Below are 72,089 nucleotides of genomic sequence, written 5' to 3'. Positions count from 1 at the left end.
AGTGGCATATGAGGGAAGATGGAGTTGCAGGGTGAGTGGCATATGAGGGAAGATGGAGTTGCAGGGTGAGTGGCATATGTGGGAAGATGGAGTTGCAGGGTGAGTGGCATATGAGGGAAGATGGAGTTGCAGGGTGAGTGGCATATGAGGGAAGATGGAGTTGCAGGGTGAGTGGCATATGAGGGAAGATGGAGTTGCAGGGTGAGTGGCATATATGGGAAGATGGAGTTGCAGGGTGAGTGGCATATGTGGGAAGATGGAGTTGCAGGGTGAGTGGCATATGAGGGCTGCAGACTGACAGAAGGATGTGAAGGGGTGCAGAGTGTTTGAGAGGGGTAAGTTGGTGTACAGGCAGGGTGAGATATGTGGGCAGGGTGTGTGACATATCGTGGTGTAGTGTGTGTGATCTGGGGGGTGCAGGCTGTATGGGGAGCAGGGTGTGTGAGATATGGGGGTGCAGGTTGTATGGGTAGCAGGGTGTGTGAGATATGGGGGTGCAGGTTGTATGGGGAGCAGGGTGTGTGACATATGGGGGTGTAGTGTGTGTGATATGGGGGTGCAGGCTGTATGGGGTGTAGTGTGTGTGATAATGGGGTGCAGGCTGTATGGGGAGCAGGGTGTGTGACATATGGGGGTGTGGTATATTACAGGTGTGCTATATGGAGGTGTATATTACAGGTGTGCTATATAGGGGTGTAGTGATGTAGTATATTACAGGTGTACTATATGGGGGTGTACTATATTACAGGTGTAGTATATGGGGTGTAGTGATGTACTATATTACAGGTGTACTATATGGGGGTGTACTATATTACAGGTGTAGTATATTACAGGTGTATATGGAGGTGTAGTATATTACAGGTGTACTATATGGGGGTGTACTATATTACAGGTGTAGTATATGGGGTGTAGTGATGTAGTATATTACAGGTGTATATAGGGGTGTAGTATATTACAGGTGTACTATATGGAGGTGTAGTATATTACAGGTGTGCTATATGGAGTTGTAGTATATTACAGGTGTGCTATATGGGGGTGTACTATATTACAGCTGTAGTATATGGGGTGTAGTGATGTAGTATATTACAGGTGTACTATATGGAGGTGTAGTATATTACAGGTGTACTATATGGAGGTGTAGTATATTACAGGTGTGCTATATGGAGGTGTAGTATATTACAGGTGTAGTATATGGGGTGTAGTGATGTAGTATATTACAGGTGTGCTATATGGCGGTGTAGTATATTACAGGTGTACTATATGGAGTTGTAGTATATTACAGGTGTGCTATATGGAGGTGTAATATATTACAGGTGTACTATATGGGGGTGTACTATATTACAGGTGTAGTATATGGGGTGTAGTGATGTAGTATATTACAGGTGTGCTATATGGAGGTCTAGTATATTACAGGTGTGCTATATGGAGGTGTAGTATATTACAGGTGTACTATATGGGGGTGTACTATATTACAGGTGTAGTATATGGGGTGTAGTGATGTAGTATATTACAGGTGTATATAGGGGTGTAGTATATTACAGGTGTACTATATGGAGGTGTAGTATATTACAGGTGTACTATATGGAGTTGTAGTATATTACAGGTGTGCTATATGGAGGTGTAGCATATTACAGGTGTACTATATGGGGGTGTACTATATTACAGGTGTAGTATATGGGGTGTAGTGATGTAGTATATTACAGGTGTGCTATATGGAGTTGTAGTATATTACAGGTGTGCTATATGGAGGTGTAGTATATTACAGGTGTACTATATGGGGGTGTACTATATTACAGGTGTAGTATATGGGGTGTAGTGATGTAGTATATTACAGGTGTATATAGGGGTGTAGTATATTACAGGTGTACTATATGGAGGTGTAGTATATTACAGGTGTACTATATGGAGTTGTAGTATATTACAGGTGTGCTATATGGAGGTGTAGTATATTACAGGTGTACTATATGGGGGTGTACTATATTACAGGTGTAGTATATGGGGTGTAGTGATGTAGTATATTACAGGTGTACTATATGGAGGTGTAGTATATTACAGGTGTACTATATGGAGGTGTAGTATATTACAGGTGTGCTATATGGAGGTGTAGTATATTACAGGTGTACTATATGGAGGTGTACTATATTACAGGTGTAGTATATGGGGTGTAGTGATGTAGTATATTACAGGTGTAGTATATAGGGGTGTAATGATGTAGTATATCGGAGGTGTATTATATAGTGGTGCAGTATAATACAGGTGTATATGGGGGTGTAGTATATTACAGGTATATGGAGGGAGTGTAGTATAATACAGGTGTAGTATATAGGGGTGTAGTGGTGTAGTTTATTACAGGTGTAGTATGTGGAGGGGGTGTAGTAATGTAGTATATTGGGTAGAACTGAGGTAATTATATTAGTCCGGCCCTCTAAACCAATCCCAATTTCTCATGCGGCCCCATGGGAAAATTAATTGCCCACCCCTGCTCTAACCTCTACAACATGGGCAAGACCAAAGAGCTTTCTAAGGATGTCAGGGACAAGATCATAGACCTGAACAAGGCTGGAATGGGCTACAAAACCATAAGTAAGACGCTGGGTGAGGAGACTACTGTTGGTGCAATAGTAAGAAAATGAAATAAATACAAAATGAGTGGGGTATCCAGGATCATGATGAAGGTGAGACATCAGCCTAAAACTACACAGGAGGAACTTGTTAATGATCTCAAGGCAGCTGGGACCACTGTCACAAAGAACAGCATTGGTAACTCATTATGTCGTAATGGCTTAACCCCTTCACGACCTTGGACGGATCTATCCGTCCAGGATCGTGTCCCGTTAAGCCCCGCCCCATGCCGCGGGCAGGCGGCGTGGATCGGCACACATATCAGCTGTTTTCAACAGCTGACATGTGTGCCTGCTAGCCGCGGGTGGAATCGCTTCCACCCGCGGCCATTAACCCCTTAAATCTTGCTGCCAAAATCTGGGAGAAAGATTTAAATGCGCGCGGCCATGTTTTTTACTTACCGCCGCCCCCACCGGAAGTCACGTGTGTTATCACATGACTATCGGTGGTTGCCATCGTAGCACAGGGTCATGTGATGACGCCTGCTGCTATGATGTTTCACTTTCGTTTTCCCTCGGCCGAGAGCAGAGGAAAAAACAAAGTGACTGAATCTGCTGTTTACAGCTGTATTGCTGTGATCAGCAGATAGATAATAGCGATCGGATTGCTGATCGCTATAGCCCCCTAGGGGGACTAGTAAAATAAAAAAAAAGTAAAAAAAAGTTTTAAAAAATAAAAAAACAACCAAAAAACCTAAAACTTCAAATCACCCCCCTTTCCCCCCATTGAAAATTAAAGGGTTAAAAAATAAATAAATATACACATATTTGGTATCGCCGCTTTCAGAAATGCCCGATCTATAAAAATATAAAATCAATTAAACTGATTGGTAAACGGCGTAGTGGCAAAAAAATTCCAAACGCCAAAATTACGTTTTTTGGTCGTTGCAAGTTTTACGAAAAATGCAATAACAGGCGATCAAAGCGTAGCATCTGCGCAAAATGGTATCATTATAAACGTCAGATCGAGACGCAAAAAATAAGCCATCACTGAGCCATAGATCCCAAAAAATAAGAACGCTACGTGTTTCGGAAAATGGCGCAAAACGTGCGCCACTTTTATTGGACAAACTTGTGAATTTTTTTTAACCCCTTAGATACAAGTAAACCTATACATATTTGGTGTCTACAAACTCGCACCGACCTGAGGCATCACATAGATACATCAGTTGTATCATATAGTGAACACGGTGAATAAAACATCCCAAAAACTATTGTGCGATCACACTTTTTTTGCAGTTTTTCCACACTTGGAATTTTTTTGCTTTTTTCCAGTACAATATATGGTAAAACCTATGGTTTCATTTAAAAGTACAACTCATTTCGCAAAAAAAAACAAGCCCTCATATGGCAAGATTGACGGAATAATAAAAAAGTTACGGCTCTCGGAAGAAAAGGAGCAAAAAACAAAAACGCAAAAACGGAAAGTGCCCGGGGGCTGAAGGGGTTAAAATCCTGCAGTGCCCGCAAAGTTCCACTGCTCAATCAGGCACATGTGCAGGCCCATCTGAAGTTTGCCAATGAACACCTGGATGATTCTGAGAGTGATTGGGAGAAGGTGCTGTGATCAGCTGAGACAAAAATTGAGCTCTTTGGCCATAACTCAACTCGTCGTGTTTAGAAAAAGAGAAATGCTGGCTCTGACCCAAAGAACACTGTCTCCACTGTCAAGCATGGAGGTGGACATATTATGTTTTTGGAGTGTTTCTCTGCTAAGGGCACAGGACTTCTTCATCACATCAATGGGACAATGGATGGAGCCATGTACCATTAGATCCTGAGTAACAACCTCCTTCCCTCTGCCAAGACATTAAAAATGGGTCTTCCAGTACGACAATGACCTAAAATATACAGCCAAAGGAACAAAGGAGTGATTCAAAAAGAAGCACATAAAGGTCATGAAGTGGCCTAGCCAGGCTCCAGACCTTAATCCCATAGAAAACTCATAGAAGAGCTGAAGCTCGAAGTTGCCAAGCGGCAGCCTCAAAATGTTAATGATTTAGAAATGATCTGCAAAGAGAAGTGGACCAAAATTCCTCCTGACATGTGCAGAAATGTCATCATCGACTCCAAGAAATGTCTAACTGCTCTGCTTGCCAACAAAGATTTTGTTTGCCAGAGGGATCAAATACTTATTTCTCTCTGCAAAATGCAAATAAATTTATATAATTTATACAATGTGAGTTTCTGGATATATTTTGGATATTCTATCTCTCAATGTTAAAATTAACCTACCCTTAAAATTATAGACTGTTCATGTCTTTGTTAGTGGGCAAACTTACAAAATCAGCAACGGATCAAATAATTATTTCTTCATTGTAGGAAAAAGATAGCAAAAGTATACAATGGACTACCACCATTGGAATATTTACAACCAGATCGGTGTACTACTGAGCTCAAGAGGGGCATTTCATTTTCATATGATATCTATTTGCTATGTAGTTGGTCACTGTGAACGAATAGAATTGTAATGAGGGATGAGCAAACCCGAACTGTAAAGTTCGGGGTTTGTACCGAACACCGGGTGTCTGGGTCTCGGATTTGAACATAGACTAAAAAAAGTATGTGTCCAAGTTCGGAGTTCAGGTAATGTTCGTATGTTAATAAAGCATATTGAAAGGCCGGAGGGAAGCCAATTAACAAGCTTTATTACAAGCAGAAGTTGTCTATCCACTGCTGTGAACAATAAAGATAAAACATGACCTTGGCTCCCACCTAATTTTGATAACCAGCACAGATAAAACAGACAACTGTGGGCTGCAACCCTTATCTGTCGGTTTTACCTTGGCTGCTTATCAAACATAGAGGAAACCTCACACCACTTTTTAAAATTATTTAAATAAATATATATATATATATATATATATATATATATATATATATACATATATATATATATATATATATATATATATATATATATATATTATTTTATTTATTTATTTATTTTTTTTTTAAAGAGTGGTTTTCCCCCCATTTTTTATAACTATCCAAGGTAAAGCAGATAGCACAGGACTGGTATTATCAGGCTTGGAGGTCCCGTGGTTATTTAGCCCTTCCTAGCCTAAAAATAGCAGCTTGCAGCTGCCCCAGAAGTTGCACATTCATTAGATGTCTCAATTCTGGTACTTTCCCAGACTCTTCCCAGATTGCCCTCTTGTGGTGGCAATCGGGGTAGTAGTTGTGGGGTTGATGTCATCTGTGAATTGACAGCTAGCATCAAGCTTAGGGATTAGTAATGGAGAGGCGTCTATTAGACTCCCCCATTACTAATCTGGCAAGTATAGGGTTTAAAAACACAGACAAAGGAAAAATTGTTTACTTAAATAAAGACTTCCCCATACTCTCTTGTTCACCAAATTATTACTTCTACATAAATCCTGAAAGTTATGATGTAATCCAAAGAGTAATGTCACGTGACATCCATTGATCATATGGGGCATTGTTCTGAGAAATCTCTCAGAACGACGTTCAATAGGTTACTGTCAGTCAGTGGCAACCCGTAATTTCTCACAAGCAGTGATGTCAGTAGTTCAGTGACATCATTGTTAGTGAGAAATTCTGGGCTGCTGTTTATTGGCAGTGACCTATGTATCCTCATTCTGAGAAAGCTCTCACAACGCAGCTCCACGGGAATCAATGGACATCATGGGGCAGTACACAGTTGATTATGTTAAAACTTCAATGATTTATATTAAAGTAATAAATTGGTGAACGAGGGAGTTTGGGAGAATATTTATTCACCAATTGGATTATGTCAACACATAGAGGATTTATTTTTCTTAATAAATTGGTGTGAGCGAGTCTTTATTCAAAATAAAAAATGTTCCTATGTCTGTGGTTTTTTTAACTCTACACTTACTGAGCTAGTAATTGCGGTGTCGAATAACCATGGACCTTCCCACCCTGCTAATACCAGGCCCAAGCTGGCTGCTTTACCTAGTCCAGTTATCAAAAATAGAGCGGAGCCCATGCCATTTTTTAATACTATTTATTTCAATAATTTAAAAAAATGGAGTGGGATCACCTCTATTTTTGATAACCAGGCAAGGTAAAGCTGACAACTAAAGATTGTAGCTGCCAGCTGTCTGCTTTACCTGCCCTGGATATCAAAAATAGGCATGAGCCTACATCTTTTTTTTAGTTATTCAATCCCTATCAACATTTGCTTGCAGGGCAATTTCCCGAGTTTGCTTCCTAGCCCTGACCATTTTCCAGCTCACAAGTTCAGGTCTCCATTGATTTATATGGGGCTCGGCATCAGGGGTCAAATACGGGTCAAGTTTGGGTCCGAACCAAACTTTTTTTTAGAGTCCTGTGAACTAATTGTAACTATAACTGATCCCTCCATCGTCTCTCTATTGGGAAAATCGAGAATGACACAATGTGTATTTGAGCTTATAACTGTCCCTAATGTAAATATCCATCTGACTATAAGAATAATCTGTTCAGAACTCATTCAATTTGCTGATGTTCCGAAATTGGTGGGCTTGGGTGATTTTAAGAAGTGAAGAAAGATGCTGAGGGGACAATATGATGTGAGGAGCACACTACAATACTACATCACACAATTCTATGGAGAGTAAGCCGCTAAAAATGTTACAGTTGGCTCCTGAAATAGCCAAAATCAGTTCACTACTACCTCCAACAGCAACTTCCTTGCACAGTGTAAAGTGGTGATTTGTCTGACTTTTATGTCCTATTGGGAAGACATGGCACTAGATAAGGTGCAGCTGGCTACAGCCATCTATAGGTGTCACGTTAGTCACTAGGTGTCTGGTGACTTGTGATGGGCTCAGGGTCGTTGTCGTTTTGCCTACTGTATCTATATTGATTAAACGTGTCTCTTTCTTTAGGGGTTAATGTCAGTTTCTGTTGCAGCAGCAGACTCCCTAATGCAGCTCAGCTGTTCCTGCTGATTACCACTTCAGGTCTGGATAAAAAATCCCTGCCTCCAGTAGGGGGTGCCGATTATTCATCATTCTGTAGCTTGGCTCGGAGGTGAATGGACGCATTCCTTTTGCTGCTGCTGCTTTAACCTGGTGATGGGTTGTTTGAAAGTAATCCCTGGAGTAGTTACTTTCCCTTATTCCCTGTTGGTTCCTGATCACCTCCATATGTTTTCCCTAGTTGATTGTTTGTGAGTGTCTGTATGTGGTGTTGACCCCTGTCTGTGTTTTCTTGTTGGTGGGAGTTTTGGGGTCTCCGTCCTGGTCTTTCCCCTTGGGTTTTGGGTGTGGAGGGCACATTACCATGAAGTCCAGGACAGGAGATAGGGAGAGGCTAGGGACTCAGACATTGCTACCCTTAAGTGTAATTCTAGGTTGAGGGTTAGCCTAGGGCTCCCCTTTAGCTTTAGGGTAAGCGCAGGGGCCCCCGTCCAGTCATTCTCTCCACCGGTCACATCCTGGCGTGACAATATGTTTTCTTGTTATGAGGGGCTGCTGATAAGTCTTTGGCTTTACACAGAAAGAAACGAGATAGGATGATGAAACTTTACATTTATTTCACATACTCTCCACTGATGTCAACACACTTCTTACATCGGTATTCCAAGTTCTGTAAGCCTAGCAAAAAGAAGGATTTCAGTTGTGCCTCAAACCAGGCATCTGTAGCAGTCATGGCATCAGAAATGCTGTGAATTTTGGCACCCTTGAGGTGTTTGTTCAGGTTTGGAAATAGATGATAGTTGGAGGAAGCTAGATCCAGTGAATAAGGTGAGTGGTCAACCAGCTGGAAGCCCAGCTCTGCCAGTTTTGCCATGGTCGCTTGTGCAGTGTGAGCGGAGGCATTGTCTTGCAGGAATAAGTTTCCTTTGGACAGCTTCCGCTCCTTTTGGCCTTCAGAGCTGACTTCAATTGGTCCAAAAGTTTAATGTAATACCTTGCATTGATGGTGGAACCCTTTTGACGGTAGTCCACTAGCAGCACACCCTTCTTATCCCAGAACACAGACACCATCACCTTAGTGGCTGATTTTTGCACCTTGAACGTCTTTGAACGAGGAGAACCACTGTGCCTCCAGTCTTTTGACTGCTCCTTGTTTTCAGGGTCATACAAATAAATCCAGGTCTCATCCATAGTGACCAGTGATCCAGGAAGTTCTTATCAGTTTGGAAACACTGACAAATGGACCGGGAAGTTGTCACTCGCATGCTTCTCTGTTCTGTTGTCAAACATTTGGGGACCCACTTAGCAGATAGCTTCCTCATGTCCAAATGTTCATGAATAATGACACAAACACATTCACGGGAAATCCCCATGATGTCTGCTATTGCTTTACCTGAAATCTGTCGATTCTCCAGTATGAGGTTGTGCATAGCATCGACGATCTCCAGAACAACAACCACTCTCGGTCGTCCAGGACGCTCCTCATCATTGGTGCTGAAGTGGCCCGTTTTAAATTTGGCAGCCCAGTTCTTAACTATGGAATATGAAGGGCATTGATCCCCCAATGTCTGCGACATATCACCATGAATATTCTTTGTGGACTTTCCTTGCAGAAACAAGAATTTTATCCCTCCTCTGCTCTCAGTTGCTGTGAATATTGCATTGGACTCCGCCATTTTGTTTTCCCGCGTGCGTAGAACACTGTTGCCATAAGCAACAAGCACAAAATTTGGAAAACATATATTAGACACATAAGGCTTTCATGTGATGTAACATTCGTTACCATAGAAACAAAAAAAAAATCACAAAACCAAAGACTTATCAGCAGCCCCTCGTAACAACACCTGCATTAAAGGCATGCTGAAAAATGATGTAGTGCAATATATTATATTTTTTATGCGCAGGATTTTGCACTCGTCTCTTGAGGACAATGCAGATTACTTTAGTAGAAGTTAGAACATTCTTGCCATGTTACTTTCCAGATGCCTTAGACACTGATGAATGTGACAGTCACATAACTAAAACTTCCATAAATATATTTTATTTGTGGTGAGAAACGGCCTCATTTCATAACCTTGTTACTGACACTCCTCAAGACCATTAATCTTTCCACCTATACTGCAGCTAATCTATTAGTCCGCTCTCTTCTTCCAAATACGTCTGCTGTTCTAAACATTAAGGTCTCGTTTTGTCATTATAAAAGTTAATAGTCGCCATTTATCTTGCGTATTAATATCTAGTGTGTTTAATAAATTAAAAAATAATTTTTAACTACAGTTAACACCATCTATGATGATGCATTGAAGACCGGAAACTAATGCATATTAATGAATCTTTTCTTCAACTGACTCTCTGGATCTCGGTGTTAATCACTCAGGCAACACACAGAGAATTAGGCTCTGTTTTACCCAAAACCTATCATCATTTCATTATTTCAGTTACCTGATTGATGGATGTAATAATATATGTGGCGTGATATGATATGTTTGCATTACATTTTAATCAAATATTACTATATTCAGAAAACATTAAGTAAATCATGACAGATGAGGCAATATTGTCTCCCTCTCATATTGATGGCTTGGAAAATGCACCGTTGAGAGTCACAGAGCGAGCGTCTAATAGAGTCTGAGCGGGAAGGAACCGATCCTATTTGTGACATAAAGTAAGGAGAAGAAGCAAAAACGCGATTTCTTTCAGAGAGAAAAGAAAAAACAATGGAAATCTTGCAATTTTCACACTTTCCACAGGGTCTTTTAAAACTCTAATTTCCTTTTGTTTTAGGAAACAACACATATACGTAGCCATAAGCACAATCGTCTGACTCTGAGTACAGTGCACTGAAAAAGTATCCACACCCTGTGTACTTTTTTTACATTTTTTCATGTTTTACGCACAAACATAAATGCATTTTATTTGGATATTATTAGAAATACCAACACTAAAGCGGGGTTTACACGCTACGATATCGTTAAGGAATTATCGTCGGGATCACGGTGTTTGTGACGCACATCCGGCTTCATTAACGAGATCGCAGTGTGTGACACTTATGAGTGACCTTAAATGATCGCGGAGAGATCGTCCTGAAACAAAAAAACGTTTTCTGCTTATTAGCGATGTTGTTCCTCATTCCTGCGGCACCACACATCGCTGTGTGTGACACCGCAGGAGCGACGAACATCTCCTTACCTGCCTCCACCGGCAATGTGGAAGGAAGGAGGTGGGCGGGATGTTACGTCCCGCTCATCTCCACCCCTCCACTTCTATTGGACGCCTGCCGTGTGATGTCGCTGTGACGCTGCACGAACCGCCCCCTTAGAAAGGAGGCGATTCGCCAGCCAGAGCAACGTCGCAGAGCAGGTATGTGCGTGTGACGCTGCCGTAGCGATAATGTTCGCTACAGCAGCGATCACTACATATCGGCCATACGACGGGGGCGGGTGATATCGCGCTCGACATCGCCAGCAAATGCTAGCGATGTCGCAGCGTGTAAAGCCCGCTTAAGTAACACATTTTTGTGAAGTCTAAAGCACATGATACATGGTGTTCTAACTATTTTAAAAAACTTGAATCTGAAAATTGTGACGTGCATTTGTATTCAGCCCCCCTGAGTCAATACTTTGTAGGACCACCTTTCTCTGCAATTACTGCTGCAAGTCTTTTGGGAGATGTCTTTACCAACTTTGCACATCTAGAGGCTGAAATTTTTGCCCATTCTTCTTTGTAAAATAACTCTGGCTCAGTAAGATTAGCTGGAGATGTATGTGAACAGCAATTTCTAAGTCTTGACACAGATTCTCAATAGAATTTATATCTGGACTTTGACTGGATCATTGATACACATGAATATGCTTTGATCTAAACCTTCCATTGTACCTCTGGCAGTATGTTTAGGGTCATTGTCCTTCTGGAAGGTGAACCTACGCCCCAGTTTCAAGTCTTTTGCAGCCTCTAACAGGTTTTCCTCCGAGAGTGCTCTGTATTTAGCTCCATCCATTTTCTTACCAACGCCCACCAGCTTCCTTGTCCCTGCTGAATAAAATCATCTCCACAGCATGATGCTGCCACCACCATGTCTGATGGTGGGGATGATGTTTTCAGGGTGATGTGCAGTGTTTGGTTTCTGCCACACATATCACTTTATATTGACCCCAAAAAGTTCTACTTTGGTCTCATCTGAACAGAGCACCTTCTACAACATTCTAGCTAAGTCCCCTACATGGCTTTTTGCAAACTTAAAATGGGACATCTTATGGCTTGCTTTCAAAAATGGCTTTCTTCTTAACACTCATACATAAAGGCCAGATTTGCTACATATATGACTAATTGTCCTGTGGACAGATTTTCCCACCCGACCTGTGGATCAATGCAGCTCCTCCAGAGTGACCTTGGGCCTCTTGTCTACATCTCTAATTAGTGCTCTCCTTCTTTCCTTTACACTTCACAAATACTTGCTAATTTGAGTTGATATATCACATAAAATGCTGATAACATCCATTTAAATTTGTGGATGTAATGTGAAAAAATATGGAAAAGTTTACGAAACATAAATACTTTTTCAAGGCACTGTACAGTATCTTTTGAATTGAAGCAGGCAGTAGAATCAGCTGTGACATCACCTATTGATAGATACTTTGTAATCAGCTGTACATAGCTAAGCAAAATAAATAAATAATTAATAATAATACTGAAAAGTTTTCCTAAAAACACAGGAAGTATGATTATATAAAAGCCCCAGTCGCCAATGTAAAAAGTGCAAGAATACTAGTTTTTATTTTTTCAGGATTTGTTTTAATAAATATCGTGATCTGAAAAAAAAATAAAATCGATAGGTCATTTTCTTATTGTGTCTTCCTTAAAATGATTGCCAAAACTCACAGACTAATGGCAGAAGATGTAAACTTCCCAGGCCAAAAAGACAAATGCACTGCCAGGATGCAGCAAGATCTCCATTAAATGGAGACATCACAGGTGCAAAGGGAGATGGTAGTAAAATTGCACACTTGTGGCTTGCATAGGTCACTGTTCACACACACAGGCACATAGTATCTGGTAAGCAGCCTATTAGTTACGCCCATCACAATCGATGCAAGCGGGCTACGCCAGTACTAAATATGTGTTCCATGTTAATGTTAGGCCTTGCATATTATACTCACTGTCCCTGCATGGATCACATATTTAGTTAGCTATGTACAGCTGATTACAAAGTATCTATCAATTATTATAGGTGATGTCACAGCTGATTCTACTACCATCTCCCTTTGCACCTGTGATGTCTCCATGTAATGGAGGTCTTGCTGCATCCTGGTAGTGCATTAGTCTTTTTGGCCTGGGCAGTTTACATCTTCTGCCATTAGTCTGTGAGTTTTTGCTTAACTTTTGGAGGTTTTTATTCCTCTTTTTGGTGTGTTTTTTTATGTATGTACTTAAAATGATTGTCCCATCAGAACAAATCCATTCACAACGAGACTATTATTGCCTAAGGAAGCTGCTGGTGCTTATGTAGCACCCACGGGGCAGGGGGGGTTAAGTTACTCGTCGCTGGGCCTGGTGATGTCAGGTCTGGGGGACGTTACAGGGTGGCCCTTTCTGCCCGGCTTCATGGCCCCGAGGTGTACAATAAAGAAGGGAGTGACAATGAAGGTTTGATTTTGTGACACCACCTGTGGTACACGGCCAGGGAATTAGCCGCCGCTGCTGTTGCTGTCCTCCGGGGCTGATTGTAGTAGCAGCTAAGGTGTTTTCTGCTCCCCACAGGTGGAGCGGGCCCCGGGGCGGCAGCACCGCAAATAACAGGCGGACACAGTCTGAGCGGATTCCAGGTGTTTTACTCACTATTCTTTTAAGCAACCCGGTTGCTGCTCTGGAAGTACTTTCCACTGCTGTGATGGGAAGAGGTCTATCCCAAGCAATTTGAGGTCACTGCCGGTGTTCCCACTATGAGTTCTTTCTGGTCGGGGTCCCTCCAATCCCAGTGTATGAGGAATATGGAACGAGTTGCATGTGTTTCCTGCACTCTCCGCAGACCCTGGAATCCCGTGTATCTGTAGAGAACCTGGGCTGAGCTGGATGCTCCAAGCCAATGGTCCTATGGCGCTCCCAGAAGTATGAGGTAGAAGAGAGTGGACCGAGGTCCCCAAGTGCGTCTCACCCCAAGCTGTGCCCGGCGCAATCTGTCCATGTGTGAAGATGCTCCTTCCATTTCTCCAAGTGGTGCCCGCCCCCCAGGTAGCTGTCCCAGTGACCGGGAAGTCCCACGCTTCGTGATGGCCAACCCCCCCTATCTACCCCAGGCCACCCCCCCAGTGGGAAGTCATCTAGCTGTTTGGGGTGTGTGAATGTGAGAATCACCAGTAATTAACCTCTCCTTACCCGGGAAGAGTACTACATCATAAGAGAGATGCAGTACCCTGTGGCGACCGAAGCCTCAGGGGCGCCACACTTATACATTTCAAATGACCTTTCTAAAAAAAACAAATAATGCCGGCTTCACGCAATTACATATCATGGTCTATATAAGAACTGCAATTTCTGGACCATCCATGGGTTTTTTGGCTTGAAGTCAGAGGCTCACAGGAATATATGAGGCTGTTGAGCTTGGGTCAGCTTGATCTCGAAATTATCAAAACCATAAACCATATTATCAAAGAGGATCAATTATATCGAACCAAAGAAAAACCTCTAAAACATCACGTTTATTATTTTCAGCTAAAAAGTCATAAATAAATATATATAAACACTAGGACCATACCCAGTTGTAAAGTCCCATGTCAATGTCATGAAGTGTATAAAACTAAGTGAGGTACTGGATAGGGCAGTGAGCAGTAGAGTGTGCGATAGTGTCGCTTCTATTAAGGGCACTGTCAGGAAAAATAACTTAGATATGTTACTTAGAATGAAAGGGCTAATACTCCCTAATGCTGGTCCCTTCCTGACAACGGAGGTTTGATTCACCTTAATGTTTTGGGTGCCCCTGTTCCTCGGCAGCTGACCCTAATTGCCCCTGTCACTATCACTGACCTGAACCGCCACCATGTTCAATGTTCTGAAGGGATTACACAGTCATTGTCATAAACGTCTAAATCCGTGGTCAGACCTTGATCTCATACAGTATATGTCAATCCCCAATTGCACAGAATACCATCTGGCTATAATATAAAGGGGATACGTATGATTGGGGTCCTAACCCACATATATAGATTATAGGCATGAAGGTCCCAGTACTTATCTGCTAGGACTGATGTTGATCCCGACGCGTTTCCCCCCCGGCGTGCTGGGGTTCATCAGGGGATACATAGATTGCAAGAAACTAAATAGTTTTCAAAGCCAGCTTACCCGTACACTCCTGTGTGTGGATTCCAGTATCAATCCAGAAGATAGTCCGCACGGAAAACCAGAGCAGGAGCCAGCCACGGGAAATCCAAATGAAAAAACTTTATAATTCCAGCGGACAAATTTGAGGATGCAGATATATATTAAAACATTTTTTTTTAAATATTTTTTGCATTTGCAAATCTTTATTTTGAAAAACTTCCATAAAATTGGAGCCACACTTCTGGGCGGTGAAGGAAAGAGATTAGGAATGGTAGCCTGCTTGGACTACGCGTTTCGGCGTACAAGCACCTTCTACATGGTCTATCAAACGCGTAGTTCACTTCACCGCCCAGAAGTGTGGCTCCAATTTTATGGAAGTTTTTCAAAATAAAGATTTGAAAATGCAAAATATTTTTTAATATATATCTGCATCCTCAAATTTGTCCGCTGGAATTATAACGTTTTTTCATATAGATTGCAAGATGTGTCCAATTAATTAGGCCAACAATCTCATCATCCTCTTGTTTGCCCTCAAGATAGGTAAATAGACCTAGATATCTATATTGGGGTCCCCTTGATATCCCAGATCCCCATGCCACTTGCAGGATGCGTGATAATTCGTCCTACCAGATCAGGCAATATGTGATCATGGAGGCCCTGTCAGCAATAGATGCATGCAGTGGCAGCGCCTCGCCGTTCCAATGGCTGCATAATAGTCCTATGCTTCCTCATACATGTGAGCAGACCTATATAGGTCTAGTATATGTCAGCTCACATGTATGAGAAAGCATAGGCTCTAATATTATTATTGACACTTTGACAAATAGTCCCTTGTTTATATCATACCTCTGTACTGTATTGGATGTGAAACATAAAGGGTTTAAAAACCTAATATATACTGCAGGCCTATAAACATCTGAATATGTGTTCATGTTTCACTATATATCTAGAGCTTTATACCGATGTTCAATAATAATTTTTCTACTAGACATTTATCACAATTGATCAAAGAGAGGATGTGTATGGTTTATCTACTATATATCATCTATACGGATATTTGTATAATTGTATGGGGTTTGGTGTGTTGGGGAATGATTTTTTTAAGTGTTTTTAATATTTGTCCCTTGTGTGCTTTATATATTCCCAGTGTTGGGACATGTATTTGCTGCTTTGTAATAAAGGTTTCTCTATTTTTTCAAACATTGAGTTTTGGTGATCCCTGATAGGTATACTCTATCTCTTGTTTTTCCTATTTGTAACATTATGTCCTGTGACCTCTGCAGCCAATCAGTAGCTGATCAGCAGCAGCTAATTGTCTACAATCTTCACTATTCCGTCAGACAGAACAGTTCCATGTGATGGCGGTATGAAGGCTGAAGCTGATTAGCAACCGCTAATGTGCTGCAGAGGTCACGCAACATAGCAATGTCATATAATGTCACATGACCGCCGGAAAACGCAGCGTTGATATCGCAAACGCGATGCCAGTTCAGGAGGTGAATATGTTTTATACTGTTATTTGGGACACTTGGTTGCCCAACTGTGAAATACCCTTTTACCTTGTATTTCAATCAGTAATGAAGAATCCTTTTAACTTTCCTTTTGACCTCTTGACATTTAATAAACCCAGTATATCAGACACTCTGAATGTGTAATATTTTTCCCTGATCCTAAAAATAAATTAGAAGAAATTGATCATGTTGACATTAAAGCCAAATGATTTGTAGGACCCTATTCCAGCAGGCATATTGGTTACTCCATGACCCGAAACCTGTGAACGCCTACCTGCCGCACCCTGGGCACCTCTTCTGATCAGTGGAGCCCACTGCACCATGCTATGTGTCTCACCATGATGTCATGAGTCCACCAATCAGAAGAAGTGCCTAGGATGCCGACAGGTAGTACAGGACCCTGGTCCTGCAGCCATGGACTACTAATGTGGCTACTGGACCGTGGTCCTGGTAAGAGTTTTGCTGAACACTAGTTGACATGATATCTACATATAAGACAAAACAGATCCTGCACTTGCCAAGGCTGAAGTCCCCAAAAATAGAGGATAAGTTGTTTTACATGTTCTCTCTGACAGTCAGTCAATACCCTTATAACAGACAGAATCTGGGTAGCTGACCGTACTGATGAGCTATTTCATCTTCTATGAGACAAAACACAAACTTTGCACTATACACAGTAATTATATTCACTCCAAGACAGCCTATAGGGGAAAAATTGTTATCAGAGAGAGAAAAGTAGCAAAGCTCCGAATATCTCAGTACTCCAGAGTCTGTAAATGAATAAATAGGCGATTTATTTGGGGAAACAGATCGAAGTCCTCGCACACCGAGCATCATGTCTTCATGCACTAAGCCAAAGTAAAAATGATGCTATTGATCTGTAATCAGCTCCGGGTTGTTTATAGGGTATTTCTCCCCACGACGCATGCTGTTTGCTGATCGTTTATGTCTTAAAAAAAAACATATTAGTGTAATTTGTATCAAAATATAATTACTAGAAAATGGCTGTTATTACAGTCTGTGCCTTGTGGAGTTGACAGCTCCAAACTTGTAACATGCCATTGTATAGAGCTTATGGCAGCTTTGCTGCAAATTCAAAATATTCAAATTTAAAATTCAAAATATTCTAATTTATTTTTCTTCTTAAATATCAGTTATGTTAAATTGGTTTTGCAAATGAGACAAACCAACCAGTGATCCATTTTTTAACTCCTAGTTAAGATATAAAAATATCAGGATCTCAACATTTATATCTTTTGCAGCGCCTTCTGCAGGATACATATAGTATTACAGCGTGAGCTGTCAAATAAGACACCAAGTGGTTCATGTTCATGACAATAGTGTCACCGTGCAGGCTGATGTTTACAGTGGTTTTTCCGTTTTAGGTGATAGCGGAAAGTGCCAAATGGATCTCATAAGGAATATGTGGAATATGTGTTGTCCTGAATGGATAGAGGGTGACAGTATATAGAAAAGGATATTATATTCAAACGTTTTCCAGAGCTGAAACATGGCAAATAATATTTCAATTCAATTGTAGGAATGCAAAAGTGGGATAAATAAGTATAGGTTTTCAGATTTTATTGAGATATTGCAACTCACAATATGCTCTACAGTAATTAAATATCAGAGTAATAATTTCTCAGGCTCAATGAGCTCAGTGGTTATTACTGTAGCCTTACAGCATTGGGATCTCTGGTTCAAATCATTAAGAACATGAACTGCAGGGACTTTGTATGTTCTCCCCGTGTTTGCATGGGTCTTCTTTTCATTCTCTGGTTTCCTTCCACACTCCAAAGACATACTGGTAGGGATTCTAGAATGTGAGCACCAGTGGGGACAGTGATGGCGATGTCTGTTAAGTAAGTACAGTGCCTTCTAAACTTTTTTAAAAAATAACTAACTGAAAATTCGGGCGTGCAATATTATTTGTCCCCTTTAAGTAAATACTGTGTAGCGCCACCTTTTGCTGCGATTACAGCTGCAAGTCGCTTGGGGTATGTCTATCAGTTCTGCACATCGAGAGACTGAAATTCTTGCCCATTCTTCCTTTGTAAACAGCTGGAGCTGAGTGAGGTTGGATGGAGAGCGTTTGTGAACAGCAGTTTTCAGCTATTTCCACAGATTCTCGATTGGATTCAGGTCTGGACTTTGACTTGGCCATTCTAACACCTGGATACGTTTATTTGTGAAACATTCCATTGTAGATTTTGCTTTATCTTTGGGATCATTGTCTTGTTGGAAGACAAATTTCCATCCCAGTCTCAGGTCTTTTGCAGAATCCAACAGGTTTTCTTCAAGAATGGTCCTGTATTTGGCTCCCTCCATCAATTTTAACCATCTTCCCTGTCCCTGATGAAGAAAAGCAGGCCCAAACCATGATGCTGCCACCACCATGTTTGACAGTGGGGATGATGTGTTCAGGGTGATGAGCTGTGTTGCTTTTACGCCAAACATATTGTTTGGCATTGTGCCCAAATAGTTTGATTTAGGTTTATCTGACCAGAGCACCTTCTTCCACATGTTTTGTGTATCTCCCAGGTGCCTTGTGGCAAACTTTAAACAACACTTTTTATGGATATCTTTGAGAAATGGCTTTCTCCTTGCCACTCTTCCATAAAGGCCAGATTTGTCCAGTGTATGACTGATTGTTGCCCTATGGACAGACTCTCCCATCTCAGCTATAGATTTCTGCAGTTCATCCAGAGTAATCATGGGTGCATCTCTGATCAGTCTTCTCTTTGTTTGAGATGAAAGTTTGGATGGACGGCCGGGTCTTGGTAGATTTGCAGTGGTATGATACTACGTCCATTTCAATATGATCGCTTGCACAGAGCCCCTTGGGATGTATAAAGTTTTGGAAATCTTTTTGTAACCAAATCTGGTTTTAAACTTCTCCACAACAGTATCACGGACCTGCCTGTTGTGTTCCTTGGTCTTCATGATGCTATCTGCGCTTTACACAGAACACTGAGACTATCACAGAGTAGGTGCATTTATACGGAGACTTGATTACACACAGGTGGATTATATTTATCATCATAAGTCATTTAGGACAACATTGGATAATTCAGAGATCCTCAATGATCTTCTGGAGTGAGTTTGCTGCACTGAAAGTAAAGGAGATTAATAATATTGCACACCCCACTTTTCAGTTATTTATTTTTTAAAAATGTTTAAAATAAGCAATAAATTTTGTTCAACTTCACAATTGTGTCCCAATTGTTGTTGATTCTTCACCATAACATTAAAATTTTTATCTTTATGTTTGAAGCATGAAATGTGGGAAAAGGTTGAAAAATTCAAGGAGGCCGAATACTTTCGCAAGGCATTGTATACAGTGTGTCCACCCATATCCTGTCCACTGCCATTAACTTGAGAATGGTTGCAGCTATAGGCATATAAGTGGTGTCTAGGTATAGTAAAGTAGCCATGCGCTACGCAATAAAACCACCTATAGGCAAGGCACTGTACATAAGCAAGTACAATAAATACCTAGCAAGAAACACCTGTATTGAACTAATACAAACAACTACAAAGATATTTGAAAGCAGTTAAAAAATTGCAGAAGTCTGAACAATGAAGAACGAAGATTAGGTATAATGGCAATTTCATTAAAATGAAAAGTAACAATAAATATTATAAATCCAGTGAGCTGTCAAATAATTATATATATATATATATATTTATATATATATATATATATATATATATATATATATATATATATATACAACACAGAAGTCAGTACATGCACATTTCCCACAATACTTTCAACTTATCTGCCTACAGTGCCTAGTAGAAGTTGTAGCAATCACTGGGACACATTTGCATTCATATGTACATTTCTAAAATTAATATTAGCAAAAGTGCAATGCACATAGGAAGGTTTCAACGAATAATTATGCACTTAATGCTTGTTTTTCTCTGTGGATTTCTGTATTTCCAGCATCTTTCATAGAAGCTAAGAATCTAAGCCAATTATTGCCCGGGTGCCCAGGTGAATGTTTAACTTTTTTTTACTTTTTAACATAGGTAAAAAAACATAATTTAATTTTCAATATTTTATATCTGATCAAAATTCTAAATAAAAACATTGGCATTAGCTTGAGTTCCATAGAAATGCCATAGGATTGGCTATCCTGGTCTCTTTTATTTTAAGAGAAAAAACTTGTTGCATGTAATCTGTATGTGTAGCATTCACTCTGATAAATCATACAAACGGTAGGCTGTAGAGTCATTTCTGCATGGTCTCTTTTTAATCTATTTTGCTGGTGTCTTTTTACACTTAATGAATTTTTTATGTGTTACTGCCACCTAGTGTTTAATCATCTAAAAGAAAAGAGAATCTAACTATTGCTAGAAATGTGAAATACTAATACTGTACTGCAGAGACCCCTAGTGACAGAATATTGAAATACAATCAACTGCAAAATATTAAATTTAAAACGTGCAAAAATCAACTCTAACCTACAATATTAGTAGGGGTTGTACGCTGGTGAATACATTTCAGCCCAGGTAAAAGGCATTAGTAGAAACACAAATTCCCAAAGGCTCATATTGAATTTAAAACCGGGTGTGAACAGTCAATACAAAATTACAAATTTATTTAGACAATGATAAAAGAGTCAATAGTATCAAAACAAACTTGAATGAATAATACAAAAGATAAAAACGACACATGAAAATGAATGGTGGGAATGGGCACCCTGGGACACAGCCCAAAAAGAGAAACAAGTTAACAATGGAGAGTTCTGAATTCCTCATACAGAATCATGCCGCTATGGAAGCAGTAGTACACATAAAAAGGGGGAATTTCAGCATAACATATCAAAAGTGCTAAGTGCTTAAGTAGGAGAAGGGAGACCAAGATAGCGTGATCTAAAGAAGCTGACTGATCCACAGAGTAAAGAGCTGCTTCAGGTTCGGAGACTGACTGTTCAAATTGGAGAGACTGCTCGGGCACACTCGTTACTAGGCCGAGTGCCCCATGTGCTTGAGTGGCATGCCCCACATAATTCTTGGCTGTTAGACAGCCAATAAACATGCATGGATTGCCTGCCATACACACTAATGCTGTAGCCATGTTGGCTAATGGCATTTCTGTGATAGGCCGGCAGCATGGCGTCATCAGGTCTAAGGCTATGTTCGCACTTTGCGTCGCCCTACTTGCAGTTCAAAACGCATCCTCTAACAGTAATTGATTTTGCCAAAGTTGCTTTTTACCACAAATTAGCGCTAAAACGCATGCGTATTTATCGCGTTTTAGCCGCATTTTTAGCGCTTTTTACATGCTTTTCCATTGCGTTTGTAAAGATGCGTTTTGAACATAAAGACACTGCTAAATAAAGTTTAAACAGTCAAACACAATGAAAAAATGGGAAAAAAGGAACACATAATTATTGAAATTATAAAGATTATAGTTATATTTCTCATAATTATAGTGGTTTTATAATATTTAGCGGTAAAATAGCATTAAATTTATATTTTCCATTATTTTAATTGTCTATGTGTGTGTGCAAAGGGACATATTATTCCATTAATTTAATGTTAGAATAGCTTGCGTTTTGGTAGTCCAAAACGCATTGTTTCAGCAGGTAAAAAGCAGGTAAAACGCTGGAATTTTGATGTTTCTTGCTTTTTGATACTTCTCATTAACTTCAATGTTAGCAAAACGCAGCCCAAATGGCAAAAACAATTGACATGCTGCTTCTTTGAACGCATGGTTTTTGCCAAAAATTATGCAAATTAAACGCAGCGTTTATAAACGCTAAGTGCGGACAAGAAATCACCATTTTTCATAGACTATTATGGAAAATCAAAACGCATGCCTCAAGAAAAGGTGCAGTTCAAAGCGGACCTAAAAAGCACCTGAAACGCAGGTGGAAACGCAAAGTGCGGACATGGCCTTATATGAGAACTAGGGGTGCGATACTTGACACACTGGCCCTCTAGAAGCAGTTCAGGGAGGTGATGTAGGAATAAGAGTTTAGATTAGATTCAGGCTGCGCTCTGTGATACCCGGCGACTGTGCCGAATGTAGCCTGACCAGGAGGGACCTATATTGCGCCGTTCTCATAACGAGGCTCCATAGATTGTTCTACAGAATCGGTGCATGTTGTGGGTACACCATGAACTACATTGGAGCTGCGGGATTTTTTTTTATGATAAATTGGTGAACAAGGGACAGTCTCATTTCTTTACCTCCTTCTTCTAATATATTTCAGGTTCCCATTTGTGGACTGTGTCAGATTTGATAGACTACTTTGGATCTTCATGGCTTAATTTTTCTTTTTATAAATTAGTAAACCAGAGCAAGAATCGGGGAGTGTTTTTTAAAATAAAATATTTTTGTGTTTTGTTTTCTTTTTTGTATACTTACTGGGTTAGTAATGGGCATGTCTGATAGACCTCTCTCCATTACTAACACATGGTCTTAATGCCAGCTGACATCAACCCCCCAAAATATTACCCTGATTGCCTCTGCCCGATTGCCACTGCACCAGGGCAATCGGAAAGAGCTGGGAAAAGCTCCACAATTGGCATATCTAATGTGATGTGGCAATTCTGGGGAGACTGCGGGCTGGTATTTTTAGGCTGGGAAGGGGCCAATATCTGTGGACCTTCCCAGCCTGATAATATCAGCCCCCGCAGGTCTGCTTTGTTTTGGCTGGTTATCAAAAATAGGGGACCCTACATTTTTTTTTTAATTAGTTATTTATTTATTTACTAGGTTAAACAAAGCTAAAAACACTCTTTAGTGTCTTTCATGTAGCAATAAATTGGGTTTTTAGCCTTGTTTAGCCTAATGAATAAATACATTTAAAAAACGAAGTGGAGTCCACACATTTTTTATAACCAGTCAAGGTAAAGCAGCCAGAAGATATTATGTGGCTGGAAAGTCTGTGGATATTGGCCCCTGCCTAAAATTAGCAGCCTGCAGCCTTCCCAGAATTGGCGCTTCCATTAGATGTGCTAATTCTGGTGCATTGCTCTGGCTTTTTGCGATTGCCCTGGTGCGGTGGCAATCAGGGTAATATCTGGAGGGTTGATGTCAGCTGTATAATGTCAGTTGACATCAAGCACAGCGGTTAGTAATTGATAGGCGTCTATTAGACACCCCCATTACTAATCTGGCAAGTGTAGAGTTAAAAAAACACAGACAGGGGAAAAAAAAGTATGAGTATAGGCTCTCCCACACTCCCTTGTTCACCAATTTATTAATTAAAAAATTCTCAATGTTCCCACATAATCTAATAGGTGATGGGCGGCTGCGGGCTGGTCATTTTAGGTTGGGAAGAGGAGGCCAATATCCATGGACCTTCCCAGCTTGATTATATCAGCCCCCAGCTGTCTGCTTTACTTTGGCTGGTTATCAAAAACAGGAGAAACCTCAGGTCATTTTTTTTTTATTACTTATTTAGTTCCCAGCAGGGACCTGGAAATCCAGGTGTGTTCCCCATGCTGTTACCATCCAGTTCAGAGATTTTCCTGCCCCTCCAGCCCTTCTGTTAGGCTATGTTCACATGTTGCCTTTTTGCTGGGTTTTTAATGTTTTTTCATGAGTTAAATGCTGTTTTTTTACAATACCAGCAAAAGCAGTGAGATTTCAGAAATCTCATGCACACACACAATTTTGTTTTTTCTTCCTGACTGAAATGAAAAACTGGTGTATTTTTTAAAGAAGAAACATGTCAATTCCTCTAACGTTTTACTGCTTTTTCACCACTGAAAGCAATGAGATGGCAAAATGCAGGTGTGGGTTTTTTCTGCATTTTTTGCTGTTTTTGTGTGAATGAAACTAACTTTATTTAAACGTGCTGTAGACAAATGAGACACCAAAAACGCAGCTAAAGAATGCAGCAAAACCTGCTTTTTGGAAGTAGCCTTTTTTTTACTGGCACAAGAACAGGTTTTGCTGCAGCAAAAATGCTCAAACTCCCCTTTGACCTCTCATATACTTGTTACTAGTGATGAGCGAGTATGCTTGTTACTACTCGGTATTCGCACGAGTATCACTGTACTCGGGCTACTCGGCGGGTACCGAGTAATTTTGCAATACTCGTGCTTTACTCATGGTCTTCATCCCTGCATGTTGGCGCTCTTTTTAGAGCCAGCCCTCATGCAGGGATTGGCTGGCAGACCACTGCAATGCCACAGCCCTGTTAGTTGTGGAATTGCAGTGATTGGCCGGCCCGCACAGCGTGACCGAGCCTTTATACCGGCGGGCGCGCTGTGCTCTGTACACAGCCATCTCATATTCCCTGCTTTCCACGCCCACAGGCGCCTATGATTGGTTGCAGTGAGACACGCCCCCATGCTGAGTGACAGGTGTCACACTGCACCCAATCACAGCAGCCGGTGGGCGGGTCTATACTGTGCAGTAAAATAAATAAATAAATAATTAAAAAAAAACGGCGTGCGGTCCCCCCAATTTTAATACCAGCCAGATAAAGCCATACAGCTGAAGGCTGGTATTCTCAGGATGGGGAGCTCCACGTTATGGGGAGCCCCCCACCCTAACAATATCAGTCAGCAGCTGCCCAGAATTGCCGCATACATTATATGCGACAGTTCTGGGACTGTACCCGGCTCTTCCCGATTTACCCTAGTGCGTTGGCAAATCGGGGTAATAAGGAGTTAATGGCAGCCCATAGCTGCCACTAAATCCTAGATTAATCATGTCAGGCGTCTCCCCGAGATTCCTTCCATGATTAATCTGTAAATTACAGATAAAAAACACACACACCCGAAAAATCCTTTATTAGAAATAAAAAACACTAACAAAGTCCCTCATTACCAATTTATTAACCCCGACAAACCCTCCATGTCCGGCGTACTCCACGGACTCCGGCGTCGCGTCCAGCTCTGCTGCATGGAAGTGACAGGAGCTGCAGAAGACACCGCCGCTCCGGTCACCTCCACGCAGCTAATGAAGGGAATAGCGCGATCAGCTGCTGTCAGTCAGGTAACTCCCGGCTACCGCTGGATCCAGCGGTGGCCGCGATTAACCTCAGTGACAGCAGCTGATCGCTATACTCACCTCAGTTGGTGCATGGAGCTGACTGGAGCGGCGGTGAGTAGCGCGATCAGCTGAGCTGTCACTGAGGTTACCCGCGGCCACCGCTGCATCCACCGCTGGATCCAGGTAACCTCAGTGACAGCTCAGCTGATCGCTATACTCATCTCATTAGCTGCGTGGAGGTGACCGGAGCGGCGGTGTATTCTGCAGCTCCTGTCACCTGCATGCAGCAGAGCTGGACGCGACGCTGGAGGACTGTGGAGTACGCCGGACATGGAGGGTTTGTCGGGGTTAATAAATTGGTAATGAGGGACTTTTTTAGTGTTTTTTATTTCTAATAAAGGATTTTTCGGGTGTGTGTGTTTTTTAACTGTAATTTACAGATTAATCATGGAAGGAATCTCGGGGAGACGCCTGACATGATTAATCTAGGATTTAGTGGCAGCTATGGGCTGCCATTAACTCCTTATTACCCCGATTTGCCAACGCACTAGGGTAAATCGGGAAGAGCCGGGTACAGTCCCAGAACTGTCGCATATAATGTATGCGGCAATTCTGGGCGGCTGCTGACTGATATTGTTAGGGTGGGGGGCTCCCCATAACAGGGAGCTCCCCATCCTGAGAATACCAGCCTTCAGCCGTATGGCTTTATCTGGCTGGTATTAAAATTGGGGGGACCGCACGCCGTTTTTTTTAATTATTTAATTATTTATTTCACTGCACAGTATACACACACCGGCTGCTGTGATTGGGTGCAGTGAGACAGCTGTCACTCAGTGTGGGGGCGTGTCTCACTGTAACCAATCATAGGTGCCGAAAAGCAGGAAAGCAGAGAATACGAGATTGATTAATGAGCGGCCGGCTTTTTCAAAAGAGGAAAAGCCACCGGAGTTTGAACAGCCGTGCAGCGCCGCGGCAGTGATCGGGGAACGGTAAGTAAGAGAGAGGGGGGGAACTGACCGACAGACTGTGAGAGGGGGACAGACAAGACAGAGAGAGACAGACCGACGGGAGATAGAATGAAAAAAAAAATGACCGACATCGTTAGTAAAAAGCACAAAACGTGCGTTTTGGACATCGGAGTGCCACACAAGGTTTTCACGTAAAATCTTTCATGTATTAATCTCAAAAAGTAACATACACCAGCTCTATCTCACTATTGGGTATGTGCCCTTAACATTTCCGCCATGAAAATTCATTTTGGTGTCATTTTGGAAGGTTTTCTGGTGAGTCCGTAAAAATGGCGTAAAACTTGGACAAAATTGTTCACAGCTGTGACTTTTGAGTGATAAATGCTTCAAGGGGTCTTCCCCATGCTGATGCCATGTCATTTGAGCACTCTTCTGAGACTTTTGTGCCATTTTTAGGGTTTCTACATGCTGCCGGTGGTCATTTCACAAAAATACTCGGGTCTCCCATAGGATAACATTGGGCTCGGTGCTCGGGCCGAGTACACGAGTATCTTGGGAGGCTCGGCCCGAGCTTCGAGCACCCGAGCTTTTTAGTACTCGCTCATCACTACTTGTTACTCGAGTTGAGCCCGTCCGACCTCCTTGATTCGAGAAAGGCTATGTTCACACATGGCTTTTTTTTTGCAGTGGGTTTTTTTCCTGACTAAAACCTCATAGTGTGGCTGGGTGTCTCCTGGGAGTCATCTGCGGTTTTGGTGTGGTTTTTGTGGCGTTTTTGCAGTGGTTTTTCTATACTGTAACGCTATGTTCACACAGGGCTTTTTTGGTAAGTTTTTGCTGTGTTTTTTAGCTGCAGATTTGCCTTGGTTTTATGCAAATCCATGCTAATAAAAGCTGCTTTTTACAGTCCCAGCAAAGTCTATGAGATTTCTGAAATCTCATGCACACACACATACATACAAACACTTCAGTTTTTTTTCCTGACTGTTTTGTCAAATACCTGCGGTTTTGGTCAGGTTTTTAAAGAATGAGTATGTCAATTCTTTGCTGCAGATTTGCTGCGTTTTTTCATTGATACAACCCATTTTGTAGAAAAAAAAAGCAGCAAATCCGCACCAAATCTGAAGCAAAAACACCACTAAAAAACGTATGAAAAACACACCAAAAACGCACCAAAAAATGCATATGACTCCCAGGAGACCTCCTGCCACATGATCAGGTTTTGGTCAGGAAAAAAAACGCAGCAAAAAAGCCCTGTGTGAACATAGCCTAAGGAGTTTTTAGTACAAAACCATGGCAACAACGCTACAAAGAATGGGCATGCTCATTCTTTGAAAAACGCTGCAAAAACCAAGGAGGTTGACAAAACAGTCAGGAAAAACCCAGAGGTGTTTGTATGTGTGAGATTTCTGAAATCTCATAGACTTAGCTGGGACTGTAAAAAGCAGCATTCATTAGCATGGATTTGTATATGGCATTTTTTTTTTTTTTACCACAAAGATAGGTGTGGTGCCCTGGACTATCCAGGTCATCACAGGTAACACACACACCCCCACCACCCAAGGCAGTTACAACAGTCAGACACAAAATCCTTGTTGCCTCCCTCCAGGGTCTGATGTCCACACCAGGTGGGGCGGAGCCAGGCGGTTGGCCCCACCCATCGAGGAGTTCACAGGCCTGGAGGCAGGAAAAGCAGTCAGTGAAGTTCAGGAGGTTGAAGTGAGAGGAGTAAAGTGGAGAGTGTATGGGTTTGTGGCCCAGGCACTGACAGCAAGGTTGGCAGACGGTGGCGGCGGTCTGCAGGAGTGGTGGATCAACGCGGAACCGTAGGACCGGGGTCGGGCGGTGGCCCGCCGGTACCGACCGGGGAGCAAAGTGAAGCTAGCACACACAGGCAGGGTCATCAGACCCTGACCAGGCTTGGAGTCACCATCAACAGTCAAATCCGAGTGTGACAGGAACCCCAGGGGTTTCCTAACAACCAAAGACCCAAAAGAAGGCAACCGTCCGCACCGTGAGGGTATACAGCCACCGCCAACGGCTAGAGACCCAAGGACCAGCGCCTGCGGGCAAAACAGGCTCCTCCGGCATCCATACACCGGGGAGCGGACTACCGTTGGGAACCCATCGTAGTCAAGAACAGTACACAAAGGTGCAGGGAAAGACAGCCGCCATCACCTGTCCGGGGAGAGACACTGCAGCCGGCTGCGGGACCCGTCCATCCAGCCGTTTGGTTTACCGGAGACTTTGTGCATCTCTTGCTGAGTGAGTACACCCGTGCCATCCGGCGCCGCGCCGCGCTGTCCCTGCAGCCCTGCACCTCACTAACCCTGTCTCCCTGTCATGCCACTGGGCCCCGAGACCACCAACTTCTACCCACGGAGGGGGAAAACAACATCCCAGCTGCTCCCTACCATCGCTCCCGGGATCCCCGTCACCAGCAGCGGTGGTGCCCATCTTCACCACAACCTGTGGGTGGCGTCACAGACTAAATCTCCAAACAAACGACCCCCCTTTTCATTCACGGGCGAGGAGCGCCTCTCGAGTCCCCGGATCCAGTCCACCGCTCGAGCCACCGAGCAGCAGCAGCAGCGCCGGACCCGAGTTTTGGCGAGCGCAGCGCCCCGCCTCCCGCGACAATTTGGCATCTGCGAAGAGGATTAGAACCAATCTACCTACCGGTAGACGTGCGCCTTGCAGTCCCCGCCGGCGGCGTCCAGCCGAAAAATTTGAAGTGCCGCCATCTTTGGCGCGAAGATTTCCCACCTCGAGCATCTTCCCCGAGCAGGGAAGGCACGAAAGCGAAGCCCCGCCCCCAAGAAGCGGGAGTGCTGAAGAGAACCAAAGGGGGGGGGTGGAAGCCTGCCTAATGTAGCCGAGGGCATAAAAAGCGGGAAGCCAGGACTCTGCAATCCATCCGGTTCCTGGAAAGCACCTGCGCAAGATGTCCCGTCCGTCCGGTTGCCCTGAGATCCCCGAGCCCACGCCCGGAACAGCGGCGTGGGTGGAAGCCCGGACAGCGCAGATGTACTGTCGCTTGCAGGCCCAGGTCAAGTACCTAATGGAGCGATGGGCGTCCGAGATGGAGGAGGTGGCGGCGGCCGTGCGGAGATGCGAGGTGGAGACAGAACTGGAGGAGCAGGTAAGCGACCCACGCCCCTGTTTCTCGATGGGACCGGTCGCTGCGGCTGAGGGGCCCGGTCTGCGCCCGCTCCCCCTGCTGTCTTCCCCGCCAACCGTGCCGGTTGTTGCTGCCCCACCGGTCGGTTCGCTGCCCCCGCCACCGGCAGCGGAGTCCAACTTGCCCACCCCAGAGGATACGCCTGCAGGCGCAGCCCGTGGACGTCCCTATGAGCAGCCCGTACTGATTCCATTGCCGTGGAAGGTTCCCCGGGAGGAGCCCATCTGTGTGGAGAAACCGCCGGTCCCAGAAGTGACCGTGCCCGAGAAAGTCCCGGCCCCGGCAGTCCGCCCGGCCGCCAGCAAGAAGGCCCAGCGGGTGAGGCCTGCCGTCCCTGAAACCCACGCCTCGGCTGAGGCAGCGCCGGGTCGCCGCTGCAAGGCAGCACCCCAGGCCGCGTCACAGCAAGGCCCCCCTAACAGCGTGCTGGTTGTAGCCGGCGTGGGGGAGATCCAGCGGGGCCCGACCCGAGCGCAGGGGCACGTCAACGCCCCTTATTCGGACAAGCCTGAAAACCCGCTGGGCTGCGAGATTGCCGCCAGGGAGCGGCGGAAAGCTGAAGTGGTGGCCAGAACAATACGGGAAAAGGACAATCTCCGGCACGCCACCTTCCGGGTGAGGGGCCCAGTCTACGAGGGCCAGGTCAGGCGATTCGACTCCCGACGTGGGTTCGGCTTCATATACGAACCGGGCCTGGAGGCCGAGGTGTTTGTGGCCTGTCGCGATGTGAACGAGCACCTTCCAACGGGTCACCCAGGCCGTGACCTGCAGCCGGGCGAACTGGTAACCTACACCCGACATTGCGGGGAGAGGGGCTGGTTTGCCCTGGATGTGAAGCAGAGGCGGCCCCAGTCTCCTCCCCCACAATACCGTCCAGAGGTCGAGCTGGAAGAGGAGTATGAGGAAGGTGACCTCAAGTAGGCAGCAGTCTTCCGTTGCAACCAAGTTGTTCCCCGTTGGGACCCTCAGCACCATTGTTTATGTGTGAATGATTGAGCCTAATCAAACAGAGTACTTCATCTGATTGCCGTCCGAAGAAAAAGCCGTCCCCGTTGGGACTAGAGTAGTCCCCATTTTTCCGTTTAAACCCCGCACCGCATGAGGAACTGCTCATGGACAAGCCCGAGAACTTGCAGGTCACCCACGAACTTGTGGGCTTGTAAATAGTGTTGTGGGATGGAAACTGTTGCCGGCTGATTTGGAGGATGGGCCTGGAGGAAAGGGATGGCCCAGGCCCGCCACTACCGTAACTGGTGGCGATCCTCCGGGGGTCAGGGGTCCCCCTTGGACGTAGGGTCCCCTGCAGTGACAGTCGGGTGTGAGTTACCGTACCCGTTCCCGCTCGGGCAGCCTGAACCTGGACTGGGGTCAAGGGGTGCTGACCACTTCTTAGGGGCAGCATCAGTGCTAGGTTGCTTGGGTGGGAGAGCGGGAGACATCCATCCGTCTGTCCATTATTAAAATTGTTTTAAATGTGTTTGCAACGTTAAAGTGACCTGAAAAGACTGCTTATGTTTCAAATGTTTACCGTTACATGTTATTTATATTTTTACAGTTTTTGAAAAGAAAAATAAAACCAGTGATGGACGGGCAGCCCGCGGACGGTCTGCATTTCACCAAGGGAGAATGTGGCGCCCTGGACTATCCAGGTCGTCACAGGTAACACACACACCCCAACCACCCAAGGCAGTTACAACAGTCAGACACAAAATCCTTGTTGCCTCCCTCCAGGGTCTGATGTCCACACCAGGTGGGGCAGAGCCAGGCGGTTGGCCCCGCCCATCGAGGAGTTCACAGGCCTGGAGGCGGGAAAAGCAGTCAGTGAAGTTCAGGAGGTTGAAGTGAGAGGAGTAAAGTGGAGAGTGTCTGGGTTTGTGGCCCAGGCACTGACAGCAAGGTTGGCAGACAGTGGCGGCCGTCTGCAGGAGTGGTGGATCAACGCGGAACCGTAGGACTGGGGTCGGGCGGTAGCCCGCCGGTACCGACCGGGGAGCGAAGTGAAGCTAGCACACACAGGCAGGGCCATCAGACCCCGACTAGGCTTGGAGTCGCCGTCAACAGTCAAATCCGAGTGTGACTGGAACCCCAGGGGTTTCCTAACAACCAAAGATCCGTTAGAAGGCAACCGTCCGCACCGTGAGGGCATACAGCCACCGCCAATGGCTAGAGACCCAAGGGCCAGCGCCTGCGGGCAAAACGGGCTCCTCCGGCATCCATACACCGGGGAGCGGACTACCGTTGGGAACCCATCATAGCCAAGAACAGTACACAAAGGTGCAGTGAAAGACAGCCACCATCACCTGTCCGGGGAGAGACACTGCAGCCGGCTGCGGGACCCGTCCATCCAGCCGTCACTAGCAGCGGTGGTGCCCATATTCACTACAACCCGTGGGTGGCGTCACAGACTAAATCCCCAAACGAACCACCCCCCTTTTCACTCACGGGCGAGGAGCACCGCTCGAGTCCCCGGATCCGGCCCACCGCTCGAGCCACCGAGCAGCAGCAGTAGCGCCAAGCCCGAGCGTTGGCGAGCGCAGCACCCCGCCGCCCGCGACATTGGCTATGTGCTTACATGTGTGCGCTCTGCACCGCAGCGTAAAGTCATTGCATGTCCGCTTCAGAGCGCAGCTGAAAAGCTCCATTCTGCAGCTTTGGTGACTGCAGAATTCGTGCGCTCTGGATGCTGCCTCTCCCATAGACAGAATGGAGACAGCATGCAAAGCACACGAAAGAAGTGACATGTTGCTTTTTAGAACGCAGCGATTTGGCAGCATGCAAATCGCTGCGTTCTAAAACGCCACGTAGGCGTGGATTATGCACAATCTTCATAGATTGTGCTGGGGATGCAGGACGGATGTAGTTACGCTGTGGTGCAGAACGCAGCGTAACAGCATGCAATACGCACACGTGGGCACACAGCCATACAGCGTTTTGGCCCAAAAAATGCACCAAAAATGCACCGTGGCAAAAATGCAAACGAAATGCATTTTTTACGTTTTTACCGCATTTTGCCCAACGCTGGAAAACCGCAAAAAGAATTGACATGCTGCATCTTCAAAAACGCAGCCAAGATGCTAACAACAAAAGATGCAAAGCAAAATAGAAATCTCTTAGACTTTGCTGGGAGAAGGAAATGCATCCTTGTGACCTCAAAAACGCAGCAAAAGATGCAGTGTGTGAGCATTGCCTAAAACCAAGGCAAAAACTATGCTAAAAAACGCTGCAAAAGCACCCTGTGTGAACATAGCACTCCAGCATTTTAGTGCTCGCTCATCACTAGTCTTGGAAATAGCCTTCAGGCCCCAAAAAGCTTCTAGCTCCCTAAAAGGTAACGGGCTGGATTAATTCCTGAGACAAAGAGGCTCAATTTTATGTAATGTCCCGGATACACCCTTTAGGTGGGAAGCTTTGCATGAATTTCTATTATATTTACACTTTTTTCTGTTTTTTGTTTTTGCTGTAATAAAAAGCCTGCAGCTGTGGTCCCATATCAGTGTGCGCCCCCTGCTGGAGGAAGCCTTATTAGACTCAGCGTTCTGGCTAATGCTGGTGCGCCCTCTGCTGGTCAGCACGTGACTACTACGAGGACGCTGCCGCAGAAGGAATTAATATGAGAAAGAAGAGGCGCGCCCTCTGCCGGTCGGTAAGTGATTGACACGACAACGCGCTAAGCCGTCTCCCCGGTAACAAGCTCCGCCCCCGCCCTGCCCCGCCTCTGTACGTCCTGGCGGCGAGGGGAGTGACGTGTGCGGGGCGGGGCTAGAGGAGGAAGTTGTTGTTTCTGCAGCAGGGGCTGTTTGTTGTGGCACCGCCGGATCGGAGCCGGGATTTCCTCCCGGAGCACAGGACCCCGTGCGGCCTGATGACCGCGCCCCGGCCCCCGGTCTAGCTGTCTCCCACACCCGCGTCCTGCCGGGCTCTATGGAAGTGATGGAAAGTCCACTGAACCTGGTGAGTGTCCTCTGCCTGCACTGCAGCACGTACATGTCCGCCCTGCCTGCCACCGCTGCACGGAAGGATACACACCACCTTGTAGGAGCAGATCTGGGGTTGTATCCAGCAGCCACATGTAGACCCCAGGGCCCCTCTGCAGAGGAGGATGGGCCCTCAGTCCAGCACTGTCCCAGTAATCCGGGGTGGGATTGTGTGCCGGATTATCAGACCTCTGGATAAGGAGATCTCCAGGGCTAATCATCATTGTGCTTCCTCCAAGAGAACATAAAGGGCCAGCGGCTGCTCCCCTCCCCCTCCTCAGCACAACACTCTGCTACATGGAGACCCTTTAATTGTCACGTCACCTTTGTATGGGCGGGTCATAAATACTCTGCGATCTTTGTCCTTTAAATTGTCCTTTATGACACCCTGGTACAGAAGGATTTCACAGCCTGGATCTTGGGGGTTTTCCAGCAGTGTCATCTGTCAGGGAGCGCCCTGGCTCCAAGGCAGGTGAGGGCAGGGGGCGTCAGGGGTTAATGGTCAAGCAGGAGAGCACCCTGCGGATTGTGCCAGTGATGTCATCAGACTGATCCTCCAATCAGGAGTGCAGTTTATGGCTCTGCCCTCGGGGGGCGCTGTGGTGTGGAGCTCCTGCTGGCGGTCAACACTGCACATGGGGCCCCTCAGACCTGCAGGGCTCGTGGTGTCTGCTGCCCCAGTGCTGACATCGGGATGTCTGTATATACAGTGATGGGGAATGGCAGCGCAGCCCCCCCCCCCCCCCAGCGCCTCCCCCATCACCTCATTTCCACTCTGTGCCGGATCGGAGTTGGCGGCAGCACAGATTCCAAGATGCCTATTGTACAATCACAACCTCTCCAGGGGCACAACTGACACGGGGTCTCCGGGACCCTTCCTTGTCAGTACCAGCCCAGAACAGGGGTTCTCCATCAGACTTTTTCCCTTTATCTCTTAGATCGGTCCTATCATATACCTCATCCCCTGTAAATTGCACAAACACCTGGGTTACTGCAGGGTGTTTTTTTTGGGGGTGGAGGGGACTTACTAATGATTAGTATGGGGGCGCACTATGGGTCACTGATTATAATTATTTTATCCAGTCATGTGACCTTCAGAGAAAGTAGAGTGGAGCCCCCCAGAGATGTAGTAGAGTGGTGTTTGGGCTCACTCACTTTTGTTTTTATTACCCCACAGATTCCATGGCAAAATCCACATAATGGCTTCACCCTTCTGCTTGGAACAAGCTTCCCGTTCATTTCATTGGCCTTTGTCCTATATGGTTTTTAACATGTGGTAGAGGAAGTATCCTGTGAATCCTTTGAGCATTCTCCATGTACACACAAACCACAATGGGGTTGTTTTACATTCATAAGTGGGTAAAACTGGATAGGGCTTGTAAAAACAAGCAACTTTATATTTTCCCACCTATTGAAAGTCCCCTCTATTCTCAGTAATGGAAGGATTTAAATTTTCTAGTGTAGAGCTGGTTGCCTAGGTTACCAGCCACCCTGCAGTCCCAGTATGGTCGGTTACCTAGGTGGTAAGCACTGTGCGTTACAGCCAGTCCCTGTTGCTCTGAAGGTGGCTGGGTGCTGCTCCTATTAGAGGCAGAGTTGGCTGACAGAGCACTGTTCACACTCAACCAGTGGAGCAGCCATAGCACTGGGCAGAACTGTCTGTCTTCAGGAGACCAGACAGCAGAGGAGGGGTGTACTTATGAAGGTTGATTTTGAGACATCCCCTTTCATGGGATTTTCCAAGCACAAGGCAAAACAAAAAACAATAAGTGTCCAAGTAATGAGCCTTGTGTTCTGTTATTGTGTACGTCCTGTTATTGTGCACGTCCTACATCTCCCCCAGTGCTGCCCAATCCACCTATAAAGCACCATCCTGAGACTTCCATACAGTCTCAAGATGGATAAATTGCTGCACTGTTTCTCCTTCCTAACATTCTTCTCACTTCACCCATTAAGTGCTATCCTCAGACTCCTCTGCTGCCAGTAATGTCCCGAGTGCTAACACTGGCTGCACCGTACACATCACCCGTCAATAGTGGAGGATCACTGGCCACACCCCTATGACATCAGCGTTCAGCCCAAGTCCCGCCCTCTTGCACAGAGCTGTGCTTGACTGACAGGTTGCGCTCTGCTCAAATAACAAACAGGAATTCTCTGCTCTGTGCTATGAACTGACCGTGCTGGGAAGTAAGGCGCTCAGAGGCGGAACTGAATTTTAATAGCAAGTACATTTTGAAACTTCCTCATTTCTCTTTAACCTTGCAATGCTGACATAATCTGTGCCCAGAAAATGCCATTAAAGAAGATCTGCCATCAGATTTCACTATACAAATTGCATGCAATATTTCATAAATCTCGTATTCCTGATGAGGCTGGTGGACTTACTTTAAAAAGAAACTGTCTGGCTGTATAATTCTGACATTGAAATGGATATTTTAAGTCCCGTTAAAACATGAGCGCTCACGAGCCCAAATGTATTGAGTTTCCATCAACCTAGTCTTACTGACGGCTGCAGCTTGTACTGAGCAGGGTGAGATCATCTGCGGGAAGGAGGACACTGAGGAGTTGTCAGGTCTAGTTGGGGTGAGTTTACATCTCATAGATTTTACTTTAAGGCTAGGGCCACAAAAGCGTAGTGCATTGAATGCGACCCTCGGCTCCTGCTCTGCTGTGAGTGTACGCCAAGTGTCATGCCAGTGTGATGCGATCGCAGCGGAGGAGAAGGCGGGTGCTGCAGAGGAGCGTGATTAATCTCCCCATCTTCTCCATTGTCAGCTGATGCGATTATCGCACTGGACTCCGGTGTCATCCAAGTGCAGTGCGATGTTTCTCTTGCACCCATAGACTTGTATGGGTGCGAGTGAAAACTGATCGGATTCCACCCGCAGCATAGTGCGACTGTTTTCTCGGTCCGATTTATAGCTGAGAAAATAATCGCAGATGGGAGCGGCCCCATAGAGCAACATGAGTCCCGGTGGAATGGGAGTTTTTATCGCATTCCACTCGGACCGCTTTACCCACAATGTGTCCTAGCCCTAAAACGAAGTACTCCAGTCTCATAAGGTGTAATTAATAATCTGTGCAATTTGTATTGTGAAATCTGGTGACAGATCTACTTAAATGTGGATTTCGAGTGAAGGGAACCTGTAGGCCACCTCTTCCTGGACTACTGGCAACACTACTTTTACTGCAACTTTTCCCAGTAGTATATTTTACTGATCATCTTCTCCACCTCTATACTCCCCGTCTGCAGATTACATACGATTTTCTTTGTTAGGTTCCCTTAAAAAAAGAGCATGTCATCAGGATCGTGCTTGTTAAAGCAAAGCTTTGGGCATTATGGCGCTGTTATACTGATCCACTAGGTATCTTCAGTGTACAAATTTGCAGATTGTTTGTTGTTTAAAGGAAACCAATCACCAGGATTTTCGTATATAACCTAAAGCCAGTGCTATACTGGCACTATCAGGCTGATTCTATACATAGCTTTAGTGGTCAGCTCGGATGTTTAGGTTTTGAAACCCGAGAAAGTAAAGTTTATAAAATCATCAGCTTCTTGATTGACAGCAGCTGAGGATCAGATAATATCTGGGGGGTGTTCATAGTTATCCCCTCCCCCTGTTAGAATTAGCATAAGTATTATACAATCTATTTCATTTTTGACTTGCAGGACCTGTGTGAGGTCATACCCATGTGACCAGAAGGGGCAGGGCCTCAGCCAACAAAGCTGATACCAGGAAGCAACATTTTTCTGTTGGCTGAGGCCCCGCACCTAACAGGGGGAGGGGATAACTATGAATACCCCCCAGATATTATCTGATCCTCAGCTGCTGTCACTCAAGAAGCTGATGATTTTATAAACTTTACTTTCTTGGATTTCAAAACCTAAACATCTGAGCTGACCACTAAAGGGTCTGTAGAGAATCAGCCTGATAGTGCCAGTATAGCACTGGCTTTAGGTTATATACGAAAATCATGGTGATTGGTGCACTTAAATTTATCTTTAGAAGTTTGGATTTTCGAAGTTCATTGGGGCAGGACTGGGGGCAGGGTCTTCGTCTCTTCTCGGTCCCTTTTACTGTCTCTAGTGTCCATTTCTTCATATTGTTTTAATTTTTGTGCTGATGCATGTGCACATTGATCTCTCGGTGGGCTTCAGTAAAATGGTGGCACACGAGCATATTGAGATTGTGGCTCATCATTGAGCCGAGAATTTAATCTGCGCATGCGCCGGCACCATTTTCCTGAAGCCCACTGAGGCATCAATGTGCACACGCATCAGCACAAAAAATAAAACAATAAGAAAATATAGACAACAGAGCAGGTGGGGGGGAGAGCCACAGTCCCGCCCCTCTCCTCCCTACAGTCCCGCCCCTCTCCTCCCTACAGTCCCACCCCATTAAACAAAGAGCTTAGAAAACCAAAACTTCTAATGTAAATTAAACAACAACCACACTGCGGATTTGTATACTGAAGGTACCTAGTGGATCAGTATAACAGCGCCATAATGCCCAAAGCTTTGCTTTAAGGCTACTTTCACACTTGCGTTCAGCGCAGTCCGTCACTATGAAAAATAGCGCAGTCCGTTAACGCACTGCGCTATTCTCCATAGACTTGTATGGGCACGCACTGTAACGCAAGTGTCAGCGTTGCATCCGCTGGACGACGCAGCGTCGTTATTTTGACGCTGCGCCGGGCGGATGGAACGCTGCATGTAACTTTTTTTGGAGCAGCGGAAACCTTTATTTTTCACTGCGCATGCTCTTTTTTTTTTTTTAATCACAAACTTTATTTTATTTCTCGGTGGCCGAACGTTCAGCTGAGCGCCCGGCCGCCGGCATGTCGGGGCACTCAGCTGAGCGCTCGGCCGCCGGCATGTCAGGGCACTCAGCTGAGCGCTCGGCCGCCGGCATGTCAGGGCTCTCAGCTGAGCACTCGGCCGCTGGCATGTCAGGGCACTCAGCTGATCGCCCGGCCGCCGGCATGTTATAGCGCTCAGCTGAGCGCTCGGCCGCCGTCATGTGAGAGCGCTCGGCCGCCAGCTATTAAGAGCGATCAGCTGATCGTTCACAATAGTCGGCTGCCGGTACTGTAAAGAAGGAAAAAAAATTAAATAAATAACGCTTTCCGTTATTTTGTATGATCCATGGCATTGCGTTGTGCCACTATATGCAACGCATCCGTTGCATCTGTCACACAACGCAATGCTACGGAAGCCGTCCAACGCAAGTGTGAAACTAGCCTAACGCGCACAATCCTGATGACATATTTGCTTTAACCTTTTTCTGCTAAGGGTATATATGTGATATGTCAGGACACTTCCTGTGGCTAAAGAAGGTCGAGAGCTCATGTATCCTATAAAGAACCTTCTTTCACAGATATCTGCTCAATATTCAGGGTCTAGTATTTGGGGAGCAGGACTTGATTGAATTTAGGGACCTCCACTGTGAGATTTTTTTTTTTTTTTTTTGACCGACAGTCTAACATGTATGGGGGGGCGGCCAACTGATTATCGGAGAGGCGTTTTGGGAGCGCTAATCGCTTTGTTCTCCTGTCAGTCGGCGGCTTTCTCATAGAGAACATGGGAACACTCCTGTGTATGGAAGAGAAGGACAATATGGCTGTCGGCTGAACGGTCGGTTACGTAATCTTCCACCCATCTGGGTATGGCCGGCTGTATTCTCTCCCCATAGAGATTTCGGGGACTCCTGGGTGTGCTGATGCTGGGTTGATCAAATTTTCATGCTAATTCCAGTGTGACACTAAACTGCCCATGTGTGGAGTAAATCCAGGGCTCTGCTTCTGTTTCTCCCTTAGATGGTTTGACACATATCCCTAGGTTGTTTTCTTGCATGTGAAAATGCACTAAGGCCAGGCTCACATTATGTATTAACCCGTGTTGAGTCTGGTGTCTGGAGGAGGGGGGAGGGGTCTGGCGTATGGAGGGGTCTGGAGGAGGGGGGGAGGGGTCTGGCATATGGAGGAGGGCAGTGGCGTCTGGCGTATGCAGAAGAGCATTGGGGTTTCGGGGGAGGGCACAATTAGCCCCCGGGCTCGTGTGATGTAACAACCTTGTGAGCGCTGGGAGAGCGAGTGTCGATACCACTGCAACAATGCGGGCACGGAAAGGGAGTCTAAGTGTGGTGGCGGCTGAGTCTGACATATGCAGGAGGGTGGCGGCAACAGCTTGTAGTGTATGCAGGAGGGTGGCGGCACCGTATGCAGGAGGGTGGCGGCAGTGGCGTGTAGTGTATGCAGCACTGCAGTCTTGCAGCGCTGGGGTCCTGGGTTCAAATCCCACCAAAGACAACATCTGCAAGGAGTTTGTATGTTCTCCCCGTGTTTGCGTGGGTTTCCTCCGGGTTCTCTGGTTTCCTCCCACACTCCAAAGACATACAGATAGGGACTCTAGATTGTGAGCCCCAATGGGGACAGTGTTGCCAATGTATGTAAAGCGCTCTGGAATTAATAGCGCTATATTAATGAATAAAATTATTATTATGCAGTAGGGTGGCGGCAGCGGAGTCTGGCGTATGCAGGAGGGTGGCGGCAGCGGAGTCTGGCGTATGCAGGAGGGTGGCGGCAGCGGAGTCTGGCGTATGCAGGAGGGTGGCGGCAGCGGAGTCTGGCGTATGCAGGAGGGTGGCAGCAGCAGAGTCTGGCGTATGCAGGAGGGTGGTGGCAGCAGAGTCTGGCGTATGCAGGAGGGTGGCAGCAGCAGAGTCTGGCGTATGCAGGAGGGTGGTGGCAGCAGAGTCTGGCGTATGCAGGAGGGTGGCGGCAGCGGAGTCTGGCGTATGCAGGAGGGTGGCGGCAGCGGAGTCTGGCGTATGCAGGAGGGTGGCAGCAGCGGAGTCTGGCGTATGCAGGAGGGTGGTGGCAGCAGAGTCTGGCGTATGCAGGAGGGTGGCGGCAGCGGAGTCTGGCGTATGCAGGAGGGTGGCGGCAGCGGAGTCTGGCGTATGCAGGAGGGTGGTGGCGGCGGAGGACTCTGGTTTATGGTGTTGGGGAGGGGCGCGATGGCCGCAGGGCTCATGTGACGTAACAACCTCTTGTGAGTGCTAGGAGAGCGAGTGCTGATACCACTGCAACAGTACAGGCACGGGAAGGAAGTATACGTTTTTTTTATTTTAAAGGAAGCAATAATGGGGAATGAGAAGGGGTTAGCAGTGGACAACCCCTTTAATATATCAGCGTGTCTATTTCGTTAAATGCTTTGAGTCACCTATCCTCATCCACTCAGGTTTCCACAGAACAGACCTGAGCGTGTCACTGAAGCCTAAGACTCGAATTTGTACATTAATTCCATTAGTTAATTTATACTGAGTCCTGTGTTGCTCCCTGTTGCTTTTTATTTGGATGCAGCAGTGATCTGATGGCTGCAGCCAATCATCGGCCTCAGCGGTCCTGTGCCGTTCCTCGCTGATGTGTGTGATTGGTTGCAGAGATGATTTGTGTCTGTTCAAAACCATTATGCAACCAATCACCGGCCTTGGAGAAGTAAATAAAGACTGGTAGGTCATGTAATGACTGAGTTTAGGTCTCTTAATTATCGTGACATTTCTGCCTTTGGTCATTTTTGATCTTAGACCTCCTTGCAATGTTCTGAACTAGTTTCGGCATTCTAGGTCCTTTCTATTCATACAACCATTTTCTTATTCACACCCTCGTTTTATTTAGTTTGTGCTCCTTTATTGCCCCAAACATTGTAATAACCGGATGGCATAGTCGTCTGCCCGAGCCATAGTTTCCCTGTAATTAGCAGCTGTGCACATTACATGGTGACGTATGTGCAGGTTTTCCTCTTTAGTAACACACGTGACTGCAGAGCGGCTCCGCTACTATTCTGGGCTGAATCATTACATCACGAGGATTGAATTCTTACATGAATGAGATGTGACATGCCCATGAGATGGGATTTCTTGCATGAATGAGTGTATGGGTATTTGGTATTCTGCCTTACTAACAGCTGTGTTAGTGTCTCATTTTCTGGCTGCTGTAAAATTTGATCCTCTTAGAAGGACTAAAGCTCCCAGCATTCCCATCCTAGTCATACAGAAGAGAGGCATGTTCTTCAGATGATGGAGTGTATATACTTTTTAAATCAGATTATATTCGTACATATTTAAGCCGAAACCTGGCCATCTTAACAGGGATTCTCCAAACCCTCATATACATGCACGCTCGAGTTGGCTGAGCAGTCATGTGTTTCCAATGAAATTATTGATTCATACCACTCTGATACCTCTTTCTAGAGAAAAGGATTGGGCATGTTAAAATCCAACATGTCTGATCCTACTCCTCCCAATATCTGCCACTGGTGATCGAGACACCACTATGCTTAAGAGATGGTCATCCAGTACACGCTGCAACATTGCTAACGATATATCGTCGGGGTCACGGTGTTTGTGACGGACATCCGGCGTCGTTAGCGACATCGCAGAGTGTGACAGCTAGGAGCGATTATCAATGATCGCAAAAACTGCAAAAATCGTTGATTGTTGACACGTCGCTCCTAATCATAAAGTCGTTGGTGTTTCATTCCGTAGGTTGTTCGTCGTTCCTGAGGCAGCACACATCGCTATGTGTGACACCGCAGGAATGACGAACATCATCCTACCTGCGTCCATCTGAAAGGAGTAAGAAGGTGGGCGGCATGTTCCGGCTGCTCATCTCCTCCCCTCCTCTTCTATTGGCCGGCCGCTTAGTCACGTCGCTGTGACGCTGAACGCACCTCCCCCTTGAAGGAGGGATTGTTCGGTGGTAACAGCGACGTCGCTGAACAGGTATGTGCGCGTGACGTTGCCATAGCGATATTGTTCGCTACGGCAGTGATCACCACATGTCGCATGAACGACGGGGGCGGGTGCTATGGCTCGCGACATCGCTAGCAATCGCTAGCGATGTCGCAGCGTGTAAAGCACCCTTAACTGTTCTGGTGGCCATGCATTGGCAATGGATAACCTATTGTCTATATGGAGTAATTAAAAAATGAAATGTGAATAGATCCTTATAAATGTTGAAAAATAAAGCGTACGTAAAGGAGATTATGACGGAAACTCTGCTTTTAAATCGGACACGCACATTCTTCTGATAAACGGATTTTTGCAGACAATGAGCGGCTTATCCCCTGATAGCACCGATAGGTGCAGAATCTGCCTAAAACCCTGTTGCATTATGAAGATATTGAAAAAACTCCGTCATGCGGATAGATTTAATTGCAAGGTTGTGAACAATAGAGCCCGGTGATGAATGGCTCTGGTAGGTCGGGACCGTGTCCGGGTTTTCTCCAGGTTTCTTGTGCATAGATATAGAGTGCTGTCACCGCTGTGAGGGGCCTTAAAGGGAAGGTGTCGCTTTTTTTGTCTTTGTATTAATAGTGATTATGAAATAAAGTATTTTTAATACAAAATTAAATTCACTGTTTGTTTAGTTTTTATTTAATTCTAGTTTTACTGATGCACTGGGGGCTGCCATCCTGGATCTGCTGTAATGACAGTTACCTAATTTATGGCAGCCCCCAGGGCATTCACTCTGATAGTCAGACTCCAACTCTATACTTAATGCAGGAAAGCTCCTTGCTGTGAAATGGAACACCCACTGGGCTGTCCAGATCACAGTAGAGGGAGGAGATCAGCACCATCTTTGTGGAGCCCACAGCGTATGCTGTGTGCTGCACTTTCCCCTGTCACCCACCGGGATGGATGGGGTGAGTACTGGTGCCGGGCAGCGGTGATTGCATCGTAACTGATCCGAGCTGCTCCCCACTCTGCCGGTCACCCCCTTCCCCTGCCGCACTCTGCCGGTCACCCCCTTCCCCTGCCGCACTCTGCCGGTCACCCCCTTCCCTGCCGCACTCTGCCGGTCACCCCCTTCCCTGCCGCACTCTGCCGGTCACCCCCTTCCCTGCCGCACTCTGCCGGTCACACGCCCTCCCCGCATGTGCTCACCTCCGCTGCTCGTACTGTGATCGCTAAGAGGACAGGCTGCCGGGGGCGCAGTTCTGAGGTGAGTGCATGCGGCTGGAAGCGGTGATGACGGCATGACATCTTTAGTGTAGTGCCATTCAGGCTGCTGATCACCCCTCAACGCTTGTCATCTCCGACCTATCTCGGCTGGCACCACAGTATATGGGGGCTCGAGATACAGGGAGATTGTCGGCGAGCGGGGCATAGGGACACTGTCAGCAAGTGGGGCATATTGAGACAGTGGAGCACTATGCAGCTGGCCTTAGTGACACTCTAGACATATTCGGATCAGTTTGGGGCCACAAACAAAATGGCACCGCACTGTGTCCTTGAACTTAATCTTCCTTATCTTTTTGGAAACACCCAGATTGCGAGGGGGAGGTGTGGCATCACACGCAGGAGAGCAGATTACGCCCACTTTTACTGCAGCTGTAATGTGAGCTAGTTCTACAGTAGAACCTTGGTTTATGAGAACAATCCATTCTGGGAGTGTGCTTGTAAACCAAGTTACTCATTCAGCAAATCAAAATTTCCCATAGGAAATAATGCAAGCTCAGACAATCCGTTCCACAACTTGTTCAATATCCCCTATTGTGCCATTCCACACACATGCAGAAACACACACATATTATGCTCACCTTACCCTCCGTTCCTTCGCCGGCCTCCTGGTTCTTGTAGTTCGCAGGTACAGTATGTGTATTGGGTAACCATCGCGACGATGCAGGAGCTTCCGCTGTCGATGTCCACGTCAGGAGCCACTTGCCTCTAAATTGGTCAACGCGCTGCCTTTGAGAAGCGCTGACAGCGGAAGTTCCTCCCTCGTCGCAGTGGTTACCCGATACACATTCTGTACCTGTGGACTACAAGAACCAGGAGGCCGGTGAGGGAACGAAAGGTAAGGTGAGTATAATAAGTGTGTGTGCGTGTTTTTGTGCGGACTGCAAAAGCGAGTCAGAGCGAAAGAGAGTGAATGTACGGAACCAGAAGTGTGTGCAGTGAGTATTTGGTCGTACAGCGAAGATTGCTCATAAACTGAGTAACACATTTACAGCAAGCTTTGCTCGTATAGCGAAATACTCACACTGTCACACACCAAGTAACTTGTAAACCGAGGTTCCGCTGTACAGTACTTCTACAGTCGGATTTCAGCAGCTGCTCCCCCTAGTGTTTGAGTGGAAAATTTCAAACTTTTGATTTTTTTTTTTTATATTTTTCTCAATTAAAAACAAATAATTTTATTTAAGCATAACGTTAATACTTTATATTTTTTCAGTTATTGAAATTTTATTATTTTTTAAAACACCTTCCCTTTTAAGGTTGAATGACTAAAGGGTGCTTTACACGCTGCGACATTGCTACCGATATATCTTCGGGGTCATGTCGTTAGTGACGCACATCCGGCGCCGGTAGCGACATCGCAGCGTGTGACACCAAGGAGCGACGTTCAACGATCGAAAAATCGTTCAAAAACGGTGATCGTTGACACGTCACTCCTTTCCTTAATATCGTTGCTGCCACAGGTACGATGTTGTTTGTTGTTCCTGCAGCTCCACACATCGCTGTGTGTGACACCGCAGGAACGACGACCGGCAATGGAGAAGGAAGGAGGTGGGCGGGATGTTACTTCCCGCTCATCTCTGGCCCTCCGCTTCTATTGGCCGGCCGCTTAGTGACGTCGCTATGACGTCGAACGCGCCTGCCCCTTGAGGGAGGGATTGTTCGGCGGTCACAGCGACGTCGCTGACAAGGTATGTGCGTGTGACGCTGCCGTAGCGATAATGTTCTCTACGGCAGCGATCACCAAATGTCGGCCAAACGACGGTGGTGGGAGCTATCGCGCTCGACATCGCTAGCAATCGCTAGCGATGTCACAGCATGTAAAGTACCCTTTAGATTACATTTTTAAATACTTCCAGCAGTTTGGTCTAAAGTGAGGACATTCATTAAGTATATGACGTTTTTGCTTTTTTTTTTTTCCCCTTGTTGCAAAAACTCTGCATTTTAGTGTACCAGCAATGCGATTGAGTTTTCAAAAATCACACACACGCTTGTTTTTTGGAACTGTTAGGTATTTATTAAAATCTTCAGCATGACAATGCTTTCAAGGTTTTTTACCAATTCTAGAATGGGGGGAAAATAGCATGCAAAAAAAAAGTGCATATTTCATTCAGCGTTTTTCCAGACTGCTCTGGTTTTTGCTGCCGAAAAATAAAAAGCTGCAAAAATGCAACTTTTTGAACATACCCTCATGGTAAACGTCTGGATTAAGACTTAAAGGGGCTTTACACGCTGCGACATCGCTAATGCGGAGTCGTTGGGGTCACGGAATTTGTGACTCACATCCGGCCGCATTAGCGATGTTGCTGCGTGTGACACCGATGAGCGATTTTGCATCGTTGCAAAAACGTGCAAAATCACTCATCGGTGACATGGGGGTCCATTCTCGATTATCGTTACTGCAGCAGTAATGATGTAGTTCGTCGCTACTGCGGCAGCACACATCGCTCCGTGTGACGCCGCAGGAATGAGGAACCTCTCCTTACCTGCCTCCCGGCCGCTATGAGGAAGGAAGGAGGTGGGCGAGATGTTCCGGCCACTCATCTCCGCCCCTCCGCTTCTATTGGGCGGCCGCTCAGTGACGTCGCTGTGACGCTGCACGGACCGCCCCCTTAGAAAGGAGGCGGTTCGCCGGTCACAGCGACGTCGCCGGGCAGGTAAGTATGTGTGACGGGTCTGCGCGATGTTGTGCGGCATGGGCAGCGATTTGCCCGTGTTGCACAACAGATGGGGGCGAGTACCCACGCTAGCGATATCGGGACCGATATTGCAGCGTGTAAAGTAGCCTTAAGTTCAGAAGAGTGTGATGTATATGTGAGCAACATGCCACTCACAGACACTGTTTGCTGATGTGCTGGTGCATGGTGGCTATTTCCCAAATTGACCTCAGAAATTGAAACATACTTTAGTCTATACTGGTTTTTGGATGTGGCTAGTGCAAGTATATACCGTAGTAGGCCCCTCCTGCACCCGTGCTATGTGGGTGAGTAGATGTGACTGGTCTACAAAGATAATCTCCAAATAATTCCAACGTCATCTAATCTGAATTTAAAGGGGTTGTCCACTACTAGGACAACTCCTTCTTATTCCACATGCCAGATAAAATAATAAAGCCTATACTCTCCTCCTGTATTAGGATCATTCCAGCAGTGTCTGGGCTCACGGAATTGGGGCTCATGTGAGGTTGTGACGTCACCCGATCCACGCATCCAATCAGCGCCAGCTTCCTTCTCCCCTACATTTGGACTAAACAAGATTGCTTGTGTGTTCGAAGGTGGGGAGAGAGAAGTCGGCACTGAGGCTCGCGTGACGTCCCCGCAGCACGAGAGAGGCGCTAATATGGGAGACGAGTATAGCCTTTATTATTTTACCTGGGGCAAATGTGTAATAAGGAGTTGTTCTAGTAGTGGACAATCCCTTTAAACTGTGATAAGCTGGCGGTGCACATTACATTGTTACCTCCCACAACCCCTCCATACACAGGAACGCTCGGCCGTCGTAGTTTCTTACAGACTCCCCTGGCCGCAGATTATCACTACACTGAGCAAAATTCAGCAGGCGGATTCTTCTCTCTCCTGACATCATCTGTCTCGATAGTCAGGAGGCTCCCATACGCCACAATCATCAGGCTTAGACAACTTTTATCTAACATTTATGGTGGCCTTTACAAGCTATCCCTCTCCTCTAGAGTTGGTATGAATCAATATGCAGGAACCAGTCCAGCAGGCGGGTCAGCAATCTTTAGCCGCTGGGCAGAAGCCCTATTGACCGCTTCCTACCTCCAAAAATCCGAGGCTCTTATTTTCTTAGCCAGTTTAGCGCAAAGTCATTGTTGAATTGTAAGGCTAAGGAGACACGGCGAGAAAAACTTAGCGAGTGGAATGCAATAAAAATCACATTCTACTCGGACCAATGTTACTCTATGGGCCCGCTCCCATGAGCAATTTAATTCTCAGCCCTAATCGGACCAAGAAAACAATCGCAGAATGGTGCGGATGGAATTCAATTAGTTTTTCCTTGCAACCATAAAAGTTTATACAGTGCTGGCCAAAAGTATTGGCACCCCTGCAATTCTTTCAGATAATACTCAGTTTGTTCTTGAAAATGATTGCAATTACAAATTCTTTGGTATTATTATCATCATTTATTTTGCTTGCAAAGAAAAAACACAAGAGAATGAAACAAAAATCAAATCATTGATCATTTCACACAAAACTCCAAAAATGGGCTAGACAAAAGTATTGGCACCCTTAAGGTCCAGTCACACTAAGCAACTTACCAGCGATCCCAACAACGATAGGGATCGCTGGTAAGTTGCTAGGAGGTTGCTGGTGAGATGTCACACTGCGACGCTCCAGCAATCCCACCAGCAACCTGACCTGGCAGGGATCGCTGGAGCGTCGCTACACGAGTTGCTGGTGAACTCACCAGCAACCAGTGACCAGCCCCCAGCGCCACGTGGAAGATGCTGCGCTTGGTAACTAAGGTAAATATCGGGTAACCAACCCGATATTTACCTTGGTTACCAGCGCACGGAGCTACACGTGCAGGGAGCAGGGAGCAGCGCACACTGAGCGCTGCTCCCTGCTCTCCTAGTTACAGCACACATCGGGTTAATTACCCGGTGTGTACTGCAGCTAAATGTGCACAGAGCAGGGAGCAGCGCACAATGCTTAGCGCTGGCTCCCTGCTCTCCTAGCTACAGCACACATCGGGTTAATTAACCCGATGTGTCCTGCAGCTACATGTGCACAGAGCAGGAGCCGGCACTGACAGTGAGAGCGGCGGAGGCTGGTAACAAAGGTAAATATCGGGTAACCAAGGACAGGGCTTCTTGGTTACCCGATATTTACTGTGGTTACCAGCCTCCGCAGAAGCCGGCTCCTGCTGCCTGCACATTTAGTTGTTGCTGTCTCGCTGTCACACACAGCGATCTGTGCTTCACAGCGGGACAGCAACAACTAAAAAATGGCCCAGGACATTCAGCAACAACCAACGACCTCACAGCAGGAGCCAGGTTGTTGCTGGATGTCACACACAGCAACATCGCTAGCAACGTCACAAAAGTTGTTCGTTAGCAGCGATGTTGCTTAGTGTGACGGGGCCTTTAGCCTAATACTTGGTTGCACAACCTTTAGCCAAAATAACTGCGAACAACCGCTTCCGGTAACCATCAATGAGTTTCTTACAATGCTCTCCTTGAATTTTAGACCATTCTTCTTTTGGCAAACTACTCCAGGTCCCTGAGATGTGAATGGTGCCTTCTCCAAACTGCCATTTTGAGATCTCTCCACAGGTGTTCTATGGGATTCAGGTCTGGACTCATTGCTGGCCACTTTAGTAGTCTACAGTGCTTTCTCTCAAACCATTTTCTAGTGCTTTTTGAAGTGTGTTTTGGGTCATTGTCCTGCTGTAAGACCCATGACCTCTGAGGGAGATCCAGCTTTCTCACACTGGGCCCTACATTATGCTGCAAAATTTGTTGGTAGTCTTCAGACTTCATAATGGTATGCACACAGTCAAGCAGTCCAGTGCCAGAGGCAGCAAAGCAACCCCAAAACATCAGGGAACCGCCGCCATGTTTGACTGTAGGGACCGTGTTTTTTTCTTTGAATGCCTTTTTTTTTCCTGTAAACTCTATGTTGATGGCTTTTCCCAAAAAGCTCTACTTTTGTCTCATCTGACCAGAGAACATTCTTCCAAAACGTTTTAGGCTTTCTCAGGTACGTTTTGGCAAACTCCAGCCTGGCTTTTTTATGTCTCTGGGTAAGAAGTGGGGTCTTCCTGGGTATCTTACCATACAGTCCCTTTTCATTCAGACGCCGACTGATAGTACGGGCTGATACTGTTGTACCCTCGGACTGCAGGGCAGCTTGAACTTGTTTGGATGTTAGTCAAGGTTCTTTAGCCACCATCCGCACAATCTTGCGTTGAAATCTCTCGTCAATTTTTCCTTTCCTTCCACATCTAGGGAGGTTAGCCACAGTGCCATGGCTTTAAACTTCTTGATGACACTACGCACCGTAGACACAGGAACTTTCAGGTCTTTGGAGATGGACTTGTAGCCTTGAGATTGCTCATGCTTCCTCAGTTTGGATTCTCAAGTCCTCAGACAGTTCTTTGGTCTTTTTTCTTTTCTCCATGCTCAATGTGGTACACACAAGGACACAGGACAGAGGTTGTGTCAACTTTAATCCATGTCAACTGGCTGCAAGTATGATTTAGTTATTGCCAACACCTGTTAGGTGCCACAGGTAAGTTACAGGTGCTGCTAATTACACAAATTAGAGAAGCATCACAGGATTTTTCAAACCGTGCCAATACTTTTGTCCACCCCCTTTTTTATGTTTGGTGTGGAATTATATCCAATTTGGCTTGGACAACTTTTTTTTATTTTTTTCATTGAAGACAAATTAAATGAAGATAATAGTACCAAAGAATTTGTGATTGCAATCATTTTCAAGAAGAAACTGAGTATTCTCTGACAGAATTGCAGGGGTGACAATACTTTTGGCCAGCACTGTAGGTGTGCGAGAACCATCGCATAGCACTCCACTACAGCGGTGTACAGTGCAATATATGCATCAGCTGACAATGAAGGAGATAGTGAGATTATTCCTTCCCTCTCCACCCCGGCTGTGCTGCGATCGCAGGATCACAGTGGCATGACACTCGGCTTATACTCGCAGCAGAGTGGAAGCCGAGGGTCATGCGATGCACTCATTGTAGTGCTCATGTGGCCCCAGCCTAACTGCAAATGTGACATTGCGCCAGGCCAGCAAATCAACAAAAAGAGCTGCGGATGGTGTCGGTGCTCAGGGCTATTGTCCGTCGGCCACAAACCAATGACGCAACTGCTGGACCAGGTCCTATAAAATAATTCCACCAATTCTACGCTCTATGGTCAACAAAAATCATGTCTGATTGATGACCCATTCAATAATTTCCCCACCTAGACATCGTTTCAATGCTGGCAGGTTGAACCATGGCATTATTACATGTTGAAGATGAGGGTGCCATGCATGGGAGAAACCTGGAAAAGTGGAATTTGGGGCTGAAAAATTAAGGGTGACCATCCACATTAGATGAACATCGTCCAAAGTCACCGACTCTCCCCATGACACAAAAAGATTTGGCATTATTTCACCATGCCAGTCCTTTCTGGTCACTGGAGGTAGGCGTCTGGGACAGTCCTGCTTGTGATGACCGGTCCACCTCTGTGACACTAGACCACTACACAGTCGATTAGGACATTCAGCTCTGGGATCGTTGCCTTCTCCCTTATGAGGTTCGGACAGGGGAATGTTCTCTGTATTCTTGGGATTAATGTGGGGGTGGGGGAATCTTTCACAACTATTATAATGGACGTCAGGAGTAAACTGTGTTCTGCCTATAAAGGATAGGTTATTTATTTGCAGGAAGTGTCATATGTTTTGCAGGCGGAGGGTTGGTGTGGACGCATTTTCCGCCTGCTCTGTGTAGGTGTAGGACATTCTTCTGCTGTTTCTCATTTGTTTTCTTTCTGTCACGCTAGGTAAGGTTAATCATTTATGCATTCTCCAGACAAATGTAACACATTGCCCTCGTATCATGTCATCCAGAACTTTATCTGCTCACGTAAGCCTTTTGGAAGGATGCCCTCACTATAATGCCATGCTATAACGATCTGTAATTCCCTGTCATTATTACCAATTACCCAGATGTATCTGCAGATCTCACCAGCTGTGATGGCTGTTCTGCTGAATGGTAATGGTTGAAGCAGAGAAACACTGAACCCGAAAGCTGAAAGGGAACCAGTCACCAGGTTTTCCCTTGTAAGCTGTGGCCACCACCAGTGATCCCTTATATACAGCTTTCCAGAATACTGTATATAGGAGCCCAGGCCGCTCTGCATAATGTAAAACAACACCTTTAAGTTACGTGCCCACAATTAGGACTCGCTGCATCATGACCTGCGGGGGCCGCGAGTCTCTTCCGCAGGAGACTGCAGCTGCTTGTGTCCACGATCAAGGTTCAGGGCGCTGCGGTCTCACTTTTGTGTTCTCCCTACAAAGGACGCTTGCGACTCCGAACAAAGAATTGGCATGGTTGCGGCTCGTAAAGCTGCACTGCAGATCAGTTTTCGCTGCAGGCAGTAGACGCACAGTGGGCATGGGATTTCTAGAAATCCCGTCCACTGTGCTTGTACTGTACAACGCAGCACGTTGAACGCAGTGAAAACACCCTGCATTCAAAACACTGCAAACACTGATTGTGGGCACGCACCCTAATAATACTCACCTAGGGGCAGTCTGGTCCAATGGGTGTTGCTGGCCTTGGTCCAGCGCCTCCTCCATCTTGTGCAATCGCGTCCTCCGGCCCAGCCCTGTGTGCATGACGCACAGAGAGGCCTCCATTGTGCTCCTGCGCATGTGCAATTTGATCTGCCAGGCTGAGTACTTGCTGTATTTGTTGTTTTGCGTATTTTACAGCATTTAGGGTCATGTTTTCTGAAAGTGGAAAACCCCTTTTAATATTGTGTTTTGCATGAACAGCTAATGGGGGCCGCAAACAATCGGTCAATTGCGAGCATGTCCCTCCTGGAATGTACCTGATCATACATATCTGAGGAACCAGGCACTATGTTACAAGACAATACCTGTAGAAGTGTTATACAGTCATATGAAAAAGTTTGGGCACCCCTATTAATGTTAACCTTTTTTCTTTATAACAATTTGGGTTTTTGCAACAGCTATTTCAGTTTCATATATCTAATAACTGATGGACTTGGTAATATTTCTGGATTGAAATGAGGTTTATTGTACTAACAGAAAATGTGCAATCCGCATTTAAACAAAATTTGACCAGTGCAAAAGTATGGGCACCTCAACATAAAAGTGACATTAATATTTTGTAGATCCTCCTTTTGCAAAAATAACAGCCTCTAGTCGCTTCCTGTAGCTTTTAATGAGTTCCTGGATCCTGGATGAAGGTATATTTGACCATTCCTGTTTACAAAACAATTCCAGTTCAGTTAAGTTTGATGGTCGCCGAGCATGGACAGCACGCTTCAATTCATCCCACAGATGTTCAATGATATTCAGGTCTGGGGACTGGGATGGCCATTCCAGAACATTGTAATTGTTCCTCTGCATGAATGCCTGAGTAGATTTGGAGCGGTGTTTTGGATCATTGTCTTGTTGAAATATCCATCCCCTGCGTAACTTCAACTTCGTCACTGATTTTTGCACATTATTGTCAAGAATCTGCTGATACTGAGTTGAATCCATGCGACCCTTAACTTTAAAAAGATTCCCGGTGCCGGCATTGGCCACACAGCCCCAAAGCATGATGGAACCTCCACCAAATTTTACTGTGGGTAGCAAGTGCTTTTCTTGGAATGCCGTGTTATTTTGCCTCCATGCATAATGCCTTTTTGTGCGTCCAAACAACTCAATCTTTGTTTCATCAGTCCACAGGACCTTCTTCCAAAATGTAACTGGCTTGTACAAATGTGCTTTTGCATACCTCAGGCGACTCTGTTTGTGGCATGCTTGCAGAAACGGCTTCTTTCGCATCACTCTCCCATACAGCTTCTCCTTGTGCAAAGTGCACTGTATTGTTGACCGATGTACATTAACACCATCTGCAGCAAGATGATGCTGCAGGTCTTTGGAGGTGGTCTGTGGATTGTCCTTGACTGTTCTCACCATTCTTCTTCTCTGCCTTTCTGATATTTTTCTTGGCCTGCCACTTCTGGGCTTAACAAGAACTGTACCTGTGTTCTTCCATTTCCTTACTATGTTCCTCACAGTGGAAACTGACAGTTTAAATCTCTGAGACAACTTTTTGTATCCTTCCCCTGAACAGCTATGTTGAATAATCTTTGTTTTCAGATCATTTGAGAGTTGTTTTGAGGAGCCCATGATGCCACTCTTCATAGGAGATTCAAATAGGAGAACAACTTGCAAGTGGCCACCTTAAATACTTTTCTCATGATTGGATACACCTGTCTATGAAGTTCAAAGCTCAATGAGGTTACAAAACTAATTTAGTGGTTTAGTAAGTTAGTAAAAAGTAGTTAGGAGTGTTCAAATCAAGAAATTGATAAGGGTGCCCATACTTTTGCACCGGTCAAATTGTGTCTAAATGCGGATTGCACATTTTCTGTTTGTACAATAAACCTCATTTCAATCCAGAAATATTACTCAGTCCATCAGTTATTAGATATATGAAACTGAAATAGATATTGCAAAAACCCAAATTGTTATAAAGAAAAAAGGTTAACATTAATAGGGGTGCCCAAACATTTTCATATGACTGTATCTTCTGCCCATGGAGAAAAGCATCTAGTTTTATAGTAAATGGCCTGCTTTTTCATGCAGCAAGTTATTAATCATCCAATCATTTCTTCTGGTTCACAGGCACATCAGCAAAGCCGAAAAGCCGACAGGTTTCTGGCCACAGGAAAATATGAAGAGGCTATTGCATGTCACAGGAAAGCTGCCGGTATGTTCTGTACGGTCTATTAATCCACATATATTGTAATTTATACTGATTTTGGGAACATAAAGACAATTCTACAGTGTTTACTGCGCTAAAGAGTAGGTAGCCATCCTCAGCGCACATTAGAGGGGCCCCGATCCTCCCCGATTGAAGATGTAGGAGAAAAATAAAGGACTGGTGGTTAGTGATGAGCTGGTTGGTTTTACCGTGCCCAAGTGGTTTGTTTTAGTGGAAGATAAGCTGCTCCTAAAGGTGTCCGGCAACTGCCAGGGCGGTTGTAGACAAAGTGAGTAACTGAGCCAACTTAAAAGGGGGGGGGGGCCCAAATTCTAAGGTAGTCCACCATCACACAGAAAGATGTCTATCTAGATGAGTCCTGATTGACTGCATTCATGTTGATTGTTGGTCCTTTATTGGACTGTTCACACAGAACGACGAACAATGATGGGGACAGGTCAGTAACTAATGCGATCATTTTGTAATACCATGTTATCAGCAGGATATCACCTGGTTACTGGGGGCAAGGTGCTGCCAATAACAATGATTAACAGGACAACACCAGGCGGCCGCATGTTGCTCGTGCTAGTGTGAGCAGCCTACGAGGCCTCATCGTACTACCATGTCCTGCAGAATCACTGGACTCGTCTCCCATCGAGCACATCAGGGACGTCATTGGTCGGGAATTTCAATGGAAGCTGCCGGTAGCGGATCTTTAATGATTTGCGTGCCTAGTGCATTCAGCGCAGCAGAACACTCCTCAGACCTCCATTAATAGTAGCCACCAAGAGGTGTGTGGGGATTTCTGCACGTGGTGCTCATACTCAATACCGACTGAATCGAGATATCTTGAAAATGTTATTTTCCATCTTTTACAGCATTAACATGTCTATGTCTGTGATTTCTGAGGTGCAGTATATTATATATATTGCACCACGGAGATTACAGGATGTATATACAATATACAGACTAAGACCCGGTGCGCACTGGGAAATAACTTTTTCTTAAGAAAACTCTGCACCCTCTGGCAGAATACCGCGCCCGTGGTATTGCCGCAGTTGTTCTATGGCAAAAAACGTAGGTACCTGCAGAAAAGAAGTGACATGCTCATTCTTTTTGTTACCGAAATTCTGCAGCAAAACCTAGAGGAAAAAAAAACGCAGTGTGCGCACAGCATTTTTTTTCCATAGGTTTTGCTGGGGAAGGACTGCAGCAAGGTTAGGAACAAAAATCACACCTTTTCTGCAGCAAAAACCATGTTAAAAAACCACAATGTGTGCACAGGGCCTCAAGGGAAAAAAAAAACCTAGTTTTTTTTTGCCTTTATTGGTGCTTTTGAAAATAGCAGATTTTCACTTCCTCCTGGAACCTTTCTCAAGCGTGGTGCCTTTATTAGTGGATATGCATTTTTCCCTTTGGGGACGGGTTCCTTGGGCAATTGCTCAGTTTGCCGCCCCCCATCCTAACACGCCTGTTTACCCCACTCTTCCCATTCAGAACACCCGCACGCTCAGACGTTTGGGAGGGATCATTGTCAGACAAATGGGTCAATGGCCATTGAACGTCTACGGCCTGTTGACAACCTGTAAACTGTGGATTCAAAACCAGACGTGGCTGTTCGTGTTAATCTGTAACTCTAGTGATCATGTCCTAAGCTGTGGGAAATAATCACACTTTTCCTACAAGTTTACTGGAATAATTTTCCAATAAAACCCATCACGTGAACTTGTTTCCTATTTTCTTATTAAATAAATTTGCAGGTTTTGCACATCATTATATCATGGTTTCACTTTGGCAAAAGTCATGGAAAATTCCCTGAGGTAACCGGTGTCAGGGTTATGTTACATCTTCTCAGTATTGTACAATGGAGGGTCGGTATCGGAAGCAAAATGCGACTGAAGACCCAGGAAAAAGCTCATATAAAGGAGAATTCCTGACAGGCCCCATAATTTCACACCCAGGCTCAAAAAGGTCAGCTAAGAAAATAGGAAGACGCACACCCACCTCACTGAATCATCACAAGGGATTAAATAATCTGTAATCCTGAGTTATTTAATTTAAAGCTGTTTTCCCAAAAACTAATAGATCTTGGAATAATAATAGGTTCCACATTTGAATGTGTTTAAAAAAAATTAAAATGTTGCTGTTCTGAGATCTTGTAGATGTACCACTTCTATGTACTGTGTAATGGCTGTGTCTGACCGTACAGGGACATGGTCTGATAATACCACGGAAGAGCAAACAAAAACAGTTGTTTGAATCTGACTAACCCAAATTTTAGCACAGCAATGTGGACCCAGCCTTAAAGTGAACCTGTCATTAGAAATTTAGCTATAAAGCTAAAAGTTCCCCCCTCTGCAGCTCCTGGGCTGCATTCTAGGAAGCTTCCTATAGTTCTTGTGGCCACTTTTATACCAAAATAAACACTTTGTAAACTTGTACCTTTTTCTTATGCAAATTTCGTAAATCTTCCATGGGGGCGGGCTGCCTGGGGTCCGTTGCTGTCATCCTGCCGATTTACGCCGCCCCCAAATGCTGAATTTCAAAGCTTAGGACGCCGCCCCTGGGTGCCCGTGGTCCCGCGCATGCGCTGTTCCACTGTAGCGGTGCCGTGCACTGTGTGCACGTGTGACCGCTGGTGACGCTTTGCGCGGGCACGAGGTTATGGGCGGCGCTGTGAGTGTCATCAGCAAGTGCCGCCCATAACCTCGTGACCGCACTTTCCCCTATTACTCCAGCGTTCTGCGCAAGCTGGCCAGATGACCGGACGTCACCTGCTGCTGAGCAGGATGGGAAAGAGGTGACGTCCGGTCACCTGGCCAGCGAGCGCGTCACCAGCGGTCACACGTGCACACAGTGCACGGCACCGCTACAGTGGAACAGTGCATGCGCGGGACCACGGGCACCCAGGGGCGGCGTCCTGAGCTTTGAAATTCAGCATTTGGGGGCGGCGTAAATCGGCAGGAGGACAGCAACGGACCCCAGGCAGCCCGCCCCCATGGAAGATTTACGAAATTTGCATAAGAAAAGGTACAAGTTTACAAAGTGTTTATTTTGGTATAAAAGTGGCCACAAGAACTATAGGAAGCTTCCTAGAATGCAGCCCAGGAGCTGCAGAGGGGGGAACTTTTAGCTTTATAGCTAAATTTCTGATGACCGGTTCCCTTTAAAGGGAATCTGTCACTAGGCTTTTGCCACCTAATCAAAGAGAAGCATAACGTAGGGGCAGAGATCCTGATTCTAGCAATTTGTCACTTACTGGGCTGCTTAGTGTAGTTTTGATAAAATCACTGATTAATCAGCAGTCAATTATCATTACAGGACTATTTGGCATGCTGCAGGTAGTCCAGCATATTCATGATCTCTGTATAACTGTAGCAGAGAAAACATTGATTTCTTTATCGTTCCTTTGGGAGACCCAGACCATGGGTGTTTAGCTTCTACCTTCGGAGGACACACAAAGTACTACACTTAAAAGTGTAGCTCCTCCCCCTGAGCTTATACACCCCCTGGTGAGCAGACCCAGCCAGTTTATCGCTTTGTGTTCGGGAGGCATACATCCACACATGCATTCTCATATGATTTTTTCCTTTTGGAACGAGATTGAAGAGTGGGGTCCACGTCTGGATCCCAGGCATGACCCTTCTCACCCCACTGTGTCGGCGGTGTTGTAAGGTTGATTCCTAGGCTGGAGCCTTTACATGCCGTGCTCCTTCACCATCCCTTCTGGGCTCTGGCTTGAAGTGGGAGCCAGCACGGTCTCCATGCTTGGCAGGACACCGGTCTCCATCCGCAGCCCTTCAGGACCCTGCTGGACCGGAGCACTCATCCCCAGGGACTTGGCCCTGCGTCTCAGCAGTTAAGTACCTGAGACGTTTAGATTTCGGGGTCCCTGTACTTTATTGATGGGGGAGAGTGTGCTTATTGTGTTTACTGACATTTCCGGCGGGTTCTCTAGCTGTCGCCTGAGAACAGCGCCGATGGTGCCTGCGCGTCGGCCGCGCCGCTCAAATTTAGGCCCCGGCTTCGCCGGAGGCCTAGTTTCTGTTTCACTGCCCTCGCATGTCACTCATGCAGAGGGACAGGCTCGGCTCTTCCCGGCGGCCGTTCTGTACAGGGGAGAGACACTCCCCACTGCTGTGCGTGTCTCCTCCCCTGTAGGTCTCTATGGCCCTTCAGATCCCGCTCCGCAAGCAAGTCCCGCCCCCTCTCTTCGCTCCGGCGGCCATTTTCTCAGCGTTCTCTCTGCGATCAGTCATTGCAGCGCTGGTCTGCAGCATCTCTGCTGAGGTGCTGTGCTTGGGGGTCCGGGCTTCGGGATCTGGAGGGCACACAACACCGCTCCAGCGGTCTGGTAAGCCACAACCGGTCTCCGGTTGTGGACCTCTGTATATACTCTCTGGGGTTCATTCTCTGGCAGAGCCCCCACTCCAGCAGCATGTCTCACACGAGGAGCAAGGCCCCAAAGCTTTATGCTGTATGCGCTGCATGTAAGCTCCTGCTGCCTGAACCGAGCACCTTCCCACATTGTGATGCCTGCTCTAACTTGGCGGTGCCACAGCCTGGAGTCTCACCCCCAGTGGTCTCAGGCTGCTCTTGCTCCTGTGGCTGAACCCCCGGCTTGGGTAGAATCCTTTTCTAGGTCTATCTCCCAGTCTTTTGCTGAGTCCATGGGACTTCTGTCCAGGACTTTGCTGAATATGCATCAGCCCCCCTCACAGGGTGCCTCTGCTGCTAGGGCTCTCTCAGGACCGGAGCTCACAGAGGATTCATCATCAGGGCCCAGACCCCGTCCTCCTAAGAAGAGACGCAGGGTTCCCTCTCCCTCCTCCCGTGGCTCTGATTCCAGAGCTGACTCGCTGGATGAGGAGGATGCCTTTACAGGGGGCTCGGAGGCTAACTCCACGTGCCCCATTGATCTGTCCGAGGGTGACTCAGACCTTAGTGACTTGATTGCTTCTATTAATTCTGTACTGGATCTCAATCCGCCAGTATCAGAGGAGCAACCCTCTCTGGCAGAAAAGCATCAGTTTACCTTGCCTAAGAGAGCAAAGAGTGTGTTCTTTAACCACTCCAGGCCGCTGTGACCAAGCCCAGGGCCTGTCCTGACAAGCGCTTCCCAAAGCGTGGTTCTGATGACCGTTTTCCCTTTCCACCAGAGGTGGTCAAGGAGTGGGCTCAGTCCCCAAAGGTAGACCCTCCGGTGTCTAGGCTTGCAGCCCGGACCGTTGTGTCGGTGGCTGATGGCACTTCCCTTAAGGATTCCACTGACCGCCAGATTGACCTTCTGGCCAAATCCGTGTATGAAGCGGCGGGGGCCGCGTTTTCTCCGACTTTTGCAGCAGTGTGGGCTCTCAAGGTCATCTCTGCTTCTCTAGAGGAGATGCATTCCCTCACCAGGGAATCTATGCCCGAAATGGATGCCTTAACTTCCCAAGCTTCGGCCTTTTCATCCTATGCCATGTCTGCCATGCTGGAGGCTTCTCACCGCACTGCGGTGGCTTCGGCTAATTCCCTCGCTATCCGCAGAATCTTGTGGCTTTGAGAGTGGAAGGCAGATGCTTCTTCAAAGAAGTACCTTGCTGGGCTCCCCTTTGCTGGGTCCCGGCTGTTCTCCGAACAGCTGGAGGAAATTATTAAGGAAGCTACTGGCGGGAAGAGTACTTCAATGCCTCAAACTAAAGCCAGGAAACCTTTCCAGGGTAGGAATCAGTCGAGGTTTCGCTCCTTTCGTTCCTCCAACTGGTCGTCCTCTAAGCCCTCGGCCTCGTCCGCTAACTCAGCCAAGGACCAGATATCCAACTGGCGCACAAAAGCGCGTCCACAGAAGACCGCAGGAGCTGCTGCCACTAAGGCAGCCTCCTCGTGACTATCTGCCCGCCCCAGCAACGTCCTTAGTCGGTGGCAGGCTCTCCCACATTGGCGACGCTTGGTTTCAACACGTCTCCGATCAGTGGGTGAGAGATATCATCTCCCACGGCTACAGGATAGAATTCTCTTCCAGTCCGCCAAACAGATTTTTTTCTCTCAACTCCCCCCTGCTCCAAGGCCGCCGCCTTCTCACAGGCCGTGGCATCCTTGCAGGCAAACGGAGTAATTGTACCAGTTCCCGCCCGGGAACGGTTCAGAGGTTTCTACTCAAATCTCTTCCTAGTTCCCAAAGAGGACGGTACCTTCCGGCCCATCCTGGATCTGAAGCTTCTCAACAAGCATGTTCAGGTGCGGCGCTTTCGCATGGAGTCTCTGCGATTGGTCATTGCCTCTATCCCAAGGGGATTTCCTGGCATCCATCGACATCAGAGATGCCTATCTGCATGTGCCAATTGCAGTGTCACACCAGCGTTGACTACGTTTTGCAGTAGGAGAAGATCACTTCCAATTCGTGGCTCTCCCCTTCGGGTTGGCCACGGCCCCTCGGGTATTCACCAAGGTCATGGCAGCAGTGATTGCAGTTCTGCACCTCCAGGGGTTGGCAGTGATTCCTTACCTGGACGACCTTCTAGTCAAGGCTTCATCCAGCGCAGACTGTCAGCGGAGTGTGTCGCTCACTCTCTCCACTCTAGCTCAATTCGGGTGGCTGGTCAATCTGCCCAAATCCAATCTGACTCCGACCCAGAGTCTGACGCACCTAGGGATGCAGTTCGAGACCTTGACGGCACTTGTGAAGTTGCCCTTAATCAAACAGCAGTCCCTCCAGCTAGCGGTGCGCTCTCTGCTGAGGCCCCGCCGTTATACCCTCAGGTGTCTGATGCAGGTGCTGGGTCAAATGGTGGCGTCCATGGAGGCTGTTCCCTTTGCCCAGTTCCATCTGCGCCCCCTGCAGCTGGACATTCTCCGCTGTTGGGACAAGCAGCCTTCCTCCTTACACAGGTTAGTGGCTCTGTCGCCACAAACCAGGAGCTCTCTTCAGTGGTGGCTTCGGCCCCTCTCCCTGTCCCAGGGGCGCTCCTTCCTGGCCCCGTCCTGGGTGATTCTCACCACGGATGCCAGTCTATCCGGCTGGGGAGCGGTATATCTCCACCACAGAGCGCAGGGCACTTGGACTCCGTCCGAGTCAGCCCTTTCAATCAATGTGCTGGAAACCAGAGCCGTGCTTCTAGCTTTCCAACCTTTCACCACCTGTTGGCGGGCAGGCACATTCGAGTCCAGTCAGACAACGCGACAGCGGTTGCCTACATCAATCACCAAGGCGGGACACGCAGCCGCCTGGCGATGTTGGAAGTACAACGCATCCTTCAATGGGCGGAGGACTCCAAGTCCACCATATCCGCAGTCCACATCCCAGGCGTGGAAAACTGGGAGGCAGATTATCTCAGCCGTCAAACCGTGGACGGTGGCGAGTGGTCCCTGCACCCGGCAGTGTTTCAGTCAATCTGCCGCAAATGGGGCACTCCGGACGTGGACCTAATGGCATCCCGTCACAACAACAAGGTTCCCGTTTACATGGCTCGCTCCCACGACCCTCAGGCATTCGCCGCGGACGCACTGGTTCAAGACTGGTCCCAGTTTCGTCTGTCCTACGTGTTTCCCCCTCTAGCTCTCTTGCCCAGAGTTCTGCGCAAGATCAAAATGGAGGGCTGTCGAGTCATCCTCATTGCACCGGACTGGCCCAGGCGAGCTTGGTATCCAGACCTGCTCCATTTGTCCATAGAGATGCCGTGGCATCTCCCGGACCGTCCAAACCTACTCTCACAAGGTCCGTTTTTCCGCCTGAATTCCGCGGCTCTCAAATTGACGGCGTGGCTCTTGAGTCCTGGATCTTGACGACTTCTGGTATCCCTCCTGAAGTCATCTCCACTATGACTCGGGCCCGTAAGTCTTCCTCCGCTAAGATCTATCACAGGACTTGGAAAATTTTCCTGTCCTGGTGTCACTCTACTGACCATCCTCCTTGGCCATTCTCCTTGCCGACCCTTCTGTCTTTTCTACAGTCCGGTCTGCAGCTAGGACTGTCCCTCAGCTCTCTCAAGGGACAAGTCTCAGCTCTGTCAGTTCTGTTCCAGCGGCGTCTCGCTCGGCTGGCTCAGGTCCGCACCTTCACGCAAGGCGCGTCTCACATCATTCCGCCTTACCGGTGGCCCTTGGATCCCTGGGACCTTAATGTAGTTCTCACGGTTTTGCAGAAACCCCCCTTTGAGCCTCTTAGGGAGGTCTCTTTGCATCGTCTTTCACAGAAAGTGATTTTTCTGGTGGCCATAACGTCCCTCAGGAGAGTCTCTGATTTGGCCGCGCTCTCTTCGGAGTCTCCTTTTTTAGTTTTTCATCAAGACAAGGTGGTTCTCCGCCCGACTCCGGATTTTCTTCCTAAGGTGGTCTCTCCTTTCCACCTTAACCAGGACATTACCCTACCTTCCTTTTGTCCGGCTCCTGTTCATCGCTTTGAAAAAGCGCTGCATACTCTGGATCTGGTGCGTGCGCTCCGGATCTATGTGTCTCGCACCGCTGCTCTTAGGCGGTGCACTTCTCTCTTTGTGCTAACCACAGGTCGGCGCAAGGTCCTCTCTACTTCTAAGCCGACCTTGGCCCGTTGGATTAGATCGACCATTTCGGACGCCTACCAGAGTTCTCAGGTGCCTCCCCCGCCGGGGATCAAGGCACATTCGACCAGAGCTGTTGGTGCCTCTTGGGCTTTCAGGCACCAGGCTACGGCTCAACAAGTCTGTCAGGCTGCCACTTGGACTAGCCTGCATACCTTTTCGAAGCACTACCAAGTGCATGCTCTTGCTTCGGCAGATGCGAACTTGGGCAGACACATCCTTCAGGCGGCTGTCGCCCATTTGTGAAGTTAGGTTCTGCCTACTTCTTGCCTTTTTTTCGGTTTATTCCCACCCAGGCACTGCTTTGGAACGTCCCATGGTCTGGGTCTCCCAAAGGAACGATAAAGAAAAAGAGAATTTTGTTTACTTACCGTAAATTCTTTTTCTTATAGTTCCATATTGGGAGACCCAGCACCCTCCCTGTTGCCTGTTGGCAATTTTCTTGTTCCGCGTGTTATCACCGGCTGTTGTTGTGGACAGAGTCTCCGGTTGTTCCGGCTTTTGCTCTGTTCTACTTGTGGGTGGCTATTCTCCTTCAGCTTTTGCACTAAACTGGCTGGGTCTGCTCACCAGGGGGTGTATAAGCTCAGGGGGAGGAGCTACACTTTTAAGTGTAGTACTTTGTGTGTCCTCCGGAGGTAGAAGCTAAACACCCATGGTCTGGGTCTCCCAATACGGAACTATAAGAAAAATAATTTACGGTAAGTAAACAAAATTCTCTTTTTTATCAAATTGACAGGAAACAGCTCATTATGTGACACATCGCTAGAATCAGGGTCTCTGTCTCTAGATTATGCTGCTATCAGATGGGGGAGCAAAAATCTTGTGACAGATTCCCTTTAAGCCAACATAGGTTGGCCAAACCCTTCAATATTGACAGGTTCCACCAACAGAATGTGTATACGGGCCCCGGACAGGTGCCTGTTGGAGAAGAGAAGTAACCACATGGTCGATTTTGGATTGCCAATTCTTATGTTCTCTCTACATCTCCCTCATGTAGAACATAATAGTACTTCTGTGTGTAGGAGAGTGGCTGAGACGGCGGTCAGAAAAGCGATCAACCGAACAATCGTTTGACTGACGGCCATCTAGTTGTGTGTTTTCTATAGTAGGGCAGAATCTGAGATGGTTTCAGATTGGTCTAAATTGTTTGGTTTTTTTTTTTTTTGGTTTTTTTTTTTTTTTTTCTTTTTTCAAACCACTATTTTTATTAACTTTTAATTTTATGAAAAAACGATGATGTTGATATTCTATTTACATATTGTACACCCAATGACAATGGAGTAAAGGAGAGTGGATCCTGCCGAAGGAAGCTTATGAGTAATCCTACAAGAACCTCAATATGGATGGGAAATCTGTATTGCCAGGTTCTGTGGGTCCAGTCTGATTGTCTTAAATGTCATTACATGTCCACACAGCGCGGCCTTGCTCACATATTCTGCTTTCTTTATTACAGCCTACCTCTTGGAAGCCAAACGGTTGACACAGTCTGAGCAGGTAAGATGGCATAGTAGCCGTCATAAAAAAAAAAAAAAAATCTTTATTTTTATATAGCGCTAACATATTCCGCAGCACCTTACATACATCAGGCACACTGTCCCATTGGGACTCACAATCTAAATTCCCTATCTGTATGTCCTTGGAGTGTTGGAGGAAACCGGAGAATCCGGAGAAACCCCACGCAAACACGGGGAGAACATACAAACTCCTTGCAGATGTTGTCCTTGGTGGGATTCGAACCCAGGACTCCAGTGCTGCAAGACTGCAGTGATAACCACTGAGCCACCATGCTCTTTAATGACGAATTACTACATTTTAGAAAGTCTAAATCCATCTTAATTATACCTAAAGGGAATATTGAGATTCATGTAAATCTAATAATGGTTGTTGTTTTGCCTTAAATGGCAAAATTGCAAACTGCTAATAAAATAAACCCTTTTGCAATTTACATTGTAGGCAAGGAGCAAAGCACTAACAAGCTTTATGCTATAAAGCTTGTAAAGGTCCAGTCACACTAAACAACTTACCAGCGATCCCAACAATGATCCGACCTGATAGGGATCGCTGGTAAGTTGCTAGGAGGTCGCTGGTGAGATGTCACACTAAGCGACGCTCCAGCGATCCCACCAGCAACCTGACCTGGCAGGGATCGCTGGAGCGTGGCTACACGAGTTGCTGGTGAGCTGTCAAACAGGCAGATCTCACCAGCAACCAGTGTCCCAGCCCCCAGCCAGCAGCGCCGCATGGAAGATGCTGCGCTTGGTAACTAAGGTAAATATCGGGTAACCAACCCGATATTTACCTTGGTTGCCAGCGCACGCAGCTACATGTGCAGGGAGCAGCGCACACCGCTTAGCGCTGGCTCCCTGCTCTCCTAATTACAGCACACATCGGGTTAATTACCCAATGTGTACTGCAGCTACATGTGCACAGAGCAGGGAGCAGCACACAATGCTTAGCGCTGGATCCTTGCTCTCCTAGCTACAGTACACATGGGGTTAATTACCCATGTGTACTCTGCTACACGTGCAAGAAGCAGGAGCCGGCACTGACAGTGAGAGCGGAGGAGGCTGGTAACAAAGGTAAATATCGGGTAACCAAGGACAGGGCTTCTTGGTTACCTGATGTTTACCGTGGTTACCAGCGTCCGCAGAAGCCGGCTCCTGCTGCCTGCACATTCAGTTGTTGCTGTCTCGCTGTCACGCACAGCGATCTGTGCTGCACAGCGGGAGAACAACAACTAAAAAATGGCCCAGGACATTCAGCAACAACCAACGACCTCACAGCAGGGGCCAGGTTGTTGCTGGATGTCACACACAGCAACATCGCTAGCAACGTCACAAAAGTTGTTCGTTAGCAGCGATGTTGCTAGCGATGTTGCTTAGTGTGACGGGGCCCTTAAGAGCTGCTCTAAAGCTGGCTGCTTACTGCTGCAGAAGCATGTTTGCCTGTGCTTGCAGCATCGGAGAGCTCACAGCTCGGGTCAATGGTGCCACCGTGCTGCTGGTTTGAACTGATTGAACGTGCCCGTGATCTAGACAACAGGTACTTTACTTTTAAGATTTGTTTCTTGTCAGTGAATGGAAACCTTGTTGTTTGGGCTCATAGGCTAAAAACGTCTGAATAAACAGTTACATGACCTTTGTGTCAAAAAAAAGCTTGTAAGTGTGATTGTGGCTTTGGCTATAATGTTTTTCCAGTAAGAGTTTGGGGCATTGATTATGTTCTTGTTGACGGCTACATTGATTTAAACCTTGTCTACATGTGTTTTCTGCTCCAGGCTCAGCTGTCATTGGAGCTACAGCGGGAGAGTCATATAAAGCAACAGCTCTTAATTCAGGAAAGATTGAAAAGAGCCAAACGAGAAGACAAACTCCGTGCTCAACAAAAAGCAATAGCTGCGGAAAAGGAGTTTACTGCGCATCTCCAGACGTCATGCAGATCATCTGCAGATGACACTGACAGCCAAAATGCACTTGTTTCTGCAGGCCAGAAAACCAGTTCTAACCCAGGGAAGTCTTTACAGGAAATCCACAGTGTCCTTGACCGAGAACCAGACTCACTACTATATCTGCTGCAGAAGAGGAAGGAACCACTGGAACCTTTCAGGGCAAATCGAGTTCCTAAAGATGACAAAACTAAACTGGAGGAGCAGGCCACCAAGATTAAAGAGCTAAACCTACTGGTGGACACCCTCTTGGCCGAAAATGAAAAACTGAAAAAAGAGAACCGGAAGCTTCGGGCAGAGGTGGCAAGACTACAGCAGAATCCAGAGAAGGAGTTGGACATGGACACCGATTTTGTGGAGAAGTCTGAGCTGTGGAGTCTGCAGCAACCGACTCCAAGTTCTCCAAACCCCTCGTCTACTTGGCAGAATTTTGTAGCAAATACTGGGAAGGTGAAGGACATTCCTATACCTAATCTTCCTCCTCTAGACATTCCCTTACCAGATCTTCCTCCCCTCGAGCTCCCAGAGGATATACAATCGCAAATCACAGAGTTTAAAGGACTTATGGACAGCTAGGGATGTGACTGACTAAATCTGAGGACAATCACAAGGGAAGACCATCTTGGAAGCAATATTGGAAGGGCTTCTGCGCCTTTGCCAGAGTTTACCATAGACGGTGGAGAACTTCAGTACATCGGTAGACATGTCACTGTGAAATATAAAATCAGTCCCTAGATGGAATAGATCGAAAAAGAAATGCCCACTGAAGAGTGAGGAGCGAGCTCGTGAAACAATACTACTTTTTCTTGTTTTTTAATCCAAACCAAATGACTGGAGGAACTTTTAAAGCAACTTTACCGAAAGTGATATATAAGTTATATACAGAATTCTCGAACAACAATGCAGAACGTCTATTATCTGTGATAGCAGAACCTCTGTATTCTCCGCACACGCTTTCTGTCATGCGGTCAGAATGTACGCGTTTTGGGATGCACAGATTTTGTAAACTCAGAAATCACGTGTGTACAGCGGACACACGACTCTGCTCGTGCCACACTGCACTCCTAGATCTTAACCTCAAACCAACAGTGACACATGTAGATTTATTTTTTTCTGTTCTGGAACCAAATTACATGATATTTCTAAATAATCAGTTTACAAAATTGAAAAAAAAATCAGGGTGCATCGTAACTTTGCTGTATATTATAGTATGTGGTTATGCATTGTTCACAAATACTTACTGAAAAGATATCAGTATCTCAATATAACAGTGCATGGGCGCAAGATATGCTGAATGGCAGAATTTGATTGACTATAATAAAGAGTGTTTATATCTGGAGTGTCTGCAGATTCTGTGTAACGTGCAGCGGCTGCAGGGAAAGGCCTTCATAGTTGATAACGTGTAGCTGCCAACAAGAGCCAGGTAATAAGGTGGACAGATTAAAATAAATCTTACTGCTGAGAATAAGGGATTAGCAGAGATTATTGCAGTAAGGGTGGGTTCACCTCACGTTACTTGCACCATTAAGCACTCCATTGCAGGAGCCAAAACATAGTATTCAGTTATGTTCCAAAATATGACTTCTCTGCAGTGTCCATTATTTAAGACTACGCTATTGTCTGGCAAAAAAATATGGGCACTGATGGAAAGGAGGTGAGCCGGAGGAGTCCGCAGGTTAAAGGAGGTGAGCCGGAGGAGTCCGCAGGTTCAAGGAGGTGAGCCGGAGGAGTCCGCAGGTTAAAGGAGGTGAGCTGGAGGAGTCCGCAGGTTAAAGGAGGTGAGCTGGAGGAGTCCGCAGGTTAAAGGAGGTGAGCTGGAGGAGTCTGCAGGTTAAAGGAGGTGAGCTGGAGGAGTCTGTAGGTTAAAGGAGGTCAGCTGGAGGAGTCCGCAGGTTAAAGGAGGTGAGCTGGAGGAGTCTGCAGGTTAAAGGAGGTGAGCTGGAGGAGTCTGCAGGTTAAAGGAGGTGAGCTGGAGGAGTCTGCAGGTTAAAGGAGGTCAGCTGGAGGAGTCCTCAGGTTAAAGGAGGTGAGCTGGAGGAGTCTGCAGGTTAAAGGAGGTGAGCTGGAGGAGTCTGCAGGTTAAAGGAGGTGAGCTGGAGGAGTCTGCAGGTTAAAGGAGGTGAGCTGGAGGAGTCTGCAGGTTAAAGGAGGTCAGCTGGAGGAGTCCGCAGGTTAAAGGAGGTGAGCTGGAGGAGTCTGCAGGTTAAAGGAGGTGAGCTGGAGGAGTCTGTAGGTTAAAGGAGGTCAGCTGGAGGAGTCCGCAGGTTAAAGGAGGTGAGCTGGAGGAGTCCGCAGGTTAAAGGAGGTGAGCTGGAGGAGTCTGCAGGTTAAAGGAGGTGAGCTGGAGGAGTCTGCAGGTTAAAGGAGGTGAGCTGGAGGAGTCTGCAGGTTAAAGGAGGTGAGCTGGAGGAGTCCGCAGGTTAAAGGAGGTGAGCTGGAGGAGTCTGCAGGTTAAAGGAGGTGAGCCGGAGGAGTCTGCAGGTTAAAGGAGGTGAGCTGGAGGAGTCTGTAGGTTAAAGGAGGTCAGCTGGAGGAGTCCGCAGGTTAAAGGAGGTGAGCTGGAGGAGTCCGCAGGTTAAAGGAGGTGAGCTGGAGGAGTCCGCAGGTTAAAGGAGGTGAGCTGGAGGAGTCTGCAGGTTAAAGGAGGTGAGCTGGAGGAGTCCGCAGGTTAAAGGAGGTGAGCTGGAGGAGTCTGCAGGTTAAAGGAGGTGAGCTGGAGGAGTCTGTAGCTTAAAGGAGGTGAGCTGGAGGAGTCTGCAGGTTAAAGGAGGTGAGCTGGAGGAGTCCGCAGGTTAAAGGAGGTGAGCTGGAGGAGTCTGTAGCTTAAAGGAGGTGAGCTGGAGGAGTCTGCAGGTTAAAGGAGGTGAGCTGGAGGAGTCTGCAGGTTAAAGGAGGTGAGCCGGAGGAGTCTGCAGGTTAAAGGAGGTGAGCCGGAGGAGTCTGTAGGTTAAAGGAGGTCAGCCGGAGGAGTCCGCAGGTTAAAGGAGGTCAGCCGGAGGAGTCCGCAGGTTAAAGGAGGTGAGCTGGAGGAGTCCGCAGGTTAAAGGAGGTGAGCTGGAGGAGTCCGCAGGTTAAAGGAGGTGAGCTGGAGGAGTCCGCAGGTTAAAGGAGGTGAGCTGGAGGAGTCCGCAGGTTAAAGGAGGTGAGCTGGAGGAGTCCGCAGGTTAAAGGAGGTGAGCTGGAGGAGTCCGCAGGTTAAAGGAGGTGAGCTGGAGGAGTCCGCAGGTTAAAGGAGGTGAGCTGGAGGAGTCTGCAGGTTAAAGGAGGTGAGCTGGAGGAGTCTGCAGGTTAAAGGAGGTGAGCTGGAGGAGTCTGCAGGTTAAAGGAGGTGAGCTGGAGGAGTCTGCAGGTTAAAGGAGGTGAGCTGGAGGAGTCTGCAGGTTAAAGGAGGTGAGCTGGAGGAGTCCGCAGGTTAAAGGAGGTGAGCTGGAGGAGTCTGCAGGTTAAAGGAGGTGAGCTGGAGGAGTCTGCAGGTTAAAGGAGGTGAGCTGGAGGAGTCTGCAGGTTAAAGGAGGTGAGCTGGAGGAGTCTGCAGGTTAAAGGAGGTGAGCTGGAGGAGTCTGCAGGTTAAAGGAGGTGAGCTGGAGGAGTCTGCAGGTTAAAGGAGGTGAGCTGGAGGAGTCTGCAGGTTAAAGGAGGTGAGCTGGAGGAGTCTGCAGGTTAAAGGAGGTGAGCTGGAGGAGTCTGCAGGTTAAAGGAGGTGAGCTGGAGGAGTCTGCAGGTTAAAGGAGGTGAGCTGGAGGAGTCTGCAGGTTAAAGGAGGTGAGCTGGAGGAGTCTGCAGGTTAAAGGAGGTGAGCTGGAGGAGTCTGCAGGTTAAAGGAGGTGAGCTGGAGGAGTCTGCAGGTTAAAGGAGGTGAGCTGGAGGAGTCTGCAGGTTAAAGGAGGTGAGCTGGAGGAGTCTGCAGGTTAAAGGAGGTGAGCTGGAGGAGTCTGCAGGTTAAAGGAGGTGAGCTGGAGGAGTCTGCAGGTTAAAGGAGGTGAGCTGGAGGAGTCTGCAGGTTAAAGGAGGTGAGCTGGAGGAGTCCGCAGGTTAAAGGAGGTGAGCTGGAGGAGTCCGCAGGTTAAAGGAGGTGAGCTGGAGGAGTCCGCAGGTTAAAGGAGGTGAGCTGGAGGAGTCCGCAGGTTAAAGGAGGTGAGCTGGAGGAGTCTGCAGGTTAAAGGAGGTGAGCTGGAGGAGTCTGCAGGTTAAAGGAGGTGAGCTGGAGGAGTCTGCAGGTTAAAGGAGGTGAGCTGGAGGAGTCTGCAGGTTAAAGGAGGTGAGCTGGAGGAGTCTGCAGGTTAAAGGAGGTGAGCTGGAGGAGTCTGCAGGTTAAAGGAGGTGAGCTGGAGGAGTCTGCAGGTTAAAGGAGGTGAGCTGGAGGAGTCTGCAGGTTAAAGGAGGTGAGCTGGAGGAGTCTGCAGGTTAAAGGAGGTGAGCTGGAGGAGTCTGCAGGTTAAAGGAGGTGAGCTGGAGGAGTCTGCAGGTTAAAGGAGGTGAGCTGGAGGAGTCTGCAGGTTAAAGGAGGTGAGCTGGAGGAGTCTGCAGGTTAAAGGAGGTGAGCTGGAGGAGTCTGCAGGTTAAAGGAGGTGAGCTGGAGGAATCTGTAGGTTAAAGGAGGTCAGCTGGAGGAGTCCGCAGGTTAAAGGAGGTGAGCTGGAGGAGTCTGTAGGTTAAAGGAGGTGAGCTGGAGGAGTCCGCAGGTTAAAGGAGGTGAGCTGGAGGAGTCCGCAGGTTAAAGGAGGTGAGCTGGAGGAGTCTGCAGGTTAAAGGAGGTGAGCTGGAGGAGTCTGTAGCTTAAAGGAGGTCAGCTGGAGGAGTCCGCAGGTTAAAGGAGGTGAGCTGGAGGAGTCTGTAGGTTAAAGGAGGTGAGCTGGAGGAGTCTGTAGGTTAAAGGAGGTCAGCTGGAGGAGTCCGCAGGTTAAAGGAGGTGAGCTGGAGGAGTCTGCAGGTTAAAGGAGGTGAGCTGGAGGAGTCTGTAGCTTAAAGGAGGTGAGCTGGAGGAGTCTGCAGGTTAAAGGAGGTGAGCCGGAGGAGTCCGCAGGTTAAAGGAGGTGAGCCGGAGGAGTCCGCAGGTTAAAGGAGGTGAGCCGGAGGAGTCCGCAGGTTAAAGGAGGTGAGCCGGAGGAGTCCGCAGGTTAAAGGAGGTGAGCCGGAGGAGTCCGCAGGTTAAAGGAGGTGAGCCGGAGGAGTCCGCAGGTTAAAGGAGGTGAGCCGGAGGAGTCCGCAGGTTAAAGGAGGTGAGCCGGAGGAGTCCGCAGGTTAAAATAGGTGAGCCGGAGGAGTCCGCAGGTTAAAGGAGGTGAGACGCAGTCTGCACATTTTTATATTTTAAATTCGATTTGCCTCATTTCAGTGGACGGATACTGTGTGAATGCCCCGTATGGTAAAGACCATAAAAGTACCTCTAAATACAAAAATACAAAAATGGCTGATGTACATATACATTAACCTACAAATGAAATTTTGATGCACACTTAAGCACCAAAGCGTTTGGTCATGAGTTAGAGAACATGGCCAATCCTTGTTTCCCCAGGAGATAAGCGGTTCCTTGTCAATAGAAAGCTGAGCACTCAGCAGGTTGGATCTTTAGGCTGGAGTCACACTTGCGTTCGAAAAATCGTTCCGATTCTCATGCCTGAGAGTAGCATGAGCTCTGTCCGAGTGTTGATCCGTAAGCAATGCAATTGCAATGTGAGTCTGTGATTTTTCTCATGATAGTAGCCCGTGAGCAATCCGTATGTGATCCGTTTTATTAGCAGCTATTAGTCATTTACAGTCATGTACAGGAGCATTTACAGTGTTCTCTGCTACATGATTGAATTGTATTTAGAAAAATGGATGTCACTAGGATGGTCCATGTGCCGTCCGTGTGCCATCCGTTTTATTCTCACACTCAAAGGCTTGCATTAGAGAGTATCGCGCGAGAAACTCTAAAAATCGCAGCATGCTGCAATTTTTTTTTTTCAGTCTGAAGTCTGAGCGGAGAAAAAAAAGCAGATAGGAGCTGCCTCATTGATTAACATTGGTTCGAGTGCAATGCGAGATTTTCTCACATTGCACTCGTGCGAGTCAATCGCAAGTGTGACGCCGGTCTTAGAAGCAGATATACCTGCCCTTAGAATTTAGTTTCAATATTTCGTACATCTTGCACTAAACCCCATCATGGGCGACTCAGGACAAACAACCAGTTCT

At 46.7% G+C, this 72,089-nt stretch overlaps 1 protein-coding gene across 1 annotated transcript; it reads left to right on the top strand.

Moving 5' to 3' along the window:
- The first annotated feature begins 33,203 nt into the window (after positions 1-33,203).
- Positions 33,204-67,254, top strand: NRBF2 (nuclear receptor binding factor 2). The gene is made up of 4 exons (XM_075352339.1): positions 33,204-33,400; positions 53,852-53,936; positions 63,924-63,964; positions 65,748-67,254. The coding sequence occupies exons 1-4, from the start codon at positions 33,371-33,373 to the stop codon at positions 66,489-66,491; spliced, it is 900 nt and encodes a 299-aa protein (XP_075208454.1). The 5' UTR covers positions 33,204-33,370; the 3' UTR covers positions 66,492-67,254.
- Positions 67,255-72,089: the final 4,835 nt, after the last annotated feature.

Source organism: Anomaloglossus baeobatrachus, chromosome 5 (assembly GCF_048569485.1).
Source record: "Anomaloglossus baeobatrachus isolate aAnoBae1 chromosome 5, aAnoBae1.hap1, whole genome shotgun sequence".
Classification (NCBI taxonomy): domain Eukaryota; kingdom Metazoa; phylum Chordata; class Amphibia; order Anura; family Aromobatidae; genus Anomaloglossus; species Anomaloglossus baeobatrachus.
The sequence above is the reverse complement of the archived record's forward strand: the minus strand, read 5'-3'. Positions and strand labels throughout refer to the sequence as shown.

What these genes read in the sequence shown, in the direction of transcription:
- NRBF2 (XM_075352339.1), top strand. Translation starts at nt 33,371, where the DNA reads ATGGAAGTGATGGAAAGTCCACTGAACCTG. An exon ending in TGGAAAGTCCACTGAACCTG is followed by an intron (nt 33,401 to 53,851) that starts GTGAGTGTCCTC and finishes TCTGGTTCACAG; the next exon opens with GCACATCAGCAAAGCCGAAA. An exon ending in ATGTCACAGGAAAGCTGCCG is followed by an intron (nt 53,937 to 63,923) that starts GTATGTTCTGTA and finishes TCTTTATTACAG; the next exon opens with CCTACCTCTTGGAAGCCAAA.